Source organism: Galendromus occidentalis, unplaced genomic scaffold, assembly GCF_000255335.2.
Source record: "Galendromus occidentalis unplaced genomic scaffold, Mocc_1.1 scf7180000076522, whole genome shotgun sequence".
Taxonomy (NCBI): Eukaryota; Metazoa; Arthropoda; class Arachnida; order Mesostigmata; family Phytoseiidae; genus Galendromus; species Galendromus occidentalis.
In genome coordinates, this window is record NW_003804511.1 from 112749 (window position 1) to 184065 (window position 71317).

At 53.3% G+C, this 71317-nt stretch overlaps 2 protein-coding genes across 2 annotated transcripts; one reads left to right on the forward strand and one right to left on the reverse strand.

The window, feature by feature from the left end:
- Positions 1-702: 702 nt before the first annotated feature.
- On the forward strand, positions 703-1309 carry LOC100906831 (cuticle protein 7). Its single transcript, XM_018642091.1, has 2 exons — positions 703-754; positions 1034-1309. The coding sequence occupies exons 1-2, from the start codon at positions 740-742 to the stop codon at positions 1256-1258; spliced, it is 240 nt and encodes a 79-aa protein (XP_018497607.1). The 5' UTR covers positions 703-739; the 3' UTR covers positions 1259-1309.
- A 36491-nt stretch (positions 1310-37800) lies between these two features.
- LOC108865243 (uncharacterized) lies at positions 37801-44863 on the reverse strand. The gene is made up of 6 exons (XM_029113281.1): positions 44560-44863; positions 42030-42147; positions 41542-41780; positions 40182-40271; positions 38221-38395; positions 37801-38053 (listed from the first exon to the last, which is right to left on the reverse strand). The coding sequence occupies exons 1-6, from the start codon at positions 44861-44863 to the stop codon at positions 37801-37803; spliced, it is 1179 nt and encodes a 392-aa protein (XP_028969114.1).
- Positions 44864-71317: the final 26454 nt, after the last annotated feature.

Sequence of the window (71317 nt, forward strand, 5' to 3'; positions counted from 1 at the left end):
TCTGGGGCGGCGCTGGGGCCGCGTCGCATTGGGTGCCAAGCCGCTGCCAAAATTCTGGCTCGCTAATTGTGACGTCAAAGGTTCGCGAGACCTTGTAAGGTCATTCGCCCGGATGTCTGGTTTTCTCGCTGTGCGCTAATCTCGTCACTTCCTAATCGTTCTGTCAAGCTCGAGCTTCACTGTCGAGGCGAACGTGTAACGCATACACCGGGTAGGGAGAAAATCGAAAACTTCTGAGGGACTACGCGAGATGCATCGATGCGGCTCCTCCCAATCTGGTTGGCTACCCCAGAGCCTTCTGGGCACGGGAACCTTGCACGAAGGGGGAAATCTCTCCGCAAACCTCTCCCCCCCTCCCCACAGTGGCCCGAATTCGTAACTAGGAGATCAATTAAGGAAAGAAAGGAAACTCCATAAAAAGTGAGAGACAAGAGCAGGATGAAGAGTTGGTGACTCGCTTCGATGATTCAGCCGTCCTTCTCCTGCTTATAATTTGGTCGTTGAATGGTTGCTAAGTGGATTCAGCACAAGAAGACAAGAGACGAAACCGGAAAGAAAAAGAAGCCGAAGAAAAAGGGAGGCGATACAAATGCTGAGTAGTCAGCAAAGCGTGGTCTGAAACGACTGAGGTCGACCTTGAAGGGGAAAGAAAGTGAGGCGTGAGGTGACTTTGGCTATAAATACGTCGCTGCAATGTCGTAGGAAGGAGTCGAAGAATTTCCTTCTGTTACGTTAGACCATGTTCGCCAAACTGGTGAGTGGACAAAAGACGAATCGGAATCGTCGGACTCGCTGGTTAATAATTGTGCTCTTCGGTATCTTGGCCGGGAAGCCTGTACCTGATCGATGTGATTCCGCTAATTAGGACGGCGAGCCGGTCCCAACTACCTTGTTCCGGTGCCATCGAGCGTGTTTACGCGTTGGAAAGCTATTTCTCGGCCGGTTCAAACTTCAAACTCGGATTTGAGTGCTACAAGCGGAAGTGCGGACGATCTTTGGAAGAAGATTGATCTCTCTCTTTTCCTCGTTTCAGTCCATTGTTCTGTTGGCCGTCGTGAGTGCGGCCCTCGGTGGGGTGTTGAAGGATTTCACCGGTGGCACGTACGATTTGACCACTGGACAGTATTCGTCAGCCATTACCGGCCGCGTCTACAATACTGCTCCGTACGGATACGCATCCCCCTACGTTCCAGCCTACGGGTACGCAGCTCCCTATGCCCTCGCGAGCCCGTATGTCTACGGAGGACTCTACCGCTGAACATTGCCGAGATGAGAGTCGGAAAGTCTCCAATAAATGTTGTGAACAAAAGGATGAAGAATTTTTTTTCGTGGGTCCCGTCGACTGTTCGCATCCCCCCGAAACGAGAATCTCCTACGATTCTTATGAACGATGTCGGCAAGTTTCTCGCTCGGATTTTTTTCCTTTCCGCGGCCGCTCGCAGGTATCCTATAAGGACCTGACACGCTGCTCCTGGACGCTTGATTTCGGTCGTCCGTAGCCTCGATGGCCATGGGGAGGAGGATTTCATCCAGACTGACAGCAAAATACAGTACCAGATTCGGGGGTCGGCGCGGGAAAGGTGGAAGAGAATTCCACAGCCTATAGAGTCGAGGAGAATTCAAGGGGAGTCTAGACTCGGAAACAACCCCATGAATATTTTCTATTCGACGGAAGTCGTTCTAACACAGGGTATCATCGGATTCGACAATGAAAAACTGATCGCGACACGTGGGAGCCGCTCCAATCGAAATTTACCGGAGTGTTCGCCAAACGACGTCACTCAAGAACACATTCCTGAGCCATTCGCTTTCTTCGGTCTAGAACTCTCTAATTTGGCTCTGGTCGTCTGGGTATTCCCGGGTATGGCCCATCGAAAGTAAAATGGGCGTGAGTGTCCGTTGCTGACGCGCCGTACGCTGTGCATCCATGCCCTAAGAGCGTTTAGTAATTTCTGAGGCAGCGCGCACAATTTTTTCTGGGGAGAAATAATTCTCAACAATGTTGGCAAGCGGTCATTCGCTCGTCTCTTCTACGAATGGCGCCTCCCCTATGACGTAGGTGCAACGTTTTCTGCGTCCTGCCAATCGCTAAGATCTATTGGTCCTCGGTGAACTTTATTAGAGTATCATTTTATTCTCGCTTTTGCATCTGTCGTGGGAACATTGTGCGACAGTTCTGTAAATTATTTCAACCGTGTTTGGCAAAATGTTCGGAATGCGTCCCTCTGTATTATTTCTACCAATCTCTTGCGGTGTGGTCTTCGGGATGCAGGCTCCGGCCGGCTTCCACAGAGAAGAGAAAAAAGTCAGCCGCTCACCCAGCTGGTAATTTCTCTGGGCCACACCGGCGCAAATGGAAACTTTCCTCAATGTAGGTGGCTATCGTCTCACAGGAGTCCGAACAATCCGGAGGAACGACCAAACACTTCGATTGAAGATTGGTTAGCTCAATCCCGCAATAGAAATATGAGACGGAAAAAGAATCCAAGAGAAAAGAAGGAATTTAAAGCGGGCAGGAAGGCGATCGGCCTAACGGGCGAGCAGCCAGGCAGAATCTCCGAGACAGGCGGACGAGCGGTTGGATTCTTCAGGACGTTCCTGCGGGAGCGCAGGAAGGAAAAGAAGGAAGAAAGGAGACGGCCCGGCGGGCGAGCTCGTTCGCATCTCTCTTTCAACAACAGCGCCGATCGAATCAAATGCCAATTCTATCGGCTTTTTATTCTTGCACCGCCACAGTGGCAAGCCATCATCTGCGCATCCTTCCCGTTTTTCCTCCGAACGTCCGCTCGTCGGTCGTCCTTTAGTTCTCCCGCTAGCTCGGTTATCCCCGAGAACTCAGCCGCCGAGAACGCCTGCGTCTGGGGAAACGGCACGGGATCCAGAGGAAGAAAAATATATATCATCCCCGCTGTCCCGCTCTACCTCACCGACTCCATCCACGACATTGCGTTGTCATTGAACAGCCGTTTGGGCCTTTTCGAATTCTCTACCATCTCCCGGAATGCCGGAAACCTCCAGTGACCTCCGAGCGGTCCGTCGTGTTCCCCTGTAATTATGGACCGCACACAGGAGCAGACCTGGAACATCGTTGCAGCCTCGTGATTGCAGAGATGTGGCGAGCTTGCAACGGAATTGCAAAAGCACACTTCCATGATGCGTCCTCCTCATCAATATTCTGCCAAGGATAAGGTCCTGTCCTAACAAAACATTTATCGTCTGCCGGGATGCCATGGCGATATTGTAATTTCGATGCGCAGCTGCGCTTATCGACAGCCATAGCCGACATAGCTGACATGGGCTCATGGCGGAAGTTGCTGTGTGAAATGACGAATTTTTCGACCCGGGGACGTTTCGGCATCCTCACGAAATTATTCTCTAGCTTCGGGAAGAGAGTATCGAGAGTATACCGCACTCGAACTTCTGCCGAAAAGTTAGTGGGAGTTTGGTAAACGATAGGCGACTCGGACAGTTCCTCGATATGAGAGGCGAGAGAGAGGACCGACTCATTGAATGGACTCGTAGGATCCCCAGCGATCGGTCCCGAAGTGAATCATTTCGGATTGTCTTCCTGGTGCAGAGGCGTCCTCCGACGCTCTCCTTTGAAGGCGTGAAACCAGGATTTTGAGAGCACGTTCAGGGGAAGCTCGAACATTCGGCTATTCAGTCGGATCCTGGAGGATTCGCCAGGAATAAGCCGAATCTCAGCCCTCAGCCTCAACCCCTGCTTTGGGGCTCATTCCTCTTTCTTTTCATTCTCCCCTTGTCCCTTCCGACCACCGGTGTTCTTCGGTCAACACCCCCGCTTATTCCTTCGTCGGCTTCTCGAGCTTCGTACCCCCTGTAGCTCTTACTCCGTCCGTCACTCAATCACTCACGCGGTCCGACGGTCACTGGGTATTTGCTTGCGTGTGCCGCCCGCTTGTCCGACTACGGTGGGGTAAGTTTTATTTTCGTCATCCTTCGTGCCGTAGACGGATGGACAGACGGACGGACGGACGGACGGAGAGACCGACGGAGAGACAGAGAGACGGGTAGAGGGACCGATCGAGCAAGCGACAGACCGACGGGCAAAGAGACAGAGCGCCCAACCGAACAAGCGACCGACCGAGACAGACCATCTCTGCTGATTCTTTCTGCCCGGGACCGACCGACGCCACGCTTTCCGGACCACTGCACGTCCGAGCTCTTCTTTGTCTCATGTTTCAAACTCTTCGAGTTGGGATATATCATCATCATTCTGGGCGCCGTCTTCGTCATCGTCGCCGTTACCGCCTTCATCGACGTCCTCATCATCATCAGCCGCAACGCCGAAGGGTCAGCGAATGGACGGTAGTCGGCGAAGCTGTGTCTGATGTCTGTTTGTTTAGCCTGTGGCGTCGTTCTCGTTGACATGCTCAGCGCCGCGCCGTCCCCGTCTGCGAAGGAATCCCGTGTTGGGGAAACTTAACGAATAATGATGATTACGCGGATGAATCAATTTTCGTTGTCCCTGATCTGACCGATTCCTGCTCAGGCGAGCTCCGTTTGATGCTCTGGTTTAGCAATCGGTCGTCGGATGCCTCAGTCTTGGCTTTTGTCTCGTAGACTCTGTGGCAGTCTCCGCCACACTGTTCCGTAAAGTGGACTCCGAGGCATTAGCTTGAGGTCCCCTTCGGAGCCTGGTCCGGGTTTCTACGGGAATGCGGATAGCGCCTCGTACCCCCGAGGGGCCCGCTCGCACTCATCTTGAAGCATCCGCTTGTGATATAGATGATGATTTCGGGGTTCCTATGTTTCTCTCATCGAATTCGAGTTTTCCGTTTGAATTATTCTCCGTGGCGATGACGATTCCCATTCGATCCTCGTCGATCGTGTCGCGCGACATTCGACTTCTGAGTTGTCTTCTGACGAAGGGACCTACCAAATAATATGTCACAGTCCCCAGAGATCAAGCAAGAATATTCCTCAGCCTTACAGGTTCGTGTCGTAGACCTCCGTCCTGACGTCATTCTCATAATCAATTCATTCGCTTCGTCCTTCCACCGGCTTTCGGTCCAGCGCAAGTGATCGTAGATTGCCGGGGACGGAATAACCCAACTCAGCCGTAGACGCGAACCAACGTAATTGAAAACGTTATTAGGACGCAGTCCGGGAGCCGGTGTTTGTGCCGACTTGGCATTATAAGCGATCAATGGAGCTGTATGTACGTATACTGCACAAAAACAGCGCGGAAAAACGTCCGCGTCGCTCTGCCTGTCACCGAGATGCTTCGCGCTGTTGAAAACGAGGGTTTCTCTTGGTTTCGCTCCTGTTTTTTGTTTGATGATTTTTCCTGCGACCGCTGACATCGTTCTCATCCCGTGTAGATGGTGTTTCGCCCACCGATTCCACTCATCCCCGAGGTATTCGTCCCGCTTGTCCGGGAGGGAGCCACCTCAAGACCATAACGGAGATTGCCACTGCTCACTGGCATTAATGTCTGATGTTGTATGATTTATAACTTAGGCTCCGCTCCATATATTACAACTGCCTGTACCCGACGTCACAGAGCGATTAACGGTCGCCGTCTCGTAGATAAGAGATATCCGTTAGCTGCGGATATTGCCGCTCCGCATTTGTGAGCATCGAGATGTTTCACTCAGGCATCAGCAATTTCCGACGGATCACGGACTCACGAAGACTTCTTTCGACGATCCCGTGAGACGCACTGATCTTTGAAAGTTGTAAAATCGCGTAACCCGAGCGGACTATCACCGAGATGCGTGAGGACGACCCCTCCAGGACGGAGTCGAGGAAGGGGAGGAACGAGCCGAGCCAGGGGGGGAATCTTCGAACGACAAAGAGGTCGTCGACTGAGCGACGCTATTCCTCCTTGTTAGTCTGATGGAGCTCGAGCATCGCTGGAATAAACTGACGAAGATGACGATGCTATCTCGGGGAGAACTGCCGACGACGAAGCACTTCATTGCTCGGGGCTTTCACACTCGACGCAACAGAATAAAGAGTGGAGACGGTTGGGTGGGGTTTTCTGAGGCTACCTGCTCAGGAAGGTGCGTCGATGTATGGATGAGTGACGAAGGAACTGACAAAGGCCACTCTATGGTCGGTTCGTGCGTGAATGGCAGCCAGGCGGCTGGCAAGAGTGCGAACAACGATCTTGTGGAGAGCCCTCGAACGCATCTTGACGCCTCGTAAATCTCAATAATTTGATCACACGAACCGTACCGGGGAAGGAACGCGACTCATCCAGAGACCTCTGTATTCTCCCCTGCCCCGGCACTTGAGAAAGGATACGACAGTACGGAATTGGTGCGTAGTGCGAACGGAGTTAGGTCCCCCGAGGAGTGAAGCGCATTTCGAATTTTCGGGAAGGATCTCTCGCCGGAAAATTGTGAGGATACTTCGAGAGAGAATCTGCGGATCAGGCTGTGGATTATCTCCGCCGGGGTACTCGACTCGGTGCCGCGCCACCCCCTCCTCAGTCGACCGGGGGCGGTGTCCATTTCAATTCACTCAGTAACTGCAGAGCCTGTTCACCATCCGATTGACGGGATCGGACCCGAGTCTGACGGAAGCATCAGCCTGACGTCGAGTGTTTGCTCTCGGTCATTGTTCCCCAGAAGTAGCAACAGGAGCAACGACAACAGCATCACCGAGCATCTAGGGCAGGGAAAACATGCGTCGTGGGGCCACGCTGTGAAACGTCCCGTCATCCTCAGAAGGATAGCCCGCGGGACCTTCCTAGGAATAGTTCTGGGGGAAGAATTCGCGACATCGATCCGGGAGGAAGGATCAGAAGGAAGTGAAACCACGACGCGACAGCCCCTCGCGCGGCCGAAATGATTCTTGCGGGGGAAATATTTGATTCCTGATCAGTCTGAACAAGCGTAGACCTCCCCACCGACTCGGCGAGCGAGTTCCAGATCCTGGAGCCGCCAACGTCGGGAGTCGTCGAGAAAACGTCCCTCCCCAACTAGACCTCGCACACGTCGGAATCTCTCTCGAGGTGAATCTGGCAAAGCTGGGGGCGCACGATTTCTCAGAGGAGCAGTGAGGTGAATGAGGTATCGTCGACCGGTCGGTTGGTTCGCTGTTGTTATGTTTGCTGTTCACTTCGGCGTAAACGGCGACCGCTCGCTCGCTTGCTCGAGCGGCCAGTCGGTCGGTCGGTCCCGCTGGTCTCTAGGGTCATCAACAATGAGAAAAAACAGCAGTCAGATCGACAGTCACTAGTAGTACAAGTTTCGGTTCATCTTGCACTATTTGTGCTTTCCGATTCAGTGAGCGCGGGCAGTGGCACCGCTCGGCGTTGGCAAGCCACAGCTCAAGTTTGAGACGTGAGCGTATTTCTACAGCGAAACATAACATCGATACTCACTCACGCGCTCTCGTTTCCAGCCGTCCGTTCCCAGCGTAGTGTTCGCCCGTGCCTCGATCGAATTCCTATCAAGCCGCGAGGGACGTTTCTCCTCGACGGAAAATTCTAACGTCAACTCTCGTAGTCAGAAAGTCCCCGTCAATGGCTGATGAGTTCGAATCGTTCATCGAATACGATACCTACTGGTCTAGCGATCGCTCCCGCCGCTGTGACAGCAGATGCTCTGGCGAGACCATGGCAAAAGGGATAATTTTTCGCCGGAGTTTGAAGAATGCGTGCGATGCGAGTGAGTCACTTGTTTTCAGCACGAGTAGGCTCCATCCGGCGCTAGACGAAGCGAGCCGTAATCTCGTTCCTACGCGGGACCGACACTCCAAATATTCTCGACAAGCGCCTCCTCTGGATCATCCTAGCCGAGCGTTGCGGGGAACGTTTTGAAGCGCATTCAAATATCGCGGACGGACTCATCCAGTGGGCAGACCACCGGATTTCTCTCTTAGCATTCTTGCACCGATAATACATCTCTCGTGGATAATGTACATGGGAAAGCCTCGAATCAGTTCAGCTCCGCGACAGGAAAATTCTCTAATGCTACCAATGGCAAGCGCGGCGCGTCGAAATTCGGACCTGAAGGTTGGGGAGTTTGAGGCTCACAGACGGGGTATGCTCAGCGAGTTCGTGTGGCTTGCGGGCAAGAATCGCCGAAAATGACTTGAATCGATCGTTCCGGAGCTCGGAATGAGCGGCTATCTTCGACTGTGCGACCGGCCGAGCGTCCATCGGTCCGAGGGAGCAAACAAGCAATCGATACCAGGAGCTTCATTACGCTGAATGATGGCGGACCGCGGTTTTCGACTCCAAGGAGAGACCCTTCACGAAATTCGGCTCCACTCTATCGCGGATCGTGATCGGTATGTATCGATGATAGGATACGATGTCTCTCCAATGAATTAATTCGTAAAAATGGGGCGGCGAAAAATTTTCCTCCGCACCTCGGGACATTCTCCGGATCGGAGAGGCTCGTCGAATATCTCTTCGGAGGAAGTTGTTGAGGAAAAATGATCGACTCGAACCGATCTCCTCTCTGATGCCATTTCACATGAGGAATCCGATGAGGAAGTGATAAGTGATTACTGATTACCGTATCTCGGATGTGAAAGACTTCGATACTTCATATCCCGTCGTCTCCGATAGTCGCGGCGCAGCAGTAGCAATGCACAATTCGTAGGAGCAACTCTCGTTCAACAGCACTTGGGCAGCAGCAGAAAAGGGAAGCTCAAAGCATAAATGACATGAGATACCTCTGTGTCGAAAAGCTCGGTGTAGGTGTATCCACAGATCGGCAATCTCGAACGATCACGGCAAATGGCTCCCTCGGAGAGAGGATCGTCTTGTCAAGTCAAGCGATGGGATATTTGGAGGCTGATTAATTCGAATGCGTCCTCGACCACGGGTGTCCCGTGGAAATCAAGGCGGATTCGGCGTAACAATTATTTCAATGACCAGACTCTCTCGGTCAGACTAATTACAGCTACCAGGAGGCGTTGACACAGAGAGGCAGCGCTGCGGGGTAGCCTCGCGTGACGTGGATGTTCGACTGGCTTCCCTTGCACGGGTTGATAGAACGCTCCCGGGCTCTTGTGCGCAGGGCAGAGAAGCAGTTCGTGATCCTCGCGTTCTTTCCTCCCGATCCTGAGATGCTGGGGGAACACCCCAATTTGCTCCCGAGTCGTCGTGTCCTGTTCCGCCTTCCCTCAGTCGGCTTCTGAAAGGGCTGCCGACTTGAGCGAGGTTGGATCCCTCCGATGCATCCGCTGCTGCTGCTGCCGCCCCGCCGAACCCAAGACGCATGAAAGACAATCAAGATGGATTGTGACGCCATCGCCAATTATAAATGCAAGCCATCCATAACATTACATAGTTGGTTCTCTTTTGGCTCCCGGCTCGTTCATATACTCGACATGTCCGCCGTTGTATGCCGCCTTCCGTGTGGTCTCAAGATACAGCGATTAGATTAATGGCGAGGGGACGCATCGGTCGTCGGCTCAGCAACACCTCCTTCACCCTCGCAGACACTGTGGCGTCACGAGATCGCAACTCCTGGAATGAAGGATGATTCGCAGAGGAATAATTTGCCACCGCAAGACTCGGGATTCTGAGCTCGCGTCGACTTTCTCATTCAAGTCCTTCGATTGGAATCGAGACAAAATCGGTGGAATGTCATTCAGTCATAGTCGGCCGAGCTTCGACCGCCAAGTCATGGGGAGTAAGCTTCTGGATAAAATATATGCGCCCAGAATCGACAGTGCCGGAAATAATCGGATACTGACTGAGCATCCTTGACTTATGACATGACTGCTGTCTCGCGAAGACTCACCGCTCACGTTCGTCGGACACACAGACAGTGAGCTTCCAGAGCCAGATGTAGGGCGAACGATGCGGAAATTAGGAGCATCTCGGACGCAATGACGTCGGCGAAACAGGAGCTCAGTCTACGGGTGTTTCACTCGTCGTGCTCCCGTGACCTACTCCGAGGGAAGGGACGGGAGAGAAGACGGTCGGATGGATGAGAAACTAGACGGGCAACGATAAAGATGTGGCCTTCTCATCCAAATCAACTCCTGATCGATCGAATGATCCTCTGCCTCGCTTTCCCCTCTCGGATTCCTATCTTCATCGTCGTTCAAAATTGCTGCCTCCGATTACGGGAAGAAAATCCCGAGGCCTCCCTTCGCTCAGTACCCCCGCTGTCCATTGGTGTTCAGACCAGAATAGGAAAGGGGGCTCCGCGACATTGAGAATGAATTTCCCGCACCCGACAAAGGAATAAGAGCCATCAGCATTGATTTCACCGACTCAGTTTCCCATTGTGTAAATGATCTCGAATATTAGAGCGATGAATCCGCTTTCCCACGTGATCGTGCATTTTCTTTTTCTCGTCTCTGTCAAGAAGGAATGTTGAGTGTGACTCGGGGCGGATGGCGAAGTAGACCGCGCAATGACAGAGCCGGTGTGAGTGATAGGAATGTTCTTTTCCTCTCGAAGGTTGTCTTGTGGAGACGAGGCGTATTGGAAATTCAATTCTTCCGACGAGATCTTCCGCGGTGCGAAGAGATTCCACTCTGGAATCGAATCACTCAGCCCGCCCGGAATTCCATGCAGATTCCATTGACTCCTCTCCGTAGACCCCTGAAGTGGGGAATGGACCCAACTGGCGGGACATGGAAAATTCCCGGTTGAAAATGGAGCTCTGGTCGCTTTCATAGAATCGTCTCGCGATGCCGGAAGTTCCCCCCTCGACGCTCTGGAGTCTCTGGACGGGTTAAGCGGTACTGCGAAGCGAATCAGGGCACCTACCTGTTTCGACGACTTTGGCTCGAGACATCGATCGGGAGACATTTATTTTTGGAATAAAACAAAAGAATCCTCCTCCGTTCGATCCCCTGATGCTCCAGAGCAGTGGTTCCCAACCGGGGTTCCATGGAACCCTTGGGTTCCATCGACGATTCCGTGGAACCCCAAAGTCTACCCGTGGAACCCCAAAGTCTACACGTGGAACCCCTATGGAACCGCTGTTGAGCCCCTAGGGGTTCCACGAGAAAAAAAGGTTGGGAACCACTGCTCCAGAGCACTGAGAATGATTCGGCGGACGAGTGGATGGCCTTCAGTTCGTGTGGTGAATACAGAGACCTCATCGGACCGGCTCACTTTGGCACCGACAGAGCGCGGCATCGAGATGGGGTCATGGATCAGAAAGAGCTGCAATAGAAGCCATCCAAGTGGACAAAGGGGCGAAACCTTTGCTTGCTCCTCGCATTCCTCCCCGTAGACTTCCAAGCTCCAGACGTTTCAGATGTTCGGTGTGGTGTCATTCTTTCTCGTCCGTCATCGGCCATCTCCGCAGGTAGGGGAATAGGTTTACATGATTCTAAAGACGGGAGGATTCGATTGATTCACTCAATGATCGCTCAGAAGGTGAATATGTCAATCTTCATTTCGAATTCTCACCCTGAGGGAGCGATGAGAAATTCAGGGGTCCAGGACGAACGTATCAGAAGGGGACGATACACGAATCGGCTACGGTGTTCGCGACAGACAAACACTTCCGGAGTAGAAGGAAACCGAAGAAGCAGTCGTAATAGTTTCCCTCTTCCTCAGGAATTCTCTGCAGAAGGTAGGAGCTTTCGAGTTCCATCGTCTGTCGTCTAAGTGGAAATTCTTTTGACTGCCGTCTCCGAGCAGCTCCGGCCGAGCACTTAGGTCACTTCTCGATTTAAGTTCAAATCGAATTTGTCACTGAATGTAATTTTTTAAAGGCTTCTCAGTGAGAAACTCCAGATACGCCGTGCCGTCTCCCGAAACGGGTCATCTCAACCTTCGGAAACGACACGGGAGGAAAGCGTGAGGAACATTCGCCTATGTGTTGAGAGCCGAGCTTCCAGTACGTAAAAGATTTCGCGAAAATTTCGCCCCAGTGATTCAGTACGAATGCGATGTTTCCGAGCGAGAATATCCCCGCAAAACACAGTATGGATACATCCTCGGACGGGTAGCAGATTGATCGATGGGGTTTTCCCCCTAAAATAAAATATCGCCGCCCCGTCCGTCGTCCGAGAAGCACGTCTATTCAAGCTAGATTCGGTCGAGTCCCCACAAACCGTGAGTTGGAAATAGGTCACTGGAAGTCTGCACCCGAGTGTCCGAGCGGGCTGGTTAGCTTCTTTTTTGAACGAGAGTAGGGTGTAGAGGCAATTCAGGGAGATCTATCATTATGGAATCGGAGGCGCGCGACGACCTTCGACTTGTCGAGTTGCGCCGCATCCGCCCGCTCGCTGACGTGAGAACACGAACTTGGATGGATGAAGTTTCCCTCCTGACAGGCAGCGTTTCCCAATGGTCGCTTCTCCATCGACATCTCCCGGTCCGCGTCAAACTGCTTTGTTCCTGATAGAGTTCGGTGACCGATCCACATGTTCGGGAATTCTCATCTCGACCCAAAAACTTGTGGACTTAGACGATGAGAAGAATCCGAGGCTAGCTCCCGCCCACCGACTTCATCTCGGAGCTCCAGGCAATGCTCCCTCGAGCCGTTCCCGGTCGATTCACTTCTCAAATGAAGACACGGCCCCTCCACGGAATTCCGTGGACGGAAGCATCGGAGAAGAAGGAACCCTAGCCCACGATTGCAACAAAAACGACTGAGGGTCGCTTGATGCGCTTCAGAGCATTATTTGCTTGCCTGTTGAATGAGGTAGCCCGGTTGGTCCACTCGTTAAAATGTGCTGCATCAACGATTCCCACTCGGCAACGGCAGCGATTGTCTGCGAGGAAGTGTACAGTATGTACCCTGTGAGGAGCCAACCGGCAGTCTACTAGTCTAGCTTCTCAAAGTCGTCGACCTCGATATCCCGAACCTGTTCCTCGTCTCCCATTCAACTCTCCTATGGAAATAAGGCGCGTTCGCGGGATTCTGATGGTGAGAGTTCATGCTCCGCGGCCGTGGATTTTTCATTCGTGAATCCGGAGAATAATAGCGGGCCAGCATTCCGAGCCCTCAGACTCCCCCAAGATCTCATTCACCCCTCCCAATCTTCTCCCCGGATAAAATCCCGAACACTCCACTTATGGATATTGCGGACCGTGGATATCGTCGACATTTTTCCGTTTGATACTTTAGAAATCCCGTCGGGGCCGGAGACGAGCTATCCCTCCCAATCGAATACTCGGGCGATTCTTCATCCACCGACTCCGTGCACAGGATGTCGTCTCTGAATCCATGTAACCCAGATGCCGCTGTGATCGTTTTATGCGCAGGATCAGACAATAAGCTTGGACCCATCTCTTCTTTATCAGCCAATGACCAGTAGAGGCACCGACGGAGATGACGATGGGGTGACGACAGCACGCCGTAAATTGCGACAAAGCGGACGTGATCAAAGTTGGAATCAAGTTCTCTATTGCCGTGGTTGTCGTTGTTGTTGATGTCGTCGGTGTTCTCATCGCAGCCGCTTCGGCAGTTGTTGCTATCTCGGGCTCGTTGTGTTTCATCTTGTCCTGATTTCTTCTTTTCTTTCTTCCGTGCTCGCTATCCGTTCTCTTTCCTCGATGATTTCCTCCCGCGTCTACGCGGCAGTCTTAGTAGTGTCGGCGACGTCATCGTCGATTTCTCTTCTATTCCCCTGGTTCCTCAGTTGTTGTTGTGTTTTGTCGATCTTTGTCCCGTTTCCCTTTTGCTTTCTCCCTCTCTTCGGCCCGTCCCTCATTCGTTCGAGTCTTCGACTATCCTCTGCAATTAGATCAAAAGATGCTTCCCGGGCGCGATGATGACGTCACAGCGAGGAGAATCGTGCACCGGCTCTTTTTATCCATCGAAGGGGACATTTTCCTCATTTCCGACATCCGTACTCCTTTTTCTTTGTACTTTTTGCTCCGGCCAAGGGAGCTCACGATCGATTTTCTTCATGAGCTCTCCTTAATCGGGATACGGTCGCAAGCAGGAATGAGCGTATAATAATTTTCGACTTTCGCAGGCAGGACTTCCATCCAGTAGCGTGGTCCGTGGGGGGGCAAGGGGGGGGCGGTCGGCCCCGGGCGGCACTTTCGGGGGGCGGCATTTTCGAGATCGACATTAAGAAAAACGGGTATTTTCGTGAAAATTCACGAAATTTCACGCGGAAAATATTCGGACAGAGGGCGGCATTTTGGTTGATCGCGTCCGAAAAATGAAAATTTTCGTTGACCGCCCCGGGCGGTACCATGGGGAAGCACGCCACTGCTTCCATCCAAAATTGATTGTAAGGAGAGCTTTACTCGCGGCGGATTCGTCCCCTCACCGATTCACTAGCTACGTTTCTTCGACTTTCCAGCCCTCCCGGTTCTTCCAGAAAACGCAGCGTATGATCGATTTAGACTCTAGACAGCCGAAGTTTGCTATGCAGAACATATGGTGTCCTCTTTAGAGGACAACATTCCGAGAGTGAGGCATCAGAGGGAATGGTTCCACAGGAACTCCAATGAATGGAGGCGGGTCAATCGTCTGTGTTTCGTCGTGATCATCGACGGCGTTCAAAGTCCTATTTGACAGAGTGGAGCTTGCCGCCAGCAGGTGTCCCCAATCGAGTTGGCTTGCGCTCCGGACCGCATCGTGGGCAATACCTCCGTCGTGCCTAAGCACGGTGCAGTCGTGTGTGAAGTCGTCGTTGTCGCATCGCTGAACGACAATCGTATAGACGTCGATGTGTGGATCCTAGATGCCTCACATTTTTTTTCCCACAACAACCATCGCTACCACCAGCACGAGCAAGAGGAGGTATCCCTGGCTTCCACCTCATACGGTGCGGTGACGGCCGCACTCCGCGTTTCCCGCCTGAGAGGCTCGAAGCGTTCTCGCCGTCACCATTGTTGACAGATAGCGGGGAGAAGAAATACTTCATCTCAAAAATGAGCCCTTCACGGTTGGGCCTCATTCGTTGCTCTCCATGAGCACTCCTGCAAATGTGAAGCTCACGAGCTACTCCGAGGCGGATACCGTTCTCGACTCGGTTATTTTCGATTTTTGATTATCCGAAAGTTCGGGGACCTATGTATGTGCAGTGAGCGCATCATCGACGTATGCTCCGAGCACGCCCGAAACATGTCCATACCGAGAGGTCTTTCTCGTATTCAGTACTGGCAGGGCCGCACGCTGAGAGAAAGACGGAAAAACACTGTCATGCACTGTCCACGAGCACTTGTCCGTGAGTGAGGAAGTGAGTCGGCTTCGAGTTGTTTGCTTAGCACGTGGATATGACGATGCGTGTAAGATACTCTGCGTTCTTCGCGTAGCTGGCTGAGGGGCCTCGTCGTATCCTAATAGCAAGTAAAAACAGAACGAAGTATGGAAAAATACGAGCCCCTTGAGAGCTTTAGGTTAGGGGCGCATCATACGCACTGGACGCGAGAGATTATAGCGCGCCGAAATATCCCTCTGCGAACTCGCCGACGGCGCGGCTCCTTCAAAAACTGTTTCGGACGGCGAGTTCTGCGGGGACACCGAGCTCGGATCCTGGCTTTTCCGGAACCGAATTATTATGTAAGAGATTCGATAGATTCCCGTCTCCGATTCCCCCAAGTAATCGAGACGGAGAGCCGATGGGCTCGATGACCTGTGCCGTGCAGCGATTATTAGGGAAGAGATACGTGTTTCGAAAGTTCTCCGCCCGAGCGGCTCCAAGCAACGCGGGTAGCGCTGGACTACAGGACGTGTTGAGAGAGAGGCAGGGGGAGGAAACGGGAAGGAAAGACAAGATCCGGTGTGGAGTCTTCCAAATGAGTTCCCTCAATTAGGGTAAATCTGTGACGAACATTAAATGCAGCACGGGATCTCTTCCGAGTCTTCTGCCTGATGTCCGTTTTTAGTCAGGACTGTTCAAAGTTCTTGCCCGATCCTCCGCTTGCTATTCAAGTCGCTCTCATCTCCGGGTTCGGACGTGGCTACTTGTAGGAATCTTGATGGTTGCCCCCATTGAGAAGAGGCTCATTTCAGAGAATCATTTGCGAAGATGAAAATCGAGAATGCGAGTGCAGCAAGAGGGGACGACGGAAATGTCACGAATTAGGTATGGATTTGTTGTGGGTCGTGCCGTCATTCCGGAAAGAATCACGATTATTTTTCTGATCAGCGTTCAAGCGGCCGATGCTCCCATATCCAAAATTAGATATATCCCATCGTTCCATAAGTTCGGACAGAGCTCGATCAGGGAGCGGAGTAGGCGGAAGATCAGACCGAATTCGGAGGAGGGAGAACTGAGGAATTCGAGACGTATTTTCGATTAAGCGTAAATTGAGGCGGACGACGGAGCAGAGGAGCAATGCCTTGGTCAATCATTCAGGACAATTCAGATTTGGGATTTTTATTAGAGCTTATAAAAATAGCCACTCCATGCCTTAATGAAAAGGTAACTTTCCCTTCCCGGCTTCGGTCGGGTACGGGACGCGATTTCCTTCCTTTCGCGTATCTCCGTCTGGGACATTGCACATTGCGGGAGCTGAGGCTGTTCTGCGGTGCTCGAGCAGCTAATAGACAGCTCCGGAATCCTTCTCCGACGACTGAAAATGAGTCGTTCCAGGGCCGCCGACTCCACGTGGGAGGAAGCCTGATTTCCGAAGGCCCGATGCAGGTTTCTTCCGTGGTTCAGCGAGGATTGCACAACGAAATCGGTATCCGGGACAAGATCATGGGTGAAGGAATACGACTCACAACGCAGGTCGGGTCAGGGTTGTATTTATCATTCACGGATATCACCGCGAAAACTTCCAGGGGAGTCAGTCGCTTGCGCTCATCTCAGCCCACCCGAGTATCTCTCTCAGCTCTCAGAAGGAAGATCCTCTGTCGTTCTGATCGAAGATGCGCGTTCACATCGCTAGAGCCGCAACGACAGTGGGATTCGTTCGCTCTCACGAGGAGGGATCCCGAAAGCGTCCCAGGAATCGCCTCATCGCGGGCAGAGAAGGAAATCTGGAAACAGCCAATATCGCCTCCCGTATGGAAGAATACCTGGAAACGCAAAGTGACCTCACGCGATCCGTGTGAAAAAGAGAGAGCTACTTTTCCGCTACATCGAGCAGGCGAAGCGCGTTGCATACACAAGCAGAACCAGCGGATAATTTAATAGGTCGCCGCATGACAAGGAGAGACTATTGGAGCCCCTGCGGCTTATCCCCCCATCTGTTCTCTTTTCAATGGAGCAGCATTTCTGCGTCTGCCGGCTGGCAAGCGGGAGAGGCGGAGGAACCGGCGGCCGAGCTAGATCCCTTTGATGATCGAGCAAAGTCCTGTTTTTTCGGTGCTCGACGGCGGTGGCCGCGAATCGGGTTATCAATGCCGGTGCTTATTGAGTGCGAGATAATGACGTGAGGGTTTTCCGCTGGATAACCGGCTGAACGTCATGCGGGATGTCGTCGCGAGTCTCATCTACGCAATCTCGCGCGAACTCCAAAGCTGCAGTCGAATGCGGCGGCACCGTGTGTCGATCACGCTTTCAATCCTTATTATTTTGGCCGCGCTCCACTCATCGCTCTCATTTCCGTGGACGAGGATGGGAGACTTACCGACCTACCGTTCCTCGCGGAGTTCTCACGAGAGCGTGGGTAACCTTCAGTTGTCCTCGCAACGGCTCTCGGCACGCCGAGCGACCTGGGGGCGGACTGACTCAGAAGGAGCGAGGAACTACCGACAGGGAGAGCTCCCTGGTGCGGATGAGCAAGTGGGGAGGACGTGGGCAGGTAGGCTCTCGAATAGAATTTCCCCGGCTACTCCACGATGACTTCGGAAAGGCCGCGGACTCTTTCGTATTCAGACGTCGTCGCAGCCACAGAGGATCCACAGCCGCACACGCAACCGCCATCTCCTTACCAACAGCGGTTTCACTCCTCGCCTTCGCTACTCACGGCCGCAGACACAAAGGAAAGCTTCAACACGGTTATTCACAACCGAAGGCTAGCGGAGGCTTGTCCCGCTCGCTCGCCCGCTTGCTTCCTTCCTTGCTTGCATTGCTTCTTCCTATTCTCCGACTGCGGTCCACCAAACTGGAACAGCCGCTCGAAAGCACGGTCTGCGGAAACACTCGCCAAGAAGCGCGCTAACTGCCACATGAGCGGACACACAAACACGCACGCACTCTCTCCCCGCATTTAAGTCAGCTGCGCAACTTTTTTGCTAGCCCGTGCATACCGCCCGCGCCGGGATCGTCGCGCGCCGCCGTCGACTCGAGTGTCGGCTCTCCTCCGGGCGGCCGGACCAGTTTCGGAGCATTAATAATCGTTAGGACAGCTCTGGCGGCCGAGAGGATGAGGAAGAATAGGCGAGAACTCGTCTCCCCGACTCCAGATCGGGGGAGCACCCAACTCGTCGAAAGCGCATCATAGTTGGTTTCATTATCTCCGAGAGACATTCTTCAGCAGGGGATGAGGCAGTGCCGAGGCCATGTCCTGATGTTCCGATGTTCGTCGAAGAACTCTTCAAAGTGCAGTGTTCCAAGAGGGGTTCCAGCTTGCAGGCGGGAGTCGGAAGGAACGAGCAAGGAAATCGTTCAGTCCCTCTATACCACGGGTAGTCTCCCTGCCGGCTGCCATCTTCGGTTCCCATCCAATTTAGAGCAAACGCGCCATTTGCACCGGATTGCACTCCTTAACTCCAGTACCTTCTCCGCCGGCTTTCAATATCCGGCCTCGGCCTAGACGGCGACGACGATGCAAACTGACTTGAATCCGACGGAGGGAGCAAGCGAGCAAGTAGCGATCGACTCAGACGGCGGGTCACCACGTCCAAACGGAGGAAATTGGTTTCGCGCTTGAAATCGCTCCCACTGCCCCGTTCGCCCGCCGGAGCGGAAGTCAAACTACATACGTCTCAGATCCATTGCAACTCCTAGGAGGTATGTATTGACAAACAAAGAGAGTCGCAGATAAACAGGGTCCTCGGTGCGCGAGCGAAAGGGTTGAGGAGGGATGGGAGGACGAGAAACTCGGACTTTGAAAAATAACAGGAATTCCATGTCAGCCTAGGAAATTATCACCATACTAGCGCTCCCGGTCGCCGCTTCGCGGCGACTCGGTATCGCTAGACTCACTACACATGCGCTAGCTCCGAGTGCGCTGGCTCCGGGTGCGCTGGCTCCGGGTGCGCTGGCTCCGAGTGCGCTAACGCTTAGTGCGCTGGCTCCGGGTGCGCTGGCTCCGAGTGCGCTGGCTCCGAGTGCGCTGGCTCCGAGTGCGCTGGCTCCGAGTGCGCTGGCTCCGAGTGCGCTGGCTCCGAGTGCGCTTGCTTTGGTCGCGCGTGCTCTTGGTGAACGTCCCGTTTCCCCGCTTTCCCGTTTCCCTGCTTTCCCGTTTCCCCGCTTTCCCGTTTCCCCGCTTTCCCGTTTCCCCGTTTCCCGTTTCCCGCTTCCCCGCTTTCCCCGTTTCCCCGCTTTCCCGTTTTCCCCCGCTTTCCCGTTTCCCCGTTCCCCCGCTCTCCCGTGTCCCCTTTCCCGTTTCCACACTTTCCCCTTTCCCCACTTTCCCGTTTCCCGCTTTCCCGTCTCCGCATTCCCCCGTTTTTCCAACATCCCGTTTCCCCACTTTCCCGTCTCCCCACTTTCCCGTCTCCCCACTTTCCCGGTTCCCCACTTTCCCCGCTTTTATTCCATATGTTCTGCGGAAAATGTATACCCTTCACGGCTACAGCAATTTTCGGCGAGATTCATTAGTAGAAAGACAGAGTCCAATGATGACGGCAACCCCCGTTAGCCTTCTCAGGAGCTCCCTGGCGATCGGTCCAGCCGATAAGAAATCCTGAGAATTCCCGTCTTTCCCTTGATGAAATCTTTGATTCCCGGTGAGAGGACCACTCAAATATTTCTTTTATGGTGGGGGGACCCATCACATGAGAACGACGACCCTGATATGACCTTCTTGAAGCTCCCGAGAGCCCACCCCTGAATTTTTGCGGCGATCAGCTCAGGCGTTTGTGAATTTTGCGAATTTGCGATTTCCAAATTTTTCCGAGTTTTCGTATTCTCGTCAGTGGAGCACTCAAATAATTTTTCTGAGAAGAAGGACTCATCGCATCGGAGAACCGACCCCCCTATAACCACCGCTGGATCCCCCAGAACACGCTCCTAAATTTTCACGACGATCCGTTCAGCCGCTTTCGAGTCTATAGGTGACACCAGACAGACAAACAGACAAACAGACAAACAGACAAACAGACAGACATACGTTTTTATATATATAGATACTCCGGAAGTCGGGCCGAAATTATTATTCTTCGGAAGCCATCATGACTTCATGAACTGCGTTTGGAGCGGACTCTGCCATCGTCCGGGACCCGGACATTGCGCGAGGCAATGATCATGCGATCAGGAGCGAGTGTTTCATTCGCAATTTCAACACTCGCCATCAAAGCTGATCGGAACAATACGAGCCTTGATCGAAGTCGACGATCCGAGCCGATAATAATAACGATAAACTCACTAAGGGGGCCGACTGAGTCTCGCCCGACGATTCGACCGAGCGATGTGGACAAAACTGGAACCCAATCAGCGTCTCGGCCACAAAAGCAGCGCTGGCGACGACGAAGGAGATGATATCCAGGAGCTTCCACCGACGAAGAAGCCACCAGCGAGATCCGCGCAACGCGGACCGAGGGGAAAAACCACGCCGCTCAGGACGTGAGCGCAATGTCGAGCTGCTTGCGGCGACCAACAATTTTTCGACTAATAGCCTCATCGCTCTCTAGCGCCCACTGGGCAGAAAAAATGCTGAAGGCTGGACCTTTTTCCCTCGTCTCGTTGTTTCGTGCGCCAGTTGACGCCTTTGATGTCTCCGACAATGACGACGAGTTTAGTCTTCGTGCTAGTTGGCTTTAGTGTAAACGTTCCACGGCCATCTATCTGTCCTCCCCGTCTTCGCTTGCCGTCCTTCCGGTGCACGCCGCCCGTAGTCGCTCCACGGTGGAAAACGGGTCCGAGAGAGCATGAGGCGAGCTCGGGAAGGATCCGTAAGAGGCAATTTTTCCCTGTGCTTGGATCGAGCTTTATTCATGGGAGAACTAGTCGGAGAGTTGCGAGTGTACACGGGAGGGAAAATCATTGGGAATACTCCGAGGACCTGCGTTTTCCCAACTTCTATCGCGCCAGCACCCCTATACTCGGGGGAAAGACTGAAGTTTGTGACGCGGAAAAAAAACCTCTCGAATTTCCCGTGATTATCCTGAAGCGAAAAAAAACAACCAGAGAAGCCGATCGCTCTCTTCTCGCTACAATCTATTCCGTCCTCGAGCATGCGACGAAAAAATCTCTAATTGGCAGATAGCGTGTGAAGAAACCTGACGCGCTAGTTCCCTCTGGAGACCAAGTTTGGCTACTCAGTTTTTTGCCTTGAGTTCGTGGCAACCGAGTCGGCGGAAGGCTGCCGACGCCGCGGTATGCGAAGATGCTGAAGGGACTCTAACTAACCGACAAACAAACCAACCAGCAGCGGGGCGAATTCCTTCCCTGTGAGAGAGCCGGGCGAGTGGTGATGAACCTACCTATCACTCGACCGTACGATGAAATTTTCCCCGATTCGGATCTCTCAAGCGTCTGAGCTTTCGGTCGCGGTTCAAACCGAAGGCCCCGAGCAACTCACTCATCGGAACTTCTCATTTAGTTTCATTTCGTCCATCGGTTTCCCAGATCAGGAGCGATAATGTCCCGCGACAGACCGCTTCCCCACTCTAACAGCCGGGGAAGCCACACCTCAGAACATTCACAGCGACTCGAAAAAAACCCTGACGGGACTCCTTCATGGGCTCCCCGTTTCATCCTCGGCCGCGATTGAGGCCCGCCGGAGGCCCCTGAAAATGACCGCAAGCTAAGGCACACTCTGTCTCGTTGAGATGTTTAGCGAGTGCGGAGGGGGTTTTTCATGGAGAATGTTCACCAGAGGAAGCGGATAGGCAGATGAAGAGGAAGTGGGAATGGATGCCGAGCTCGGTTTGAGTCGGAAAAAGCACGCGAGTCGGCTCTCTTAAAAAAATTAATCGCCGAGGAAGCAATGGGAGCAGGAAGTCGACTACTCAACGAAGAAAGAAAAAATACGACGACGAGTGAGCGACTGACCGACCGACCGACCACGTCCTGGGTGACAGGACGCCTTGCCTGCAGCCGTCATAACTGAGTTTGCCCCCAAAATCCGTAAAGTTCCGCGCTTTGCTCCTCCCCAAATCCAGACAGAAACTTCGGACGTCTTAGTCCTCATCCTCAGCGGGTGGATCGGTCCTGATTTCTTCCCGTTTCATCCCGGGGCGGTCTCGCCGCTGAATTCGGTCTCGACTCTCCGACTCTGCCATGCCGTAGAAAATATTCCGTACATTCGCGCTGCACAAAGGAGCGAGACAGGGAGTTGAGACATCGCTGACTCGATGGTTCTGGTTCGTGGTTTGGATCTGCTATAATCATATATTATTTGCGACTATTGCATCTTATTGCATCCTCTCCGAGCTGACCCTCGACTGCGGCGACTGCTGAGGCGGCTGGTGCCGCTACGAATGCGGTCCCTATCCTTTTGGATCACTTACTCTCGTCGTAGACATCACTCCGACGGCGGGAACGTCGGACTGGGTCGGGAAAAAGCGAGCCAGCGAGTCGGACGGGAGGAGATGGGAAGGATCCAATCTCTTTGTTGAGGCTAAGCGCGGATAGCGGGTAGGCGAGCAAGCTAGCGTGGCCTCATCATCTGCAGGATTACCTACGCACAGATATCATAGAAACGAAACAACGGATGACTACGGAGTAATATCTTTCTCCAAGGACGGGTAAGCAGCGAAGACGAGAATCCGTATCGTCATCATTTTCTCACGAGTCGGTACCTACCGCCCGACTGGACACTCGCCGTCCGCTTCGAAGCAATATCGAGACAGGAATTCGAAGGCGGATCCTTCAAATTTCCTGTTGTAAGATCGAGCTCGGAACATCCGGCTCGGAGGAGGAGACTGCGAGAGATCTTCGTCACTCCCGCGATGGAATAATAGGAGATCTTGGCAGGAAAACAGTACATGGGCGCTTGGAAGGTCCGTTCTCTCGTCGGAAATCGACTGCGCAAGTAGCTGGAATTTTTCCGATTCCGCGTCGGCGTCTCGAGAAACTTTCCCGTCGAAGCTGAAATTCAACGCCGTTCGAAGCAATCGGGGAAAAAAGATGAGCGGGGGCGAAAGCGGGGACTCGGACCGTCTTCGACATAAAAAAAAACTCGGCCGACCCTTAACGGTGTTTGGTCTCGACGGGTAATAAGCTGTGCGGTGACAATTGGCAAGGTGTCGCCTTTCAGCGGAAAGGGGAGGAAATAATTGTGGCTAAGCTGTGTGTGAGTGTGCTTGTGTACGTAAGAGGAGCGAGGAAACAATTACAGGGGTAACATCAGCCGGCCGAGATCCCTTCAATTCCCACCCATGCGGCCCCACTTCAATGAGCCGCTTTCCGTCTCACAAACAGCGACCGGGGTGGTACAACACAGCCAAGCCACATCGGTGCTTGCGGCTTGCGAACAATTTCAAATCAGCGGCCAGGGATAGAAGAGTCGAGGAAAGAGGAACAAGTGACATTGCTTCGGGTCGAGATAGCCGAGTCTCCTCCGGCAGAGGCGTCTGTTTGCTCTTCCACAGGAATGCCGAGAGCTCCTGCCGGAAGAAACAGAGACGGAAGAGTGGAATAGTACCTCCAGGAGGGCCTGTCTCATCATCGGCAGGATCAGCGGGTCTCGATGAAATCATTCCAGCGAATCGGGCTTCCTGAATACACTCGTCCCCATGGTTTCTGAAAGTCGGCTCCCCAAATGATATTCGCATACATGCTCGTGAAATGATGCTCCGCAAAAAGGCACAATAGGGCTGCTGCTGCTTTCGTATCGAGTAGCGGCGAGCGTGCAGATGACAGAGGGTGTTATTAATATAAAGAGAGCCTCCTTCCTTTCTTGCCATATTTATAGCAGCTACACAACCAATCCTAGGGCGTCCGAGGGCATGCCCAGCGAGTCTCCGGTCGACCGGTCGGTCGCCCGAGCGTCCACCGGCCGGAGCCTTCCCTTTCAGATGTTGCGATTACTTCGAGAGTAGAGAGAAAGGACGGTTGTTTGCTTTTCATGACTCCTGTTCGACGTTCGCCAGGTGTGTCGGCTCCTCGCCCGCGCTGTAGAAACATGTTTATGGGAGCGACCCTCGATCTCGAACGTATTCAGAAGCGATAAGTTAATCCCGTTTGGGGGAAAAGAGGGAACCGAAAAAGAAGAAGATGCCCGCTGGAGATCAGATCCGTCGCTCGACAGGATCGGACTTCGAGCGGTCGTACCCGAACGGATCGGGACTCTAGGCTGGAACATAGACCGGCCTGCGCAACCTTTCGGCTCAAAGGAGCGTGTACCTCGCGAGAATCGGAAAAATCGACTTTCACCAATCGGTTCGAGTTTCAGCAGAGCTTGTTCCAGAGGTTCTCCATTCGGCCGGCCGTGCTTGAACCCCTCGCTCCGTGTCGGACGCAAGAGCCGACGGCTGTATGGGGAACGGGCCGGCACAGTGCGGAGAGAACCAGGTTGAGCCGGCGCGCCGGGATGACGGTAGGGGAAATTCGGCGGGAGCTAGCCCTCAGAAGTGGTACTTTAAAAAATAATTTGATGTATGGGAAATCGATGCCAATCACTTCCATCGCTCTCCCCAATGCCTCTATTTCTCCGAAAGCGTATTCTGAAGAAGCCAGACCGTCAACACTTGCACGGGAGCACGTGCGCGGATGGACGTTTTATTCCATAACAAGAAGCAGTAATAGTCGATGAGCGAGTGCTTGGTTTCGTAGTTTCCTGCCTACAGGACTTGAATAAAATACTTTTTATCGGGCGGCGGGATTTCATGAATTATGTGACGTGGACGGGGAAGACCCAGTCGCACTCCGTGCGCACACATGCGCTCCCGAGCTGAGTCGTGATGTTTGGATCCGAGAGGAGGCAGAGGGGATTTCGGTCGTGGAGCGGAGCGAGGAGGCGAGACGGGCAGCTCAAGCCTTGACTCTGGAGCCGACCCCGGACGACGACTTCATTAATAAGAAACACAATTGTTGAAGAGGAAGCGAATTATAAAAACGAATTTCCGCCGCAGTTCTTCTCCTCACCGGCCTGGAAGGAGCAGGTTCTTCACAGGAAGCCAATCTGCCCTTGATCCAAGACGAGCGTTACCGGTGTTCGTTACGATGTGTACAAGTTTCTACTCTGAGATCTCCGGAGTTCCGCGCCGGCTTCTCCAACGTCGTCGGCTTGGCCAACTCATGTCGAGCCCGCCATTTTCTACCTCGGAACCCTCCATCTGCCGACTTCCCATTCCACGCGTGGTTCCTCGATATCGGCAGTCTGCATGAGTCCTACTGATGGAGGATTCCTTTCGATTATCTCCGGCTCCTCGAGCGTTTTTCTCTTGCGCCGCCAGACATTATCAAATGACGGGCATAGAGCTAAATGAATAGATAAATGGTTGGATAGAGAAATGGATTGATTAGCAGCTCAATGGCTTAGATTCAATGAACGTTCCGTCGGATCCCCCGGTGCGTGAGGTCACCTCGTGTCTTCCGCAAGTCCCCACCGGAAAACGTTCCTGTCGGTTCCTCGCGGGGCATCGACGGACGCTAATGTATTCTTTTCGTCGCCTGCTCCGTTGCCGATAGGAAGTCGTGTAGACACCGAGTCCGACATCCCTGGACGGAGTCAACAAATAGAGGTAATTAGAAATTCTGATATCCCCGACGATGACCTCTTTTTTGCCCCTTCCTTCGGCTCGCTCCAGGCATCGGGAGAAGATCCACCTCCTATGGCCTACCGCTCCGTTGCTCGGACGGCGAGAGCCGATACGAGGGCCATTTCTGGGCTTTTTTGGCTCACTTGCCTCCTCCGCGAGCTATCCGGGCATGGCTTCGGTTTCCGAGATTGGGGTCGGGACCGCTTGACAAATGATGCTCGCCAGCGCTTTGTGCGAGGCATTCCGTCGCGAAGCAACTTTCGCTACGGTCTGCGTCAGGCGACGCAACAAACGTGTAGCTCACGCTCACAAAACCGGTCGATTTTTTCCTTCCATCGTTCTTGTACGGAACGGAGGCGACGATCAGAAAAACCCCGCCGAGACGCCCGAGCTCTTTAGCGAACACGCATCCGATGTTCAGGGGAAACTATAGGAGAGGACAATAGGGCAAAAATAACGGATCCTAAAATTCCAGTCGAATTGGGATCATACATTACATTATTCCTTTTCTCTCGCATGCCCGAGAGGATGATTTCTCTCTTGCGAACTGGAGATCCTTCCACTTCTCAGGCTGCGGTTCGTGCTTAATTCTGTCCCCGGAGCGCTCGTGTTTGCTTGTTCTTTGGAATTGCGGTGTTTGGGGCATGAGCCGATCGGTTCGGCTCCATGAGCTTTGTGCGCAATCTCGGAGAGCAGGCTCCCATTCCCTCGGCGTTTCTTCGGCGTCACCCATCTGGATCTTGACTGAAAGAGAAAAAGCGAGCCTGCCAGCGGAGAGCCGTGTAATGTTTAAAGCGTCAGTGGTCACTACAGCTCCCCTGCGGGTAATTCGTATGTTGACTCTGTTCACATTCAAGCTATTCCAATGACCATCCTCACGGCCCCAAAGGCAACACGGAAACTGCTGCGGCCGCTGCTCTTGCTGTCTTCCATCCCTCAGGAGAACGCGTGGAGATTTTTCTAGACGAGACGCCACACCATGAAAGATGCCATTCCGCGCCCGTTTCCGTTTGCCTCCCGCGCCTTCATCCTGTCCACCTCCTCGCATCGAGATTCCCTCGAATGTTCCTGTCTATGCACGGTTGGCTTGATTTTTCCTCGGGAAAAAAGAGGACACGGTGTTTGGTTTCGGATTGTATACTGTGGAAAATCAGCTGATCGATTTCCGTATGAGCTCCCTCTCTTGTCTCGGCTCCGACTTCTGATGCACAAGTGCAGGAGCGGACCCTGCGCCGACCTCAGAGGAGTCTCCTAACGCAGTCAGTTGTGTGCGATCCGGCTCCACGACGACTATCCAAGCGCGAAGCAATCCCACGAATTCCTTTTGGTCTCGCCGCTGTTCTCGATTCCTCCCGTTTGTCCAAGGGCGTCGAAAACGTCCCGAGTCAGTGTGTCTAGCTCTCCCTCGGTCCGGCTCTCGCCCGTCCGTTCGGCTGTCGCTCGACGAGGGGCCCGGAACTTCATGGCGGCGTAGCACGCTGCGCCGTTTGAATCGAGGCCGCATCGGCTGTCGGCGGCGAGGATAGGTCATCGTGTCAATCTGTGAATTCATTGGCTCCTTGAAGAGGGTAATGACGGCGTTTCCGGACAAGTTCTGCGCATATCACGTCTAGTTCCCATCCGGCATTTTCGAACGGACATCGGAACCGAATGAAATTACACACACGCCTGAGAGCTGAAGATCGAACGCGAATCGGTAGATGTGCTCGCCTACGTGTTCGCCTGCGCGTCCCCTCACAAAAAAAGGCATCAATAGTTTTCCAATGAAGAGCGGGAGGGGACAGATCCTTTCTTGCTCCCCTCTTCCCTCGGCGGCGGCGGCGGCGACGGACGGAACGGGGAAGGCGAGAGGAAGATGGGAATTGTAAATTGTAAATCAATGACTTTACTGCCTTGAACGAAGTCGTCCTTCTCGACTTCGGTTCGCTGTCGTCTCCTCCCCCTCTTGCTCTCCGTCGTCTTCTCTCGGTCGTCTCTGTCGTCGCTGGGAATCTCGCTCGAAGTCGGCTTCCCTCTGAAAGAGACCGAACACATCCATCAGGTGATGAGTTGCAGTGAAGGTCAGACCCATTGCCGCCGCCGCCGTCCCCGAGGAGAAACCATCATTTAATGGCCCGGAATGGACGAAATTGTCAACTTCGAACGCAAAACATCTGACGTCACCAACCACTGTCCTTAAAAGGGTCTGGACGCATCGATTTCATTTTTTTGTCAGCGAGTGGCACGAGTTGGTCTCGCTGAGGCTTTCGCTCTATCTGGTCAGCCCGAACCGCACGGTGCTCCTTCGGCAGTAGATCCTTCTCGAGTTGGGGTCCGAGGTGGAACATGGAAAAAACATGCCGCCCTCGGGGGGAAGCCTAAAGTCCCGATCGTTTTCCTTGCCTCGTCGATCGTCTGGCGAAGGTCAAGCCCCATTAAAGCGAGCGATATTTTCTCTTTCACTACACCTGAGACTCGAGAAATATGAGGAGACGGCGCCGGGGTAGACGGTGTGACGGACGCGACACCGCAGACGGCGAGCAACTTCTGAAAGCAGAACGAGGGGAAGGAGACGGCGCTCTTCGTCGGATGATTGTCCATTCTTTCCGGACGATTTAGTCTCGAGGCGACACACGATCGCCGTGTCTTCTAGGAGCTCGAGGAGAAGCTGTTCCTACACGTTCCCCGGCCCATCCTGGCGTTGCGATCGGCGCCGAGGTTTTTAATTGGTTAAGTTTTATTAAGTGCCGAAACTTCAACGTCGGCTGCTCCGATAATTACCGGAGAATGCCCAATAGCCCGACGGAAGGTTCGCCGCCGCCGCCGCGAGCTCGATGGATGAACGACAACGGGAGGAAACGCGAGAGACTCGGCCGGCAAAGTGAGCGGACGGGAACGCGGCTGGTGTGTACACCAGCAGGCGGGCTGGTACACATTCGCTGTTTTATGGTCGGCAGTTAACGCCAGTCGAACGCCAGGGCAAAGAAGTGCGTCCGACCCTCCGTCCGTTCGTCCTCTGTGCACCGGTCTTTCCGTTGTTGCCGTCATCGCAACCCTAACGAAACCTAGTCGTTCCCACTCGCAAACTCATTCTCCCAGCTCATTTGAGAATCGATGGGGACTAAAGTCGTCATAGGGGACTCGTGCTTCCAGGTGGGAGTCACTGACTGAGAAAATTGGGGCTCCCATTCCCACCACCGTTTTCCCACGCTCACGCGGTCCGATATTCTCTTCGTCGCCAGCGCCTGAGATAAATACTTAAACCGGAGAATATCGCCGGGTTATTTGAATTCAAGTTCGTCAACGCCCTCGGAACAGTCGCGAATCGATCTGTCTCGTTCAGAGACTCGGGCAGGCGAAGCGGGACTCAGACAGAAATCTGGAACAGAGCCTGGAACCTCATGCATGGAGTCAGAGATTGGTGGGAACAGTAGCTCCTATTGATCTATGTATGGAAATCGATGAACGAATACAATTGTGCCCGCCTTCCCCCATCGGGGCGGTCACTCGCGCCCGTCAGAAACCTGACCGAAGCACACGTTGAGGTCGAAGGGAACCTCCGACTATGGCGACCGTGACGAATTCGTATCGTGAGAAACAAATAGGATTTGCAGCTTCCCCCATGCCGCCGCAGAATTGTCTTCTTCGCTACCTCGTCGGATCCACCAAGTGACCTAGCTGTGTCTTCCGTTCGTCGCATGTATTGCATGTTGGGGATTCGATTTCGCTCGTGGAATGCCGGAGACTTCGGCCAATAGCTGCAGCTGGCGGGAAAAGGCGTTTTCGGCATCTACGTACAGACGGCTGCGAGCAAGGTTGCAGGCATGCTTTCTCGTCATTTTCGATAGGCACCTACCTTGCGGCCTCCTGGTGTAGCTTGATATCGGCCGAACGCTCCCAAGCGAATTCTTTCAATAAAAGCAAGGCCCCTCAGCGAGCCGACTTGCGAGCTGCGCTCCTCTTTGCGGCGGCGCAGCCAGCTCGCCTCTTGGTTTGCCAGCTTTGAGTCAGTCTACAAATCCTGTTTGGCTTTATGAGGGCAATAGCATCTGATTTGGCCGCCGCGCAGCAGCAGCAGGAACAGCGAAAACCGTAGAAGAAGAAAGCAATGAGGCGAATGCGCAGTGGAGGACGCGCGCAGTCAGAACCCACGCGATCAGATGACTGTGAAGGAATGAACGATTTTCGCAGAGACCTAAATCGAAGGTGGACCTTGACCTGCCTCACGCTGCTCCGCCGAGGTCTTTGCCACAATGTTTCTTCGGAAACGAGATATCGCTGACTTTATTGGCAACTCTCGGGCCGATGAACTGCCTCGGGACTTCAGAACGTGTTACGCTCTTTCGTGGAACGAACTTCCTCATCAGGGTCTCGAGGTCAGAGTCGACGTATCCGAAACCTTCGCATCCTTGTCAAGGCCTTATTCCTCTAGGAGCTATTCCGATCATCTCCTCGCGCCTAACTCGGACTGGGGACCTGGGGATAATGTCGTTCATCCAGACCGAGAGGGAGAAGGCAGAAGACATGTATGATGATCCGCCTCAGCGTAGCCCGATCGCAGAAAATTCCGGACAATTTCTGATGACGGGTACCGTGTGATCTGGGGGCAGCCTGTATAAGGGTCGGCAAACGGACAGGTATGCCCATCTATCAGGAAATACGTGGTACGTCCGTTCAGGGTCGACGGTATCCGCATGCTCTCTTCGGTCGGGGTCTCTCCGCAAAACCTTCGTACTGTGGAGGAATGACGCCGCTATGTCGCGCATACCGTAAGTTTACAGGCGAGAGTTCGTTCACGTCCTCTGAGCTGTCTGGCTGCTTGTCGTTCATCGTTCGAGTCGGAGAGCTGGGAGGGGGAGAGAGAGGAAAAAACTCAACGAACACGAAGAAAAGTGGGCAACAGGAGTCGACGTGGCAACAACTACCAACATGAAGAGATAGAAGACGGAGTAGATGAAGAGAAGCCGAAAGAAACTAGCGCCAGCGGCGTCGACAACGCCGTCGCCAACGATGAAGGCTGCGGGAGAAGCGGTTCGGGGGAAGGACGAGCACAGGGGAGCCTAACTTAATTTTAAATTAGAAAGCGGCTACGACGTGTGACTTCGTCGTCACCCTCTCCTTCTACTTGTAGCCGACTACGACAGCAGCGCTTCAGCAACGACGAGACGAGTGATTGATGTTGTTTCTTTTTCTCGTCGTCGTCGTCGTTGCTGCCGCTGCTATCTTCAATGATGGCAGCGAGCGGGAATGGCCAACGCTTGTTCGCATGAGCTGACGCGCGTGTCCTCGCGATGAGTCCGGCAGGAGAATATCCTTGACGCTTCGCTCGTCTGCCCACCACGTTCGACGTCGTGTCTGCTACTCCATGCAAACGACACTATTCCTCTCGCTTTCCCCGAACGGCCGGCGTTTGCTCATTGCCCGTCGAATGGGTGTCTCGGTGTTTCAGTCGCGAGTCCTCTCGTCAGGGTGAGAGCGCTGGAACTCGATGCTGATTCGAGTCCCATTTCTTTTGTACTGGCTAATTCGGTTACAAGAGTTGTCGGCCGAGCTTGACGGAGATGTGTGGTCGCTTGTCGATTTGCATTCCAGAGGTCGAGAGAAAGACGGCCGAAGACCATCCAGCCACCCTCCGGACGAGCAGTGAGCCGGTCAGTGAGTCACCAGAGAGAAACTCGATGTGATTTCCACCACACGCTCGCTGGGACTTGCGATGGCCGCTCTCATCGTGTCTCGAGGCCTCCAGAGTTCGAGAGAAGGAACTGATGTCTTCCCGGGGTGCGAAAACCTGAATAAGCCCCGTGTTCCTCGCCTAAATCCACCCCATGTCTGCTAGGGCTCTTAAGAGGGTGTTTGCGTCGGGGCTCCGCGTTTCTAAGGATAATCAGTCGGATGGAGCTCGACTACTGAATGAGGATCCGAACTCATTTCTCGCACTGAGGAGAGATTCCGACCTCTGGAATACTGATATAAACTGTTCCGGTCGAAGGAACGAAATAATTCAACGCTATTTCGCTCCGTAACTAGTGACCCTGGGGCGGCTTTTTGAGTCTTCCCACCGCTGCGGTGGTCGACGCTGGAGGCCCAGATGGAGGAATCGCGGTAAGTCTCGGTGGAGCCCTCGCAAAAGACAGCTGAAGAAATCCCCGTGAAAGGATTGCGCGCTGAGGATGCGCGAATGAGGAGCTCCTGGGAGAGTACTCGCAACTTAGTTGGCATGCGGCTCGTTTCGAGAACAAATAATTTTCTGCCTCGCTTGGCTCCGTTAGCTTCCAGACTGCGGTTAGCCAGCCAGCCCGTCAGTCAGTCACCCAGGCTATCAGCCAGCTGTACGCGGCGCTCCCTCGGCCAGAGTCGCTGAGCGAGTAAGTCCTCCAGTCAGTCCGTCAGCCTGTGCGGTGTGAGCTTTTCGTACGAAGCTCAGAACCATGGTTGATCCCACGAGATATAAGAGAGCCCGCGGTAGACATTGTACGTCTATGCGGATACGGAATCCGCGATTCCGAAATATAAGTTCCACGATTTAAACCCTCGTTTCAAATGTCGGAATCGCTGGGGCTCCTATCACACGAGTTCCTCCGGCGGCGGTTTGATTTGTTCCAAAGGTTTGATTTTTGAAGAGAAAACGCTTGACGATCTCATGTTTGCTCGTACCGATTGAAATGAAAATGAAATGAAATGGCTCCCAGTGCGACGAAAAGCGGATCTCCGTGTCGACCTTCAAACTCCGTGGCCACGTCGAACCGACGACAGTCCAACATCTGGTGATATTTCCGTGCGTCGCTCCATCCGTTCTGCTTTCGTTCATCTATTTGTTTTTTACTCCATTCGCTTTCTTTGATTTCCTTAAGCTTCTGCTCTGCACTGTTACCACCGACTGCCCGTTCCCGCTGTAGAAGGCCTTGCAGCGAAACTGTGGAGGCTGGGCCGAGCTAAATGAAATATCGGAAACGGTTTCGCGTTTTTATGTCGGCTGCTTAGCGAGACCCCATGCGTCACCCTCGGAACAATCCTACTTCTCTCCCACTTGGGTCGTGTGGAGTCTGGAATCGGCTTCAAACCGGAAAGGCGGACTTCAGAGGAGCAAGGTCAGCGAGATCACGAGCGGTGACTACGAAGCCATCATCCAGCATCTAGCGAACCCCGATCGCGGAGTTTTCCCCTTTCCCCGCACGGCTCCATATCGAGAGGGGTCAAGCACTCCTAGGGGTGAGGAATTCTAGCTGGACAAATAGACTAAATCGAATCTCCGGAAGTATTCGACCTTCGAGCTCTCACGAGTTGCTCCATTTTGGGGGGGACGGGATCGGAACCGAGAGAACTAGGCGTGTATCCCACCGGTGTGATCTGTTTTTATGTGGAGTGATGTCGGCTCCTCATCACCTTCGCAAACTTTCCCTGCTCCAGCTTTCTCAGGCCCTTCGCGTAACCTTAATGATTAATCAGGGCCCTTGGATGGATCTCTGGTCTCTGGCAGCAGCGACGATGAAGGAAATGAGAGCCATCCTCCTCAGACAACCGACCGATCTACCCTACGGGCAGTGTATCGGGGCTTCCGAACCAGCAGATCGAGGGTGGGAATTGGGGTTTCGATGGCCGGCGGGGAGAAGGCCAGACAGGGGGAGTCGGTCGATAAAAAAAAGCCCACGAGGCGGGAAAAGAAATGAATATTTTTCAGTCGACCGAGGGTCTCGATGGGCAAGCGGGTGGACTGGCGCAAGCAACAGCTGTTGCTGATCTTCGATGACCTCCTCGCTGAAAATGGAATCTCTTTCATTCAATCTCCGTTGCTCCCAGTCGGCCGGCTGCTCCCGTCTTGAATCTTTGCCCAACTAAGCTCTTCTTCGTGGTTCCGTGGTCTCTATTCTGGACATGCTTGTTGGACTCATGCGAGACCGACCGATATGCTCATTTGCATGGGAAGTCTCTTTTTATTCATGTGAGGTGTCGTTTATATTCAACACATCGGGATTCAGTTTCTCTTCCGTGGAGACCCGGGGCTCATTCAGATCCTCCTCGAGGAGCTCGTATGAACGCCATCGATGTTTCAAGACCGAGCTCGGTCTGTCGGAATCTGTCGACATCGGAGGAAAAATTCTGGTGGATCTCCCCGGAGCCGGAGCATGGCTCCTTGATGAGAATCGATTGGCTCGGAACCGAAGCCGGCGAGAATGCCGGTCCGCCAGCCTATTGAAAAGGATAGTTTCCTCCTCGAGTGAGTCGACGGCAGGCTGTTCACTTCTCGTTGTTTTATTCGTTGCCCTTCGATGGCAATTACTGAATGAGAAGCGCTGAGGGCACCGAGTGAGCGAGTGGCTGAACGGGCGAAAGGAATCGTAGGGCTTGCACCGGGCTCAAATGTTACCCTGAGGATTGCTCATTGCTGCAGTGCTGCTGCTCCTGATGTTGGTGCCGAGGGAAGAGGGGGAGGGGGCGAACGCTGGAAAGACGGGTCTTCATAGTGGCGGCGGAGCGGCGCAAAGACGGAATTAACTTGGCGTAAAAAATATTACCCTCGAAGCAGCAGGAGGGAAAACAGCTGGGTTCGCTCGCTCGGTACGCCTGCTAGTCGGTCCATCTGTCCGTCTTTCCGTCTATCTGTCTGTCTGTCTGTCGGCCGTCCTTCGGTTGGCTGGTCGAGAGTTTGAGCCCCATTGCCGCCGGTGCGGTTCTCGGCCGTCCATCTCTCCTCTCACACCGACGGTCGTGGCAGCTCTCGAGGTCCTCGCCTCGAAATCCACCGTGTCCGGTCTATCAAAGGTAGACCACCTGCCGGAACCTTGAGATCGTCTGGTCGATGTGGAACTTTCGAGCGGGAGGGAAGAAGCGCGAATTTCTATTTTGTACAAATAATTTTATTGCTCTCATTGCTTTAACCACAATAATTCAGTTCGAAGTCTGTTCAAGAAATCCGTCGATCGCTCGATAAACCAATCGATCATGCTCTAACATTCACTTTGTTGTCCAGCCTGTGAGTTCACGGCGTTTCCACATGATTCCGGAGTTTTTCAAACAGTTTCAGAATCGGAAATGGGAGGCGAAATGATGCACACATAGACGAATAGCTTCCAAATCCAGCAAACCATGGTTACCGTGTCGTAATACTCGAAATCATCGAGACAGGAATCGAGATTATTGTGATAAGAAACTCCTGCGATCGTACTCAGTACCCTCAATCAGGGCTCAGACGATCGCTCCGATATTTGAGGTCATGGAAAACGCGAAAAGACACATTGCTCCAGAAACCACTAGATTCTGAATTCACTGGACTTAGTTCAACAGTTGCTTCTTCCCTGATTCTCAATCCTCTCCCTGCTCACATCATCCGCTTATCCAACAAACATACCGCTCGAGCTGTGGGTGTGGAAGTCTACCACTACCGCTTCCACCATTTCGTCGAGGACAACAACCGCATTGACAGCAATCATATCCAGCTCCCGATGTATTTCAAAAACCAATAGGAAGGGATTTTAAAGACTTTCGGCTGAGGAGCTGACTCGGGTGAATTCGTTCCCAATCCCCCTTCGCCGGAGCTTCTCTAATTCTGTCCCTCCGTGACACGAGATGGTCGTCGTCGTGTTCCAAGCTGAACGAGAGGTCACGAATCCGACTTCTCCGAAAAATGAGATAGTCTCCGGACTCGCTAACTCCTCAATACTTTACTTTATGCTTTTCCCAGCGGGCCGTCATTCGGAGTGTCGCCGCTGACGTCATCGTGGATGGGCTAGGCCGTCCCGTGATCTGACACCGGTGACGGTGTCGCTCGTGCTTCGTCACAAGCGTGATCACCGTCATCATACCCTACTCTCGAGTTCACCTCAATCATATCAATGATAATCATATAATAGTAATATAATGTTATAACAGTTGACTGCCAGCCGTAGCCAACATCGTGGGAAAAGAACTGATCGGAGTGAGCAGTTTCCTTCGTCGCTTTCATAAGGGGCAAACAGCGGGAAAAGTAGAACAACGTTCGTGGACACTCAACGACGACCAGTGACGATGATAAACCAAAGGCGAAAATATCGTTTAAGTACAACGGACCGGCACCGGGCAGTAATCTCTACCAGTTCCTCCCTGTGATCGCGAGGACGGATGCCCCGAGCGACCATTGCATGCTTTGATTGGCTGGTTTCCAACGCAGACGGGAACTCTGGATCCGAATCACAGCCCGAATTCACTAGGATCGTGGCTCTATACGGCATTGAATCGATAAGAGGTCCTATCGGAGAACAGAATTAATGGAGAAAAAGAGATTCCCTCATTGAGTGCGAAAAAAAGAAGACTTCACTATCACAAACGGCAGAATAGAATATGTTGTTGGTGAGTGGTCAACATATCGATCTAAACATCGGTCGCTCGAACGCTTTTTTCGAGTTTCGTTGACAAATCGTTGCGATTTCAGGTTTCTCTGACATGAGCCAATTGATTATGCGCATTATAATGCGACTAATTCCGCCGAACTGAGGTTGACACGAGCACTGGCAAGAGCTTACTTCCCTTGCATACGTGCTCGCCGAGTCTGTCTGTATGCACGTATGTGGTTCATACGATGTTTGTTGTAATTAGCTATGTAAGTTTGTTTGTTTGTTTAAGGGTCGTATTTATGCATTTTCGTAAGTATATTTACAGAGGGGTAGCTCCAGGGGAAGAAAACCCCGACCGAGGAGCTCGTCGTCATCCATTACAATTGGGAGGCGGACACCTTCGCCGAATGCAAGGAAATTCGGAGTGAGAATTTGTTCGTTCAAGGTTCTCGTCACGTCCTTCGAGCTGTTTCGTCACGAGCAGACATTTTGATTTTTTCGTTGTGAGAGCCGTTTCCTAACTGTTCGGTTCCGACTTCGAATCGCGCATCGCTTCCCATCTTGCGTCTGAGAGGAATTTCTCTCTTCTGAGGAAGTTTCTCAGCGGGAATTCTGCTCAATTCTTAATCCGTGGAGTTCACACAAGGGACGAATTATCCCGCGGTTAACATGCATGTCCCAGTTCCTGCATTAAGATTGAGCGGAGGAACGAAGCGCGAGAGAACCGATTTATCTAAACTGGTTTCCAGTTCTTTGAGAAAGACAATCGCCATGATTCCATCACCGATGGCGCGAGCAAAGTTAATGAACGAATTACTCCATTCATGATTACATACACACAAAAGTGACCCAATGATGATGATGATGATCGCAAGCCGTACATCACTGCGTCGAACGCCTCTGACGAGTGTAACACACGGAGGAATGTTTCATGTCTCGCTTTGTCTTTCTGCCCTCGAAATCGAGATGAAAACTCGCAGAACGATCCTCGCAGCACTCACGCAACCATCTGACCATCTATCGCTCTGCCGAATTCGATTCCACCCTCGATCACAGAGCCAGAATCGACGCCATGGAATTTGGGGGATCTCTAAGTTAGAAAATCAGGAAGGTTATCTCCGATTCCACCATTCGGCTGCGTAGGCTTCCACATGATTCGAGTCAAGTGAAAGCCGCCGAATGTAAGGGAATTCGCCGGACGAAAAGACCGAGGAGGAAAATAGGCGGCATCCGATAGCCAACCGCGGAGTTGCACTTGCCAATCGGAGCTCCTGTATGGGAGTTGACGGAAGGACCAGCCAGAGATACATAGCGGGCATAGGAGGCGTTCGAACTCAGGGGCGCTCGCGATCGGGCGGGCGGGGGTTCGGTCGTTGCTAGGAACCCGTAATCTCCTCCAACAGGAGCGGCAGAGCGTCAGCAATCCCTCGACTGAAAAAGGCTGACCGAGGCTAAATATATCTCATAGTTTAAATGCACAGTACTGAACCGTCTAGGGTCATCCGTTCAGGCCGAAGCCCCACCAGAACCTAGCGGTCCAATCCATAAACTCATTCCGTTTCCAGATTATCATCACAATTCATCATCAACACGTCTAATGGCGTTCTGCTCTCTCTTTCCCAACCTTCCTCCGTCGAGGCGATCGTTCCTATCATACAACATTCATTTATCCACGCATCGGTTCGAGAGCTGGCTCGAATCCGCTCAAAATCGACAAAGGCGCTCGAAGCCCCTGTGATCTTCGAAAGAAACTCCCGAGTGGCCCGAAGACCTGCAGCCTCGCCGTCGAAAACGACGACGAAGGTGGTGAGTGAGTTGTACAGTCGAGGAATTCGAGATAGGGAGGAGGTGGAGACAAGGCAGTGTTTTGATAGACCCTTCCTTTACAATAAAGCACATCGGACTGCCAAATATCGTAGAGATACTGCTAACAGGAAAACTAGACATGTGGAGGTCGCAGGAGAAAACGATGCCGCTCCCGATGAGCATTTCGGACTCCCGTAGGAGTATTCTTCGCAGTGAACTCCGATGAGTTTCGACGTTTGCGAAATTACCGTATCGACCAACGCTTCTCGGTCTTGACTACAACGAGTCTGCACGGCTGTTTGAAGGCAATGAATGTACGTTCCGAAGGCGCTGGAAGCGGGAAAAGACGGTTTCAGAGCGGAATATTTCCAATGGCTTCAACCCTCAGAACAGAATCCAAACTTAGAATCCAATCTCCTCGAAAGAGGTACCGTAAACAAAACGAATAACGACCTGCCGCTCGACTGTCTCGACTGGAGACCGGGAGGCAAACTCACCAACAAATCTTTTTGTCTCCGACCTGTTGGGCATCGCTCGCGACGGTTGTCGATTTATTTCGTGTATGCTGTTTTCTCAGTTCGTTCTCCTGCCGCTGGTAACGGTTACGGCAGCGCCTCATGTCGCCTTGGATGAGCTTCACGCAGGTGCTCCCGGAACTTCCAGAAAGCGCAGCTGTGGCGATGAAAGAAGAAGTTAGACTAATACTTCATGGGACTGCTTCATTGAGAGAGAGGAGAGAGGCAACTTGAACGTGAGAGACCAGCGGCTGGTCTCAGCGCAGCTGTGTGGCCATTGTGTCAGCTTGGCCGATTCCAATGAATCTACCAGCGGATCGCTGGGACCGGCTAGATCCCACTCGATCAGCTACGAAGCAACGAGCCTCGATATCCACCGGCATTCTGGTGGAGTTGAAGCCATCGCTCAAATATTACACCAACCAACCGCAGACGATGCACTAACATTCACATGCAAACAAATCTATTATCCTAAACGAGTAGAAGCTGCCTCTGAGCGGGCAAGCGCGATTCGTGCTAGACAACAACAACAACAACATGCTCCACCATCTGATACGCCGAGGGTCAACCGGACGACAGATGGTCACAGGTGGTGGTTTTGGTGGTGATTTCGCCGCAGTGACGCCGAGCTCATCGTTTCAAGTCAGAAAGAAGTTTACCCGCTTCTGCCGGCGATCGAATGACGTTATGATATGAACGGAGTTCAGATGTAACTTGAATGACTTGTTGTACCTTGCTTGGAATCGGATTCTGAGTATTCTGGATAAGGCTCGGAGCCGACATCCGCCACCTCCGAATCGTCCGGAGCTGCTCCGTCGGCGTTGACGTCTCTGGCGATCCTGGATACAACGGGATTGAACGACATGACATTCTCATGACCACCATTGTGATCTTCATTCACAGCAACTTGCAACTTGCTGGGTCGGGACGGGTTAGAGAGGTCTACGTGACTACTATCATGAAATGAATGTGTGGGTTCGTCAAGGCGGGACGGTGTGCCATGGTCAATCAAGTCACTTATCGAAACTGAAACAAACCAAACTCAGGTTCTGAGGGGATCGAGATTGTAGTAACATGGGGACTATAAGGGCAAAGGGAAACTATACGGTATAATGGATAAATAAATGAATAGTATAATAAATAAATATATAGTATCAGGATCAAAGATGAAAACTCGAAGGAATTCTATTGCTAGATGATTAAGGACGGCATCCAAGGAAGACGAGAGGAAGATGGCATGATAGGTGGTGAAGATTCAGGTAAACGCTGCTATCACTCACTCTCAGCCAGACAGCTAATGAGGAGACCTAAAATATTTTTCCGAGTTTCCTGATCGATTCGGATCCGAACCCCGGGAGTTCACGCGATCCGTGAATGCTTCTGGCTGTATTCGATTGTTTCAAGAGGGAGATTCGATCGATGCACGGATCCCTCTTGGAGGGGACGCTTCAAACTGAGGGGTATGAGTTCCGAATCCCAATTTCCTAGCTTTCATGATACATGATCTCGGACTTGAGAGATACTGATTTGCTCATTTGCTCTTTCTGGGGCGACAGGTGTCTGAGAAGGTTTCTCCTCTCCTGAGCTAAGTTTCTGTGTTCAGTAGAGATTAGCAAAGATGAGAGAGTTACGGATGGATGGAGCGATCGAGTACACTTCCTACGCACTAAGGTTTAAGCGAAACACATTCAGGCATATCTTGAAAACGATACCGCATGATTCGAGGCAAACACCTCGACAGTCTAGCTCTGAGATATGTACGCGAGTTTCATGCTGGGCGTTCAGCTCATGGAACTAGAATCGTTTTCCTCTCTCACGGTGTCATTCACGATTGCTTTATCTTGTTACGATACGACGAGCTGTCTCTATCTCTGTAAATCACGTTTCGTGTCCACTAGAGAAAGAATCCCTAATCTGAGTGCAGCGCATTCTCGATTCCTAACCTTCAATTTTGTGTGGGGGCACGAAATGAGTGTCCCGAATGACCGGAATTCGTCGAATGTCCGCCATCGTCTTTCTTGTCGTCCCGGAATCTAGAACAACCGGCCCGAAGGGAACGCAGTCAGAAACTAACGGCTTTCCAGAAAGGGATCGGATCACGCATGCGACGTTTTTTGCAAAATAAGAGGAACTGTAAAAGTTCAAATGCACGGGAAAGGTCATCGAAGGAAACGCTACCCTCACGGAAAGTCGCGCACCGTCCATGGGGGCGGGGATAGGCGTAGGGTAGGGAGGGGAAAGGAGCTCGCGAGTCGCTTGTAGCTAAAGGGGGACTATTACCCCTCGTCGTGGTGCCTCCGTTGCCTCCCGTCGCCGTCTTTACTAACGAGAGAGGGAGCCCATAATCCGACCGCGAATAGTCAGGATTGAGATGGTTCTCTCTTGACACAACGCTTTCATCATCATGGATCCGTGTGGTCCATCCCCGCATTCTGTTCCGTTATCCCGTCATATCTCCCCTCAGAAGTGAGGGGATTCCACTGAAGGAGGAGAAATCATAGGTGGGCGAGGGCGGGGGAACGGACCGCGCGTGGATCCGGACTTGAAACAAAGGCAATCTGATCGAACGGCAACTGCACACCCGAAGCTTCTCTGCCAGGGGAGATCACATCCGCTCGCATTCTCTCGACAAAAAACACTCGCACCGACCTCCCTCTTCATTCGATTCAGACATTCAAGGACATTCGATCAATGAGATCCCGGGATTCACGGTCTTCCCGGTCAAGTCCACATCATGAATATCATCTCTCTCCGTATATTCCGCCCTGGCTCGGGGCACCCGAGAAAGATGGTGCACAATGACTCGATTTCCGGGGGACGGCTCGCATTGATATCGTGGCTCAGACGCGCCCGCTATTAGCCTGACGCGCCCGCTATGAGCCTGACGCGGCCGCTATTAGCCTGACGCATCGCCGATCGGCCCGTCCCGGAAACTTTGAACATATGATTGCCATTTCTTCTCTCCCCGCCTAAAAGAATAAGTGCACCAACACGAACTCCGTGGACGATAACATGGACGACACGAGAGGGTCAACCTTGATCGCCGTCTCCTCGGGTTCGACCGTGTTCTTACCGACGTAGCACCAGACAGACTCACGTATGCATTCCAGACGCACTCCCAGAAAGGATTAGAAAGCGTGGACCGGGTTAGAACCGCGCACCGAGTCTTGATTAAAGACACCAGAAAAGGTAGGGGAATGGTAAAGAAAGAAGCGTCCAAGGTGGATAGCCAAGGGTATATCTAAAGAAACCATTTAGGAGTCAAAATTGATGAGTGCTAGCTGATTCTCCATCACAACTCACTTTTTCCGTTAGAACTGCCCTGCTGGGTGCCACCTGCTCCCGGCGGCATCAGGGGGTCCCACGGCAGGTGTCCCGGTAGCGCGTTGGCCTGGTGATGTCCCTGGTCATCTCCACTCGGAGGGCACAGCCAGGCCATACGAGCACCGTTATCGAGGAGATACAGTGCCACGAATTCTTCGCTATCGTCGCTGCACAATGTCACAGTACGCTGGACGCACGATTCGTATTGGTGAAAGTTTCTGGGGAACGAAAGTTGTTGTTCTCAAAAAGTCGTGCTAGGTCTAAACCATTGAGAGAGCTCAAATCGGACGGCCAGGATCAATCCTCCCGTCTCGAGGGACGCTCCGTGTATTCGGCCCGGACAGGCTGAGGCGATTAAAGCCGAATAAGCGGTTTCCATCGCCGAACGATACATGGAAATCCGCGACGGAACGCCCGCCAAGTACTCGATCGGACGATTCCCAATCCCCGATAATGTAGATACGAACCTGCATTGATTCTCCGTGGGGGGGTACTGGGGGGGCTTATGCTGCATCAATTCTTGGAACTCTCGATCGCAACGTTGCAGTGTAGCCTGTCGGTAGCATTTATTATCTTTCCAATGGGCTGTAAGCGAAAGAAATTCGTCAATATTCCTCTTTCCCCGACTGAGTTTGAGTCGACTCGTTCGATTCAATCAGTAATCACATCATCATATGATATTTAATATTCTCGCGGAAGGTCGACTCGGAAGATATCTTGGACGAGCACCGATCGTCCGCGATCGAGCTCAGCGTATTCAACTGAGCGGCTCGTCAACAGACTATATGTATGCTCTGCTCGGCTCGACTCGATATCGGACAGCTTCGAAAATAGATGAATGACCGGACAGATGAATAGATTGGTAGAACAGGATGTCGGCCATGGAGGGGACCAGCCTCGCCTGCGATTCAGTCAGCAAGCGGCTGCAAGCGGCTGCAAGCGGGCGAGCCAGCGAGCAAGCTTTTTGTTGCCCTTTCTTATCTGGCCGCTACTGATCTGACTGGAAGACAAATTACGTCATTGAGAGGCAAGGTGGTCTCAAGGGACGAGTAAGAAGAACATGCCCAGGAGAAGAGATCCGGCCGAGCAAAAGGAAAAACCGAACCAGCAAGCGGGCGGGCTGGCCGTCCGGGCGGCAGGCCGACCAACGTTCCGACGAAGCAACGGGCGGGCGGGTCCATTCCGCCGTGCGTCGGATTCCGGGCCGACCGACGGACAGACAGTTAGACGTACGGATGGACGACTTTGGCGGCGGTGGCGGCGGCGGCAGAGAGGAGAGCATCTCTCCTTTTCTTTTGCTGGCAGCCATCAAATTGAATAAGCGCGCCTCCCTGCCTCTTTGACTAGTTGTCTGGTAGGTCGTAGGTAGGCTGCCTGATTCGCTCGGTTCTCCTGAGGCGTCGACGTGCCGCTACCGTGAAACTCAAAGAACGAGCCCGAAGGCAGTCGTAAGGTAGCCGAGAAGCTTCGGCTGCACGCGACTCAGCCCCGGAGGATCGGACAAGCGTTGGAGGGTCTGAAGAACAGCGGTATCCGAGGTTCGAGCCCATCGGAGCGGCGAGCGCGGGAACGACGTGTTTACATTTAGTAGCAGCCGTAGTAGTCGGAACGAGCAGACGGATGGTAGCAAGACAGTAACTCCCTGGAGAAATCACCTCACCCGAATTCAACTCATTGAAGGTAGACCGGCATGCTCGAACCCCTGCCCCCAATCCTCCTCCTCCGTGAAGCCAACCAGGATATTGAACGACCTGCGCCATCCGGCGTTCGGTTCTTGGTTCCAGGGGCACACGCTCGGCCCCGAGCGCTGCGCTCGACGAGACGGAGATCTTGTCCATATTAGAAGGAGCGCCGCTTGGGAGCCTCCTCCGATACGCTGTGCACTATGATCTCACGCACCCTAATGTACCCTCCGGCCCCACGACGATACTTTGACGTCGAGCGATTCCAGCGCGAGCTGGGGGGCATGGAGAGGTGGAAAATTCTCGCTGATACTAAGAAACATTCCGTTGGGAATTATCGGGTCCTAGCTACTTGAATCAGATCCCGATCCCCACTGGTTTCACTTTTTCCCAGAAGGTTGCTGTCTCTCTCTAAGCGTTCCGAGCTGGTCTCTGTGAGATCTACCGTCTCTGACTCCATTGCTCTTGCGACTCTAGTGATTACGTACCGACCCGCCCCCCCCCCCTTTTCCCCCTTCCGTAGGTCGGGCTCCCCGCCACTGGATATTCTCTCTGACGATCCTCTACAACCTCCCTCGTCGGCCCTCGAGCGACCCGACAGCGTTGCTGTCAGCTCCTTGTTCGTTGCAAACAATCCTCCAGACGCTCCCAATCTCCCTCGACATCATGTATTCAGTCGACGAGCGGACGGGCTTCATCATATGACGGCCCGAGATTAGTTTGAACGAAGGTAGAAATTCAATCAATCCAAAGAATCCGACTTCACCTTCTCGTCCCGGTTCTCTTTTATTCTTCCTTAGTCGTTGTCGTCCCTCTCTTCCTCCCGTCATCTACTCCCGTGACGCTTCCGTTCGTTACCAATAGGATGGAGAGGAGAAGGAGCACCGGGAGACCAGCGAAGACGAGACCGACCTGATAGAACGACGTCGCGGCGCCTGGCAGATCATCGTGGGAGAAACGAATAGTACGGCCCTCGGCTCCGCACTGAACATTCTATTCTTGTGATCCGACCCCGGGACTTTGGTAACGCAGATCCTCGCGGATGTTTTGCGGAAAAAACTCGCCGAGATTCCCCTGATTAGGTCATTCCCTCGGTGAGACATAGCCCCCCCCTGATCGAGATTTCTTCCCTTTCATTTTTGAGGGCGGGAAAAAAGCAACGTAAGCACTATTGACTCAGATTTACGTAACCGAGAGCCTGACCACGGAGAGCTAACTCTAGGCAGGTACTAACATAGATTCGCGAATCATCTCGAGTTCTCTTCGAAATCGAAATTAGTATAATTATCGAAGAGAAACCGTATATCCCTCTTACCTTTCACTGATTCGTCGGCCTCACAGACAGCTCTCAGGTATTTGCGAGCCTCCAATATCACCTTCGCAGGCTGGTTGCGTTCGTCGAACGAGACGCAGCGCTGCGTGTGCGTGAGGAGACACACAATGTTCCGCCGTAGATCGGCACATCTCTGCACAAGCTCGGCGACCGAGAGCTTCGTCACGTCGCCCCCATCTTTCGCTTGGAGATTCTGCAAGTTCGCCATGCACATGGGCCCTTCATCTGAAGCGCAGTTATCGCCGAGAGCTGAAAAGATATGAAGAAAAAGGTGATTAGGCGACATCGGGTCTGTCCCTCTCTGACCTTTGGCCGTGAAATAATGGCTAGCCCGTTATTCTGGTAATATTAAGTTCCGTCAGATCCTCGGATCCCCGGGATCGCGATCGGATGATTGGTGAATCACCATCGGTTGTAGGATTCGACAGTCGGTCAATGGATGACCGGGAAGCTCAAAGCAATGATGGACCGAACGATGGAATGCCGCTGGAAATCGTTGGGGGTGTCTCCTCCACGAAGGAGGAGACGAATCAAGTCGGAAAATCGCCGCGCGAACGAAGTTTCGAACTCAGCTCGGGAAGCTCATCCGTTCGGACCGCAGTGGTAGAAGCAGCTGCAGAGACCGATTCGTCTGACGATCGCTGGACAAGCGGCTGGGCCCGCCCGCCGACCGACGGACAGACCGGCAGCTCGGTCGGTCGGTCCGTCGGCTGGATATCGAAGTCTGGTTTTGCGTTCAAAGAGCAATTTTCCTTTATCGCCTCCTATATAGCGCGCGCCGTCTCTGACTTTCAAGCGACGGATGGCGGTGAGAAGGGGATTGCACCCATCGTTGGGTTTTCTGAACGGAACCCACTCTCCGAGAGCCCGCGAACCTCAGCCTTTTTCTGCTAGGTGCCACATTTCGAGAAACCGTGACTGTTATGACGAGTCACGATTTCCCTGTGACTTCTCCCGTGTGAAATGAGGCTCAATCCGACAGAGTTTGACACGTTCGATTCCCGTCGACGGGAGGCGGCCCGGGTATCGATGGGAGCACAGAATAGAACCTGCTGTCAGGAAAACGTTTGTGCAGCAACAGGGTTGAAGAAAGAAGTCGGAAACCTCGATAGCAACACGGAGTCTGCGAGTGAGCTGCAACGGAAGCGAAATGAAGAGCGGGAGGAATAGAGTCCAGCCGAGTGAGAATCGGCCCGGTCTACCGCTGCCGATGCCATTGGTCAGTAGTCCGGGCCGAGGGAGGAAGAACGCACCGACGGATGCGATAAGTGAGTCGATTACCTGACTTCGAGTCGACTTGATTGCTTCGTTCGGCCGCCTGCTTTCTACGTAAACTTTGTTGCACAGTTGTAGGGCGCATTTTTTCTCCCTTTGTCTGCTGGCATTCCTCGCCAGCATTCCCTCTAGAGGAACAGCTGCGTCACTGTCACGTCTCCATCGAATATGTATCGTCCGTTCGATAGACTGAGATCAAGGAACATGGATATACGCTTCAAGAAGCGGATGGGACAAGACCCCCTCCTTTAACGTGGGGTGCCTCCTCTCACTCCCGAGCCCGGTGTCGAGTGCCGAAAAAGTCACCGACCGTAACGCCCAATACTCGAGTGGCCCACCATCAGAATGACAAGCTGAGGATCCGCTCATTGAATAAGAAGAAGCTCTCTGCGGTTCTCGCTTGTTGGGCGCGAAGCCGGATAATAGTGGTGGAGGAAGCCGTGGGATGCGGGTAAATAGTTGTGAGCAGGCGAGCGCTCACTGTGGCAGCAGCAGCAACGGTCTCTGTTCTTAATGTCTCATGAGGTGCTTGTGAAGGAACTGCCACCCACCTGCCTGCTGGTTACTCGCTGGCCAGCCCGGCTATTTATAGATCGGAGCCAGTCGACCGCTATCAAGTCAAGTTTGTCGGTTCCTCCTGGCTGATCGAGCGACTAGCCGCCTGATCGGTGTGGGTGCTTCGATGGATCGGGAACGCGTCGGAGGATTGGGAGTCGGAAAACGCATTGTCGGAAATGGAAGAGAACAGAGGGCTCGTAGCAATGAGCCCCCTTTGACCGATTCGTGGGACCCCCTCCGTGAACCGATCGTGTCTCGTGCGGACGGTCTCGGCTCAGGATACGGTACCCGGAATTCCTCAATGGGAAGCTCACGGAAGACTCACGAGGACTCTCCGAGGAGCCCACGGGAACCGAGGCTCATAATTCCATTATTTTCGGACAAACACCGATGCATAATAGCCTCGGCCACGGCCGACTGAAACGGGCCCCGAGCCTCCGGGAAGCGGGCAACGGGACGTGATGAGGCCAATGGGAGGCGAAATGAAAGACATTATACAATGCGATCAAGCTCCCGGTGGTTTTCCTACGCCAATCCTGTGGATGACTGCCCGATGCGATGCCTTTTTCTCTTCTCGACCCTTGCCGGGACAAAATTTCGCCGTCTCATGGCTTAAATGGACGAGATATCTGCGCCCCCAAACCGAGAGTCGTCGAGCACCGGAAACGGTCTCAGAGCGTTGAAATGCCTCTGACTGAGTGGATGTCTGGCCGACGGCTCCATCCCATGGGCCATACCGTTTCACTCGGTGCAGGGGGACGGAAAGGGGACGATCGACCCTGTTGCTCCGGTCGCTTGCTGCTCCCTTGCTGCTCCTCAAGAGGTTGCGGCTTCCGTCGCAATATTAGCTTAATTCTATTTGTCGGTGGTCTCCTTGCCTGAGCGGCTCTGGTGTACCGACTCGATGGTCGCCTTTGCTGCTTCTGCTCCTGTTCCTGCTCCATTTGGGAAACGACAACGCGCAAATCAAGGAACGGAAGGAGGAATGACCAAGCCATCCCGGCAGCATGTTTGCAGGGCCGACCTGCATCTGTTTGCCTCCCTGGTCAGCCACATACCTGTACCACAACCGATACTCTCCCGCCAGGTAGGAATGACCCTCGTTCGGTGCTCAGCGCCGCCGTCGCAGGACCTTCCCGGCGGGGTGATGGGAATGGGTAGTGGTAAACAGAATTATTAGCGTCGAGAAACGGAGGGGGACACAGCGGAGAATTCGTGAAAGACCCGAAGATTTCGGTGTCGAAGGCGTTGGTGTTGAGAGGCTCGACAGAGTCGAGTTTTCACAGAAACGGGGAACAGTGCTCCCGCCCAACTCAGACAGTATTTCCATCCGGATCCCTGAGACTGTCGAGTTCTATCTCAGGATATTTCGAAAGTTTTCGTTACCTCAAATGCTTCGTCATCCACCGCCGTAGATACTCGAACCCCGCTCCGTTTTCGCAAAGCCACCCTTGTCCCTCATTTCCAGGGAGAATTGCTTTATCAGAGCTAACGGATCCTCCTCGAGTTTAGATCGATTCGCGTGTCATTTTCGAAGGCGGTCCATGTCCGAAACGAATGGTTTCTTGAAACGACGATGAGGACGCGTGGTAACGACAACTGGGTACCTAAAGCGGAACGAGGCATTTGCACTCTCGTTCCCTATGGGCGAGATCGCCCTGCACGTAATCTGACCCGCGTCAAGCGGGGAAACATGTCAAGATTTGGGATCACGTCCAACGCGCACACGGAGCGCGGTCCAACAAGCGCTCCCGAGCGACTCCTCCGGGATCGCTTGTTGTACCGATGAGGGAAAATGTATAGAGAGGGATCTTCGCCGAGCGCAGAGACCAAGGTTGCTCTTGATGGAACGAGCGGATCCAATATCTGAAATCTCGGAAACAATGTCATCAAAAGATGACCGTCTGCTGCTTCGTCGTACGATCGTTCTCCGGCGAGTCGGTCGCTCCGACGGCCCGCCGCGGTCCGACCAGCCGGCCGCCCGGCCTGCCGACTATCCATCGACGACGATAGAGTTCCTTTCTCCTCTCCGCAAGCCGACGCGCTGGGTTAGCCCAGCCGATCTCGGTCGAGAGATTGGAACAAGCAGCGGAGGGAAATCATTAAAACTTTCTTCATTTCGATGTTCTTCGCCGGTTGGTGAGTGCGTTCGTTCGCTCCGTTTTCCTCCATCCCTCTTCTAGAAACGTCTTCTCGATTTGACTGAGTCCGTAGAGCTCACCGAAAATGGAGGCCCGACTCGCTGACGGACGGAAGGGAACCGCCCGTCGTCGGTTGGATAGACACTCGAAGGGACCTCTGCAAAGCGTCGAGTCATCGCTGTTCGAAGCGTTTCGGCAGCCACCATAAAATGAGGTTCTCCGTCCGTCAACGTTATTTAACGGGAATCTTGCCGAAATTCTTCGGCAAACTTCTTTCGCACGAAGAGAAGGACAGAGAGAAAAACTCCGCCACCATCCGTTTTAGATAGACCTCGCGACGGAGCACGATGTTCCGGAGCCGTGCTCTCATCCCCGGCGTGACTTCCGCGTCGAGAGTTGAGAACAACGATCGAGAAAGAACCTGTTCCCCCAAAAACTGGATTCTAAGCCATCCATCACGAGCCATCGGGTGGGTACAAAGTTTCTTCAAGAGCCATTCACCAGGGCATTCATCAAGCCGACGATCTTTCAATCCAGCTTCTTATCTCACTCAGTACCGCCTCATGATACGCCTTGGGCGGAATCAGCCTCCTCCGCCAGGCTGTGCAAAGGAAAAATGAGGATGCGGCTCTGGACTCTAATTCTCAGCCGACCAATTGGACTCGCACATTAAGGCGAGCTTACAGGAAGTGCTAACCGTATACATGAAGAACTGCCTCTATCATATGCTAGCCAATGTCCCCCCCCCCCCGGATCTCTGTCCAACAAGACCAAACTAATTAGGTACTTCGACCCCACCTTACGGACGATGGTATACTGGAAACTCCGAATCTCACCTACTCTTCACGGTGGATGTAATCGAGGATTACCGCATTTCCAAGTATGGTACACTGCGACACGCCGCTGATGTTCCAGCAGTCTAGTGTCGTCGAGTTTCCTTGGTTTCCAGGGGATGCCAGTCGAAACCCTGGTCATATAAGGTAGATTTTCCCCGAACGATTAGTCCATTCAACCGCTTTCATCCGCCCCATCGCCCGCAATCGTGCTCTCCCTTGGGGGAACCAATTGAATGATTGAATGGGAGCGTCAGTCTTCGCTCTCGTCTGATATTGATTCACAGCGGATTAAGCGGCATTCAAAGACGACTCGAAGAAGCGCCCTAGCAGAACAAGTAGCCAATATCGACGCTGCCGAGGGTCGTCATCGTCGTAGACAGCGAGTCAGCTCTCCTAGCTCGTAAGCAACGAATGGTACTTGTAGTGAGCCGACAGAAGGACTATAACATATTAGACTCGTCCTGTCTCGCTTCCTGTACGGCTGGCTAGCTAGCTCGCTCGACCCATCGTCCTGTTTGTTCTCGTTGTCGTCGTCGTCGTCATCATCGTAGCCAAGCTTTCCCTCTTCTTCGGATATCTATTCCGAGTTTCCGAGCCCATGTGTGATCAGATTTGTTCGACTCGATAGTTTCGTTACGGTGGACCGAGGAGCAGCCCAGAATCAAGATTCGCGTCCGTACTCTGACGATTGAAAACTTGCCCTCCTCGAACTGTCCACAGGTCCAGCACCTGTTCCACAATCGTGGAGCTTCGACCAATTGCCTCGATTCCTCCAACCTGTCACCCACAACGCCCCAGCAGCCCTCCACCACCTACACTCCGAATCAATGCCGCCGAGTTCATGCAGTGCGCCGACTGTCGACAAATCCTTTAAATTCACTAATGGCCCAAAGAGCGTGTCTGTCATCTACATACCCACTCAGCAAGGCTCAAGCGTCGCTCAATTCAGACGCTCGAGTCGGTTAGGGCCGACGTGCGCTGGAAACGGGATCAACCAACTTTCATCAGATCTGAACCCTTCCGCGGTGAATTATTGATGGAGGGACGAAGCAGCTTGCTAAGAGCTGGAACTCAGCAAACGACGACGGCGACGACCACCTCTACAATACCGATGAGGCTGACGGAAGAGCCGACGACCGAAACTCGGTGACCGCGCTCAGAGCACTGAGGTGCTCGTTACGAGACAAGTCCATCGAAATTATTTGCAGGATGAGTCCGGAGCATGGAATCCAATGGAGTCGAAAGGCGAGCCCATGCCACGAACAAACAGTCGCTCGACTTGGAGTAAGATTCAGCGAGTACAGCTCGGGAGCGACAACAGTAGGAGAACGCAGAAGAGGAGCACGACGACGACGACGACTGACAACGAGTCGAGACCGGAGTTAACTGATGCGGCCGCGGCAAAGTGATTCCGCCGCTGCTACTACTGCTGTCGATGACGAGGACGACTGTGGTGGTTGCGGTGATGCTTCTGATGGCGGCTGCCGAGCAGAGGAGAGACTGATTTAAAATGCTAAACGCTCGTCGTCGGCTGTTTGCACCACTGCCTGCGAGCACTTCCTAGCTCGCTTTCTCCCTCGCTCCCTCCTTCCCTCTGTCGATCCCGCTTCCTCTATGCGCTCCTTGACGTCGCAACGCTGGTTGTCCTTAACTTGATCCCGAACTCGATGGATAGCCGCTAGCTGGTCATCCTGCGATGCGAGCATCCGCTCTTAATGGCGTCTTAACTGACTGAGTGAGCGGTCAATTTGCACCACCTGACCACCAACATCGTGAAGCCGGCGAGCACGACCACAACGTTGCGCGTGAAGGCAAACACACCAGCCACCGAGTTCGCTGTCACTTTATTCAACCAATCTCCTGGACCATCAATCTATCGGCGCTTTTATCCATCAGAGGTCGAGTGGAGGAAACGATGATCCTCACAGGACTCACAAGCGGCCCTCTTCACGCAGGCGAGAAGCAACGACTCGACATTCCTGTCCCTGGCCCGAAATCGGTCGAACCGGGGAATCTGGGAGATTCTAAAGTCTCATGACCGAATACGGGTCGCTCGCCCGACCGTCCACCGTAGTACTCCCGTCCCGGGAAAACTTTGATTAGGCGCCAACGTGGAGTTCTCGTTCTGCTTTCTGATCTCCAAGCAGAGCCCTTGTGTTGAATAATGGATCTAGCGGATCTGATCTCGTTACAACAAGGTGTTAATAGCAAGAAACGGGGATCACAAGGGAGCCACGGATACACCAGTGTTTGGGGAGACACCGCTTCCTATGCTGTGTGGGCGTCCCTCTTTCCACGTATATCCAACCTCAGCGCCTGGCAGAACCGCCAACACGGATCCGAACACAATGTCTAACATCGCCGCGACGGATGTTGCAGCGGAATCTGCGGCAGATACGCGCAAGAGAGGGGCGAAGAGAAAGAGAACGTTTAATTAAACCGCAGACGAATCACGGATTATTCGCGTACGTTTGATCGAATCAAGCTTTAATGAGTACGTGTATATAGCTCTCCGATCTCCGCTTTGCGCACGGACCGAACGTCCCTTCTCCCTGCGAGCCTGGTGCATCTTCGGAGGTGATCGAGTGAAGAGCTCACATGGCGGACACCGAGGGAGACTGCTCTCTCGCGACAAGAGGCGATGCCCCTTTCCCCTCCCCGCCGTCAGAGCCCTCCTCGAATGGGGGAATAAACAAGGGAAGCTAGGGGATTCGCGGGGGCTCCTCCAGGGTGAGAGATTTAATTTATTTTCCGGGTCGCGTCATCCCGAAATCGCTGGAGCTTCAGGGGGGCTGGGGGTTATTGTTGGCTTCATCGCAATCTCCAGACTCAGTGTTTGTCTCGGAACTCCGAACAAAAATCACGCCTCCTCGCACCGCAAGAATTTCTGGAGCCACCGCGGGGAGCGAGAAAGTTCAAACACACCGCGTCGGCTGCGCCCATGTTGGCTGGAATCTCAAGCGATAGTATCATTCTTTCCTCTCATGATACTCGTGCGCGAAGCACCTTTGTGCGTCGAATTTCGTCGGTGTCATGTGTCCGTATGCCTTCTAGGGATCCGAGTTGTTGCGACAACAGCCCTTCTCATCACATTTCTCCTCCCGGGAGATTTTCTGCAAGCCCGCAGAAGACTATGGGCGTGACTCAATGACGGAACGACGTGCGATACAGAAGTATACCGAATACTCCCGACTGCCACAGCGGAACATTCACCGTGAGGCTGATCTCACCGCTGCTCCATCCTCCGGGCTTCAGCGCGATTTGATAGAACGGTACCTTTGGGGTCTAGGTTCTGGAGAGACCTATTCCCTGAGTATCCCTCGTTCCCCTGACCCGCTGAATTACCAGCGGGATCAATTAGGGGTCAGCCATGATTCGCGCTTCGGGTCAATCTCCCTTGGCCGCTGATCCACTGAAAATGTTCGCTATCCGTCCATCCCTCCCTTCTCTTTTGCCCAGAGCTGGGTCAAAACACCAGACTCCACACACATTCGTAGTTTGTTCGAGACATTTGGCCTCAGCGACTACTACAACTTTTCCCTTTTTTCCACTCCTCCTTCTTTTAGGAGAAGGTTTCTCGTCATGACCGTGGTGCGTTTGTTTGTTTGTTTGTTTGTTCGGCCGACTCAATAGAGGAAGCTGAACAAAGCAGTGGGAAAGTCGTCACGAGCAGTACCCGTCGTTGTTGGGTCCCCCTCGCGACCCTCGGCGACGTCCGGCAGAGGGTCGAGTCATTGCAAGTTGAGGAAGACTCCGACAGCTGTCGCAAATATCCTCTTCTGGCTATCGCGTCAATCGCGACGAGCTTCAGCCCTCCACTTGCCATTCTGAGTGTTAGGCCACTCCTCTGTGTGCATACCCGAGTTCCCTCCTTCCCAACGCCTTCTCAGCTCCGAGTATGTATCCGAACACACCCTCATACTGACAACACCATTTTTCGTCCCCGTCATGCCAGAAGTTCGCCGTCATTTTGCGTGCGAGCTCCCGTAGGAGGACGCTTGACCGAACGCGGGGGGAGAAGACCCATGCGGGAGAGTTTGGAGCAGCACTAGAAGTCAGGGGGGGGGACGAGAGGGCCAGAAGGGAGCAGCCATGGGAGGATCGAGTCTTCCTCAATGGAATTTCCAAACGGAGCATTTTCAACCAAATCTATTTGTTCTATCCAAGAAATTCGACGAGCCATACAAGAGGGGAAGGAAGGGGGATGATGGACTTGGTTCAAAGTAAACGAGCGGCGAACGAATCATCTTCGCAAGCGGTGGTGGGGTTATTCGGAATTCCCTAAAAGAGAATGAGACTACACGGTCGATGATCGCTCTCAAGGCAATTAGGGTCGTCTCTACCTTAGATTTGAGGGAACACGATGAGTTTTGGCTCTTGGAATTGCGAGCTCTCGTTACCCAGAGACGTTTCTCGGATGCGAGTGCAATATCTACAATTTAGGGCTCAAAGTTAATAGTTTTAATTTTTCGCCCCTTCCCCGACTCTCCCAATTTTCTCGAACCCTCTCCCAGCTGTTATCCCAGTGAGATTTACTTAAATGATAATTACGGCTCTTCTGGACGGCTAAGCTTGCCGGCTTGCTCTGTTAAGCTGCCGGACGGGGAATAGAGGCTCCCAACATTAAAACGGCATCTGTTATGCAGCAAGCAGGGAAGGAAGCTAGGAGCTCGTTGAGCGATTCTCCATTCGCGAAGCAGGAGAATCGCTGGGCCGGGTGACGAACGATGCAGGTCCCGTCGTGACCCAGAGCCGGGGAGGGATGTCTCTCAAGAGCAGAATTCGTCAATATTTCTCCACATTTTAGAATGAGGAATCAACCCTCAAAATGAGCGGGAGATGATCTACTCAAGCCAAGGTTCTCAGGTGTTTATCATCGGCATCCAGAGAGCCGTCCGGTTTCCACAGGAATCGACCAGTATTTAATCCACCGACATTACGAATGTACCATGGGAACAAAGACGATCTGTGTGCTTGGCGACGCGCACCGAAAGAAGCGGAACCCAGGGACGGCCTCATCCCGTCTCCTGCCCGCCTTGCGTTCCGTCTTCCCCTCGCCCCCATCCGTCTATCTCTGCGTCTTTCTCTAATGTACGCAGATGGTTGAACCGCTGCCTCCACTGGTATCTGAAGTCGAGTGGGAAACAGTTGAGTCGCGACCGCCGCTGACGCCTCGAACAGAACGACGACTTCGGTGGCAGAAGTAGTAGCGAGGAGAAACGACAACAACAGCAATGACGACTGCGGTGGCGGCGGCAGCGTCGAGAAGCGGAGCTTGGAGCGGAGAGCACGCCGGCGCCGGGGAAAAGAGAAGTCGAAAAATACAGCGGAAGAAAACCGAGCAGAGAAGAGATCACTGGAGCGCAGCAGGAAATCCACGACGACGGCGGGAAGGGACGAGCGAGTATCGGGCAACGAGGAACGATTGAAGCGAACTGAACCCGAGCCGGGGCGCGGAATTTCTTTTCTTGAGACTTAATTGTCGATCTTCTTGCTTTTATCTCTCCCTTTTGCTTGTTCATCTTCGTCTGTATGTCTCTGCGTAGTGTGCTGTCGACGGTCGCGCGCTCGAGTCCTGAGCAACTGGAGGACTCCGCAAATTAGAATCAGTCGGATTGCACGTGAAGCGGAAAGTTCTCGAATTTCCTTCCCCGGCAACGATTCAGAATTATCAGAACTCGAGGTTCTTACTCTCAAATCATACTCCTGACTGAAACCCCATTCAAAATTCCGCGCGGTCGCCAGTGCAGCTCTCTGTCACCGTTCAGCTCAACGTACCCCCATCAGACCCTCGCAGATTGTCAGAGGACGTAACCGGTGGCGACCCAAGCGATATTGCAGGAGTAGAAGGCCGACGCTTGAACGAGATGACGTCAAGGACACTGTTGTTTTACTTTTCTCGATTGTTTCTCACAACACCCGACGTTCGCACGTCAAAGCCTCGAGAAACGACAACAAACATTGCGGCTTCGAATCCGATTAGCAGCAGTGCGACCTTGAGGAGGCAGCGTCGACTCCGTCGTTCACTATTGTATTTCGGAAGACGTGCGGTGTCAAGCTATGACAACGTTCAATACGATAGCGCCTATTGCCTTCTCCTTCAGTTCCTTCTCACACCTCTTTCTCGCAGGTCGACACTGTTTCCCCGCCTCCATTTCGTTCAGAAGGCTTCGACCTCCGTATACCTTTCCCGACCGGGGTCTCCATCCCCTCGAAGCTATTCCTTTCATTCATTCGTTCTTTAAGTTCTTATTCCCCGAGTCACTGGAAGCTGGGGAAAAGCGATCAGATAGAATCTCTGGAGTCGCCTCAGAAGCGCTACGATCGAAATACGAGTTCAGACCTAAATACATTCAAAGACGCCGGAAACCGGGCTGTCGCCGTCGTCTCAGCCGACCCAAGAAATCGGCTCCCTACTTTTTCTTACGGTTGCTTCCGGACTTGCAGCGATCTGCGTCTGGTGATTTTGCTTTATAAATCATATGGACGTCGCTACCGCTCGGCTGTGACTACCAGGCAAAATCAGTCACTTCTGGCCTGTGAGTCTTGCACCCTTCTGCCCCGGTCGCGCCCCGTGTTTCCCGTCGGCGAGCTGGCTCCAAGCTCGCTCCACCTCGGGCGAGCCCAAACTCCACTGCCTTTCACGTGGACGCTCCATCGATCAAACATGAATTAACTTTTCTCCCGGAGACGACGTCGCACATGCTCCAGCGTTGATGACGACAACCGCTTATTTTTCTTATTTTCCGTCATCGTTTCCATCATCAAGCCGAGACTCTCATTCTTCTGCAACTCGGAGCGAGGGTCAATTGCAATTTATCGAAACCGCACCTCGTCTCGATTCGAAGTTGTCGCTTTTTCCGTGTATCGATTGCTCATCGCATCACCCTAGGTTTCTCTATAGGCTCGAAGTGACCCGTCGTCATCGGCTCCCCTCGAGAGCGACGAATGAGTTCAACAGTCGACGTGAACTGAATCGTTTATTCGACTTATTTCGTCTCTTCCTGCCGCTGCTCCGTGTCCGAGCGAACAAGCCCCAAACCAAACACCGATCTGTTATTGACTCCCGTATCGAGTTCCATACTGCCGGGAAAGTCCTCGCAGTACCTACTCGGGGAATGGATTAAGTTCGCGTGTTCAGCCTGAAACCGTGTAGATCCCGAAATAATATGCGGTCGTGAGTCCAAAAAATCAGTTCCTCGCGGAGATCCTCGACCTTGGCGGAAGAGTCCCAGCAGATGGAGCTCGGAAAAAAATGCGCCGAAGTAAACTTGGCCGAGAGAAGACAAAGACAAACCAGAGCGGGACTCCGTCACGAGCGCTTTTCGTCCATCGGTTGCTGGCTGGTGTTCTCAAGCGGAAGTTGGCGGGCGCCTCGAGCCGGAAGTCACCAGTCTTTCATTGTAGTCGTTGTTTGGATCTGCGACCCCCGGAATCCCCAGAACAGCCGACGCAGACGTCGTGGCCGCCGCTGACGACGTCTCCGTCAGCAAGAGCGACGACGAATGGAACGACGGAGCGGAAAGAGGAAAAGCGGGGCTACGAGAGAAAGCCTGACGCAATCATCGCTGATTCCGAGTCTGAGAAATCACATAATCACATACAGATAGTTCGCCCATCGATTCGAGCTCCCCAATAGGACACAGGGATCGGTCCGACAGATCACGAGCACCATGACCGCCCGCCTGCCGTCCGGATCGGAAGCGGCTCGACAATGACCCCGACGCGACGTTCGGAATCAACACATTCTTTTGCTCTCCCTCAGCTTCGCCATCGATTCCGGCATGTGTGAAGAGACGAGAAACGAGTAGTGCCTCTCTTCCTCTCCCTCGGTCGAGGGAAAAGAAACAAGTTATGGAAGACCTCCACGAGGTTGACAGAACGAACGGAATACAGGGACTCGACCCAGGGACAAATTCCCCCGTCTATTTACAAGCGAACTTCTGATCGTTGAGAGTGGAGACGGAATCAAATATCCCGAATAAAGGCGGCGACGGAGGCGGTGAAATAGGCCTCATCATCTTCGGAGGATCGTGGTCCTTGTTGTTGTTGTCGCCGTCGTCATTGTCGTCATCAGTAGCGGCGGCGGCGGCAGCAGCAGCAGTAGCAGAGACATCCATCGAACTCGTCTAGCGTTCGCTTCTGCACATAAAATGCTGCTGCCGTCGGGCTATAAAACGTCAACGGACTCTCGAGCAGCGAGCGAGTACGAAGTCTTCGCAGTCGAGCTTAACTCCGGACTCACGCTTTCATTCACTCAACTCACACGATGTCGAGACGTTGTTTCGCCCAGTCCAGCGTCTGATCGAGTGTACGTGAGGCTCGTTTTACTGTCGAGTCCTCCCGCCCAGGAACAAAAGTACATCGTGCGAGCTGAGTTAACGTCAGAACACTTTTAGCCAGTCAATTATCACAGCCGCTGGATTCCGAAGTTCGGAACGACCGAGCTTCAGATCAGTACCGACCGGAGAGGCCGGAGAACGTCTTCCACAGGGGAAAGTCATTTTTGAAGACGATGAAGAAAGCACGAGGATAATTTCTATTCCTCGCGCAACGCGCAGAGAAAATCAGAAATTGTTACGATGCGAATAGAAGGGAGGATAGAGGATAGAAAGAGTTCCCCGCGGGAATCTGTATGAGGGTTTTCTCAGAAGCATCTGCGTTCAGCACACGACCGATTAATTGTCAAAGGATCTGAATCGGCATGTGACTCTCGTGCTGATAACGACGAGAACGCTTCCTCAACTCCCAATGCAACTACGGACGCGTTCCGAATGACATCACACGTCAAGAGCAAACCAGTCAACTGTGATAGGTCTCTCAACTGGCCAGAGATTCCCCATCGACCCCAAGCCCCTCATAAGCACTGGTGGGGGTTCTGGTGTGACGAGAAAATTCAGGAAACTTTTCCGCGCGGTAGTCACCTCGACGTCGCCTGGTCGTTGGTTGCTTGCCTGCTAGCTGGGTTTGTTCAGTTGCGACCGACACGCGACATCGAGTAGAACGAGCAGAAAGAGAATGCGTTAAGTGCCGGCTACCCTGCCATCTGGTCACAAGTGAACGTGACTCGTGCCTCGCTAGATAGGTATACCAGCTGCTTTTGCAGCAGCACCACGAACAGCAAAGATGACGACGACGACGACAAAGACGAGGAGGCCCATCGCAACGACGAGGGACTCCAAGAACAACAGTGGACAACAAGGAGAAGGAGCAGCAAGCACGAGCATGTGTCGCATCTGTTCCATTCCATATGGAATCCAATGCTAGATCCCTGCCATCCACGATTTTCTCCTCGTAATTGGAGGGAGGGAATTCCCGAGGATCTCGCACGAGATCATATTTCTAGTGAGCGATTCCCCCTGCTCGTCTACGTCGACACAATGAACTCTGCGTATGGCTTTTTATGCTTTGTGCCATTGCAGCTTCTGCTGTCGAATGACTGATTGCTCAATCCCGAATCTCCTTCCCCGCTCTTTTTCCCTCTCTTTTCTTTCGGGCAAGGCGATGATTCCGAGGAACGAGATACAACCGAAGTCTCAGCGGCGGCGGCCGATGGGAGCAGCAGCAGACAATCGGTCGCCCCCGCAGATTGCTTTCAGAACTGTGCTAGCGGCGCCAAATGAAGCTTGTCCCTAAATCGCTGCAGATGCCACCGCCGATCTTGCAACTGCCGCCGCTGAGGTTGCGACTGCGGCTGCTGTCCCCGCACTTCACTTCGCTCGGTGGCTTCCTCACATGGCGGCTCCGCTGCTGCTGCCACGGCACCCGCTTTCCCGGCAGCCCGTTGTCAAGTCGCAAAATATGCGATACTCTAGCCGAAAAGAAGAACTTGGTGGGGGAAAACGGGAAGCAAGAGACTGACAGGGAGTCGTGAGTTGGATCGGTGGTCTCTTTTGACGGAATCGTTTCCTTTCCGCTCTCGTCTCGATCTCGGAACAATAGCACCGTGCTCGACGACGGCGATGAGGGAAAGACGGAGCTCGGTGCAAAATCGGCCCGAAATCTGTTTATCGAGATGGCGTCTAGGCTAGTGAAGTGGATTTCCATAATTCGGGGCGCTTCGGAACGTGGCAGATCTAGAGGTGAGCTATTCATTCCTGGTCACGCATTTGATGGGGAAGGTCGACGAGCTATGACCTCTTGTCTTTTTCTCGGAGAAGGGGATCGGGGCAATGCTACGACGGAAAACAGATATTGGGAGCGGGGGAAAACCTTCCGATAGAGGAGAATTTTGAATACGCTGACTCATCATCGGTGTCAGGGTCCTTCTCGGGGGTCTGCCGCTCACTTGTACGGGAAGCGATCTGAATTGGTCATAACGTCGTCATAAGTCATTCACAAGCAATGAGTCGTTATAAAGTCTCCTAATAGGGATACGCCTTTCCCTATTTTCAATTGCGAGATTGAAGCGGAGCATCACCAACGCGCCGAGTCAGCGAAATTCCTTCGTCTAGAACCTTAGAGCTCTCAGGTGGAATCTCTAATCAAGCTCTTCGATCAAATCATCATCCGGTTTCCCTTGTCCAAAGGTTTTCTTTTCGAAGGGTCATTGCGACATCCAGATTCATTGCCGAGCAACGTTGAAGCCAGTGGTGTCCTGGCGACTACGAGGGCCGTCGGGGGCTGGCGACGTGGCATTGCAATACTTCAATTTGTCGTTGTTTTCCTTGTCGTATTTTTTCTAGCGACGTCGTCGGCGGCAGCCGTTGCGTCGATGAAGGTCGCAAGCTATCGCAGGAGACGAGAAGGTCCCCGGGAACGGTCACCACAACAATCGTTAAGCTATTTGTCGAAAACGACAAAGGTACGAGGAGCCTTTGAGCCAACGAGGTGTATCCGCAGGCTGAGATAAACGACGCTCTCCTATCCAGCTTGTTTTTCTCCTGTTGCCTCGGATGCCAATCGCTCGTACTCTTACTGCACATCCGAAGGGTCGAATCGAGGAGATAGCTAGAGGGAGCTCTGATGATCGGAGCACAAAACGGCGGAGGAACTTGGAAATTCGAACCGTACGACTGAGTCGGGGCCTCCGGATACCGTGTGCTCTCTGCCAGAAAGTTGAAGGTCCGAGTTAGCATCTCAGCATCGTAGTTCGATTCGGCACGCCCCATCTACGCAGCACTCCTCATGGATTTGATCCGCATTAGGTTCCTCTTCTCAATCAAGTTCTAAAAACTTCCTGGATAGCTGGTGAAATATGTTTGTCGAGTGACAACGTTTGGAGAAACCGCTGCGTTCCTAAGTAAACAAAGCGGTGGTTGACCGGGAAGATTTCCTCCAAGCTTATCCACTCCTCTTGTGATTTAATCAACTAGGAACAGGAGAATGGAGAGAAGACGCGCAAAAGTACACGGCAGCGCTGAGGAAGTGGAGCGAGTTGATTTAAACTTGAGTAAAGTAGCCAGTTAGCCAGCCAGCTGAGTAAGCGCTGCCCCTCAGTCAACGGAGCACGCATCCAAGTGTCGCTGCGATGAGCGAGCTTCGCATACGAAAGAAGCCCGACTTCCGCTACGGTCGAATTTAACGACCAATTTGTTTGTCTTCCCTCTCCCTGAGCGAAATCGCGAACCTAATTGTAACCAAAGAATGATTTCCACCGCATACAGATGTCCGAGAATGGACACAACTCCTCCCCCGCAAAGGAGACCAGAGCGGATTCGGCGACGGCGAAAGAAGGATGAAGGACTTCCCTCCCAAGTTTCTCTTGAGGCGAGGATGTGACTCCATCCAGGCGAGAGCGCTCCGGTTTAATTTCACTTTGACTTTGAGAAAGAGTCCCATACGGAGATTGCTAGATAAGATCAACGAGAGCAAGCAACGCAGGAGGAGAAGGAAATCGGGGACGACATTTCCGCTCGCAGGCTGCGCGGACAGAGTCTGTACGGAACTGAAAAAAGCGGGAGTCGAGTCGCTGTCACACACTCGAAAGAAGTCGTTCCGGAAGTTTTCCCGGTGTTCGTTGTGCCTGCTCTTCCTGCTCGTCCGCAATACTCCTTGCCCTCTTTCATGTGCCTTCCTGTTTTCGCTCTTTCTCGCCATCTACTCCTAGCTGTTCTAGCTTCTTTAGTTATGGCTCGACCTGGCCGGTACCACCCCCACCCTGTCCAGCCCGTTGCTGTCGAGGGCATCCCTCTTCCGGTCCCGATCCTCACCCTCCTATCGGCTCCATGAAGAGCTCTGTGGTGCCGTCTCGCCGTGTTGCAATAGACTGTATTGGTCGCTGACTCCGCATCAGTAGGTGAGAGGGACTCTTTCAGTGCTCCACTCCGTCTCATCAGTTTCCAGGCTCTCAGTTTCCGCCTATCTCGGCATTGACGAGTTACGGATGAATTTTGGATCTCATCAAGGAATTATGATCGGGGCGATAGCTCGACTTCTCTCGTCTGAGCGTCATCTGGATCGAGGAGTCGCTTCACGGTAAGGTGAATTAGCGCGAGAAGGCGGGGGAACGAAGTCTCAGCAGGGAACTCCGTCGCTGAATAAGGTTTGAGTTCTCTTCAGCCCTAGGGCTTCCACCGAGCAAGGCGCGGCCTGTTGAAGCACTCCTCAAGTCGAATATCGGACCTACGAAGTGAGCAAGCCGACATCGGATTCTAATGAGGTCCATGTATGCCAGAGGCGGCTCAAGACAATATTCTTCTCTTTCTGAAAAAATCGCAACGCTCGGTCGCCAGAGGGGTCTCCTACCAATAGAATAAGAGTAACAAGCCAACTATTCTTTTGTGTCTGCACGCAATTGGGAAAAACGGGCGGTTCAGATAAAGGTCTCAACTCTATTGCTCGCTCCAGCTTCTTCTCGAGTTCTCTCTTGTCTGATTCCTTTTCTGAGAATGTCGGTCTGTCTCTCCACCAGGTTCTATCTTTTTCGCTGCCGACCTTGCTACCTTGTTATTCGTCCAGCAAACAGGAAAGCGGGTAGACAAGCAGTTCGTTCCTCTTGGCAATAGGAGGAAAAATGGAAGAGGGACCGCCGACCAGGAAACCCGAGTATCTTCCGAAGGGTCGCTGCCAAGGCGCATTAAAGCATCCAGATGATTTGTTCTCGTCCGAAAAAGGCGAATTCGATCTTCTCTCCCAACTCGTCCAGAACGCTCGATTAGGTACCTCCTTCTTCCGGGGAAGGACTCGGTGGCTCTCATCTCGGTTTCTCGGAGACGTGATTCTGAACCCTCCAGACCGCTCGATCCCCATTTCTTCAAGAGCAGTATGGAAGCGTGTCGTTGCTCGAAAAATCACTGATTCCGATTCCCTAGGTTTTGGTTCGAAAAATCGTTGGGGAACAGGACCCTAGAATCGATTGGAAGCCATGCCATGCCTAAATGTTTCTTTCCCCGAATGCGGAGTGCGGATCCTTGGCATTCCGGGCTTCGTCGGTATTCAAAACACGCTGCGACTTCTCCCTGTCTCGCGCGCGAGTTCACCATTCCGATAGCAACTGCCAAGCCGCCCCATAGGCCCGCCGAACAGAAGTTCGAAGCGATAGAGGGCTTGCTGAAGGTTGAAAAGTTGTAAATTTATCGCTTTCCTCCTCCGTCTTGCTGCCCCGCGAGCCCGGCACGGACCACGTGGGGCAGGCACGGAATCGAATGTATGGTAGCCGACTTTCTGTCCACTCGGGATGGGGACGCAGTGGAAAAGAGCCCGAAAGGCTGAACGCATGCCTTGCCCGGCCTCTTGGTAGCGGCGGCCGCGACAGCAACCGTTAAGGTGGGATGGGGAAGGGGAGGGGGAGAAGACGATTGACCACGTTCAGTGCCCGGAATGACGCTCCGAGTTTCTACGCTGATAAAGCTCTTTCGTTTTCGTTCTCTCCGATTTCCCCAGGAGCGTAAATTCCTCAGAACCTTGCGGTTGACTATTGCACGGCGAACAAGCTCGAGTCGACGAGAGCCGTAGAGCCGCTCGTGGGTCGTGAGACGGAGGAACACAGCGGGAGGGATAGACTGAATGAATCGAAGGGAGACAGGGCGAGGACGTGGCGAAGAGGACTTCGAGGGGCGGTGAGCCAATAGACGGAACGAGCGTCCGTTTCTGATCCTCAAAGCTTTGTCTAAATCTCTTTTCCTCAAAGAGAGTTTTTGCACTCCCTTACCTACCAGTGTATCCGCTGTCCGCACTCGAATTTATCTCGATGAGCCATTGAACGGGCACGAACAAACGATTCAACAAACCTGACTGGGTCGGTCGGAGACGTCTGAGATGATCCATGGAGTGCTCTCCAAATCAAACGTAAGGAATACACACTTCAAGCTCAAAGCGTGCGACGAGCCTCCGGATCCCGCTCGCGAAGTCTCGAAAATTCATCTTTCCGTTCTCGAAGGAAACTCCCGGAGCTATCGCTCGGAGTAGCTTCAAAATAAGTGATTCCCGCCGCGGGAACGAGGGGCGGGGCCGAACAGTCTCTCCCGAACCCGATCTCGGTGTGCGGACACGACCTCTTTATCGTGCGGGGCTTCAGCAGGTGGGTCCACCTGCTAAATTGTACGTGATGTAATGATAATATCGCTTCGCTACGATCCGAAATTGCGGCTTCCCGTTCAGTTCTTCGTTCGGTCAGTTGGTCGGTCGGTCGGTCGGTCGACGGGAAGGGTGTCCGTGGCGAGTTCCCCACCCCAAGCGTCGAGTGTCGCCTGGGACCAGACGGCCAACGGTCGTTTGCAGTAATATAAAAAAAGTTTTCTTCGGGGTCCTTGAGGACAATATAGGGATTAGATGCGTTGCTCGCCGGCCGGCCGCCCGGCCTACCACTCGCCCACTGGGCCTAAGTGCTAAATGGTATGGGATTGGCTATGGCCGAAGCTGACTAGCCGTCGTTGCAGCAGCAGCATCAGCCTCCTCCCCATTTGCCCCGTCTCGATGACCTTGCTTCTCTTTAGCAGCCCCTTCTTGGTGGCGTTCGCAGCCACTGAATCGACCATTGAGGCGAACAGAGCGGATGGCCTATCTGGTTACGGAGAACAAATCCAAACTCGCGTTTGTTTCTCCGGGTTGTGCTGAACGGAGGATAATACCTCTCGTGTCATCTTGGAGAACGGAAGAAGAGGCAGGAGGTTGCACCAGAAAGAATTCCCCTTCACTCCCACAGAGTTCGTTCGTGAGGACAAGCGGGATTCTGTCTGAGGTCTCGCTGGGGGCTCTGGACGCAGAACGGCGCGCAGGGAGCCGCTGGGATAAGGGACGGGGTCCCATCGAGAGGAGCCGCCTTTTACTTAGAGCTGCTGGTGGCTCAAGAATAGAGGCAAAGAGGGCATTTATTGATTTTGCTATTACCGTCCTGCTTTCTCTCCCCACCGCCGGTTCCCTTGTTTATCCTCATATCTCGTTCCTTGTCCACAGACGCTCCCTCGCGAGTACGCTCGGCCTGAGACTCGCTATATCTTGTAGAGTTTTCTCTCCCGGTGCTCTACGAAAGCGGTGTCGTCGGCTCATACACTACCCCGGAGAGGAACAGCAGAGGGCGGAAGCCTCGAGGTCGTCTCTTTAACAGGACGCCTCAGGCGAGTTGATCCTTGCGAGATACGGCATCTACGCGTCGCATCCGTGCTTCCACATGGCGAGACTTCTTCTTATTCTCCTTCTACGGGCACAGCCGACCGACCGACCCGACCATGGGACACCGACGGAGCGACCGTGACATTCGAGTGAGCGTTGGGGAGCGCGAGAAAGAACAAAGGATGACACTGGTTGGCAGCGAGAGCGCGATTCAGAGCAAGCGAGGATCTCCGAGAGCCGAAAGAGGGGGAGCAAAACCGGGGGGAGGGGGGAACGTTGCGGTTTCACTCCCGGGCGGTTAGCGGTACCAGTGGCAGCAGCAGTAGTCGCTGCCCGCCGCCGTGGTGGTTGTCGCCGTGTTCCTGAATCAAGGAAAGGAAGCGCGAGGATAAAGAGTTCAAGCGAGTGGAAGAGCCAGGAAGCAAGTGCTCTCTATTCCGCCTCGTTCTCTTCCTGCATACAAGCATGACCTGCGCTAACAGAAGACGAATATCGCACCTTGTACTCAGCTCTGCCAGCGTCTGCACCTGACTTTCGAGAGAAATCTGTTCGGGACGTGTTTAGCGAGGGATAGATCGAGAACGAAAAGACCAGTTGGAGGGAGCGCGAAACCCACCAACGAGCACTCCGGATCAATGCGCTCCCCTTCTCGGGACACGACACTTGATTGCAGTTCGCCCGATTGGAGACCGGCTACGAAACCCGCCACTACGTCACGTCCGATGCCTTGTGGAGCGGAGACAACAACGACTTCTAGGATCAAATAGCACCCAGATCGTATCAGATTTCGATTTCCGTCCAACGTCGCCGTCGTCGTCCCTAACGCCACAGAACCGAACTCGGATCTGAAGCTCTCAGGTGACGGGATGACTCGTTCGCGCGGAGACTGCTCGGGCAGCTTGCCGGAGTCTTGGCAGATATTCATCCGCACCCTCAGAAAATCAGATTACGGTCCCATGTCGGCCAGCCACGTTTCTCAAGAGTCGTATGTGGGAAGGACGATCGGTCGGAGGGTTGGGGGGGGGGGGGGGCGGCCCTACGAGCGCCACGAGCTCGAAACAATGTAAAATCAAGACCGACCGACAATGAGAAGAAAACGGGCGAATGCAGGAGTGAGGTGGAGGCCCTAAGGGGATCCATGTTGTTCCCGGTTGTGGATTGCAACTGGGATAGGATCGAAATCCTCTCCAGGTGCACATGTAGAGTTTCGACCATCGTCTCCTTCAGGTTCTTGATATCTTCCTATTCCTTTCATCGGGAAACGAGCAGTTAACTCGACCCCATGGTGGGAAATATTAATTCAAGGAACTCCGCATTCCGTTCCGCGCTCCCAATGAATTCTCCCCCGTTTTCGAATGCCTCTCCGACTGAGTTATGTCGATGGAGAGTCCATTTTCCGATCCCGGAAGAGCGGATGGGAGCTCAAAATCACAAGAAAGTCTCAAATTCCGACGCAACGACGAGCGTTTCGCGGAGTAAACGACGTAAAGCCACAGCTGGAACCGAAAAAGGAGCTGCAGGCACTGCCGTTGATGGTCTTCATCGTGGTGGTGGTGGTGGTGGTCGTCGGAAGAGATTTAGGTGCTCTGATTAATACATACAACGAAGAACAACGGGACCGCTGCGCAGAAAAAGAATGAGAAGAGGTCGAGCAGGCTGCTGACTGGCTGAGTACGCTTCCCCCACCCGCCCGCCATCCAGCCCGAAGCAACGTCTTCCCCCTCCAGCAATATATATTCATACTTATTGGAAATCTTTATGTAATTCGGCCTCTGGCCTCCGCTATGGAGGGCATAAGGGGAGCTCCATTCCGCCATTGATTCCCAATGTACTCAAGCAGCAGCAGCAGCGATTGTGGAACAACGGGCCGATGGACAAAGCGACCGCCAGCCCAAGCAAACGGAGAAAAGTACCACACGTTCCTGCGTGCGCCCGGCGAGTGCGGAGCAACACAAGGAGAGAGGACGAGAGGAGGTGAGAGAGCCGGAGACGACTGCTAACTTTGTATCGGACGAGAACGAAAGCACGATGCACTGCTGGTACCACAACGATGATCGCTACGATCTCCAATCCGGCTTTCGGCGGCGAGGGTAGATCACACAGCCTCTACATACTATATTCTCTCTCATCCATCTCGAGCGATCCATCCACAGAGAGAGCAGAGACGGCGGGTGGCATGAGTAGACGACGACGGGGGAAAAAGTCGCTTCGATTCTTCTTTCCTCCTCAACACCGGAATTAATATCGGCCGCACTCTGTAGACTCGCTCGCCGCACGCTCATATCAATGATATATCTCAGGATCTTATCTCGAGATGATGGCGGCGGTGGCGGCGACGTCATATCGCAACTCCGTGCCAACGCTTGGCCGGCCTCGATTATTTCTCATTGCATTTCTCGCTTTTCTGATCCCAACTTGCTTGACCGAGCATTCGAACGGTCCTCGCCGGCCCCTGCAGAGCTCAGCGAAGGCCGGCCGTCGATTCCCGAAGCGTGGCAAAGCAGGGCACGGCGACCGAACGGAATAGCTCCCACTCTCCCTCTTGTACGTTGCGCCGGTAGCCCCCTCTCTATGTTCAAGACCTGGTTTATGTGTATAACGTATAACGCGCCATAATCATTATTCAGAGGAGGGACACGATTGCGTTCCAATTTGTTTCACCTTTCAGAATTCATTCGAGTTCACGGCGAGCAAACCGACGCGAACGGCCGGCAGAAAGAAGAGCTTAGGGGACGGCTGCGGCCAGAGAGACGGCAAAAACGTTCTCGTTATTTGCGTTAGTTTCCCGCAGGCGCCTCCGCAGGATTACATGATGGCACACGGTCGACAAACGCGACGCTTATTCGCGTCTAACGTGCGTCTTTCCAGAGGAGGACACGGCAATCCGATGAGAGGGAGGAGGCGAGGGGGTCAGAGGGAAGAGAGCAGGGCAGAAGGACCCCCCGGAGCGACCTGCAGCAGGCGGTTGTGCGTGGGCTCGGCGAACGACGGGGTCGCGGAGATTACCCTAACCCATGATCCACGCAGGACACTGTCGTACATTAAGCGACGTTTGCCTTACGTCCGTCGTTCCAAGATAGGCGAGCGCGCGTACGAACGCACCCGAATCGGCTCCCCCTCTTTCTAAGTCCCGCATGACCGTAACAAGGAGAGACATAGGACACGGTGGAAGACCGAAGAGCGAACTGGCATCCACCCGACAAACGTTGACGTCATCGCCGGCGTCGACGTCGCCGTAGCTCCGCGAGGAGGTCTCTTGCTGGTATGACGCATACGTCAGGATTACGTCCCACAACATTTCCATACGCCTCCCATTTCCCTCGAAGGTGCGACTGCTGGCGCAGCGAGCAGCGGGAACTGTTCAGTCATTCGTAATCACGACGATACTGACAAGCGAAACATACGCTCGTGCTCGGATCGCTGCATAGGATTGGGGCCGGCTGGTGAACTCCGCTGTGTAGCTTTCGGTTCCACACGTTCCGTCGCACGGGGATCCTCGATCTATGGCAAATGGTCCGACTAGGAATCATCATAAATTCTACATACGGTCGTTTCACGACTCGGCGGGAGGAGATCCCGGGGATCATCCGCAATATCTCCGCGAACAAATGGATCTCCGACTGTTTGTCATGCCTCATAATTTTCATGTACGACCAGGGAGGAGATGAAAAATATTTCCCCTCGCGGAGACTCACAATCCGTAGACGACTGAAGACAACGTTCGAGGATTAATATGACGGAACACACATAGGCTCGATTAGTCGTTTTCGGAGAGTAAGACGAAGTGCACCTTCATCTAATGGAGGTACCTAACAGCTGATTGAGGGCCTGGCCACCCGAAGGGAATATCGATCAGCTGATCGCGGACCGTAGAGGAACCGGTGCGGCGCCCACTCCGCAGATACAGGTTCCCTTCCTCGACTTCCTCTGGGATGTGTAGAACTGACTATGTCCAATATAATATTTGCAATGCGGTATGCCGTATATTTCGTGGGCTGGGATTATGATAATATTCGCCCAGCGATTCCGATGCGGTCCGCATTCCATCGGCAGCTTTGTTGGGCGGGAAGGTCGACTCTACGGACTTTTTTCCGACGGCCGGATCCTTCCAAGTCCCAAACGATCGGTCGGCGGTCCCACATCGCTTCGTCTATCGTCTGGCAATTACGTCCGGCAGGTGCCGAGGTGGAGATCGCTTACCTGTAAACAGGAGAGAAGGAATTTATTAGAACACATGAAAAGTCAATTTTTCTCCGATCGTGCGACCTCGTGACGCAAGAGTCCGCCGCGTGCCTGCGTTACGTATGTTAATAACTAGGTACCACGATGTGGATCGTCGCGGCGCTGGATGTCAGGCTGCGAGTCTGATGACAGGCCAGCGATGTCAGGCTTCTATCCGACTTGTGGTGCGGAGCGAACGAGAAGATATGTGTGGCTCTGGAACTTGCGCCACATTATCGCGAAATCGCACCGAATCAACTTCCGCCTGAGGTTTCGGCTCCGAGTATCCGAGGAAATTGAAGCGTTCCGGGGGGAAAATAGACGGCGCGAATGATGATCTCTCAACGACCCCAGAGGTCGGAAGATGCTCGTTCGTTGGCGGAGCATATTCGGTTCAGTCGAATATTCGACAGCAAGATCTCGGAAACTCCGCCAATAGCACATATGTATGTATCAGGGAAGATCGTCCCATGTTTTCCACCGCCAGAAATGATTCAAGAGCACCCAGCGGAGCTCGCTCCATCCTAAGGCACGTCTCTTCCCTCCCTTCGTAGGATCTAAGGCGGTCTCGGATGCAGGTCTCTTAAACAATCAATTTCCTTCAGGATGTTTGCTCAGCGCAATCTCCGGTATGGTGAACCTCCTCGCGTTCAGAGCCATCGATTACGCTAGAATTCCAGAAGGAACGCTATCGAGAAAACGGCCATGGGCCTGAGACTTCATACTCGTGACTGTTCGCGGAATCATCGACCGGCGGAACTTGAGCTTCTCACGCTCACGGTCGGAGATTCGGGAGCACGGACAGAAATTCTGAAGAACTGCTCTAGGAATCCTGTTCATTTGGGAAACCATCAGCTTCCCGCTCGTCATTCGTTTTCTTCATCGTGTCGATACTTCGTCATTGCCGCCTTTTGCGTGGAGCAAGGCCACATGGGTGGTCTGCCGGACGGCGCGATGAGAAAAATGGGTTCGCTACAGAGTGTATAATTTTGGTGTCATCTTTTCGCAGCGGAGTCCTTCCTCCCTCGGTCCCGATATGCATTATCCGCCATACGATACGACCCCATCAAAGTCGTCTCACGTCCACCGGCAGCCGGCTGCACCGAGAGAATCCCTCCGGATGCAACCGATGACTTGGTTCACACGGGAGGAGACAGCGAAGGAAACTGAGGTGAATCGATAGTCCTTCGGCAAGCGGCATGAAGTGATTCATCTGTTTATCGATGAAGTCCCGTTCCCTGCATTCCGTCACAGAGTGAACGAACATCGATTTTCCCCCTCGGAAACTCGAAAAATGATGGTCTGAGAAGCGACAGCCAAAACACTTCGGGGATAATTCGAGTAGAACATCTGTCGCGAGTCTGCTATATCCGTTCGTGATATGTTCTTGTGACGCGGGGGCAAGAGCGCTTTTTGGCCGACCGCGGTGATGGTCTCAGACATTGAAATTCACCTCACAGATGACTCGACAAGAGTAGAGCGTAGCACTCAGGAGGGGAAAAACACAGAAATCTATGTACATATGATGCGGAGCCCGCCGATAGATGAAAGTTCCGGAAATCGCTCGAAAAACTGATAGCGTAGCGAACATCTCCATCCAGTCAGTGCGAAGAGGGAGGCTGGTGATCGAGGGATAAGCCCAGCTTCGAGTCCGTGAAGCACGCTACCCCGGCAAGGGTCTCGTCGACCGGGCGTGCATCTTCGATGTCTCCTCTCGCGGGCAAAAATGCCAAGTGCCACTGAAGGCTCGTCCCTGAATCCTGAAGGTGACACTACCCATCAAAAAGGTTAATCTAGATAATGGCCCTTCTTGGAACTCAGTCCAACGAGCCGACTACCCAACCAACCAACGGCCCTACCAAGCCAGCCAACCACCGTACGAACGAGCAAGCGACCGAGTCGACTGGAGTCAATATATCTCTTGAGCCACGCGGCGACGCTGACTGCATATTGCGGCGAGCGGCCCTCCCAAATCGGCTCTACCCGGTCTATCCGACTCGCTCCGCTCAGCAGCGGGTAAAAAATCGCTTTCAAGCGGCTCCATAGCTTGCAGGAGCCGGCTCGAACAATCCTGATGCGCCGGCCAATCAGGAACCCTATCCGAAGGAGTACCCTCGCTGAGGAGCTTCTTCTGGCATAGTGTATGATATACTGTGGGCCGTGGAGGAGTTCCAGCCACGGGCCCGTGAACCCTCACAAATTCGTTTCGTGCGGCCA

Excerpts from the sequence above, each read along its gene's own strand:
- LOC108865243 (XM_029113281.1), bottom strand. The coding sequence starts at position 44,863 with ATGTCGCCTAATCACCTTTTTCTTCATATCTTTTCAGCTCTCGGCGAT. Across the intron at positions 38,396-40,181 it reads GCCCCCACACAAAATTGAAG|CTGCGCTTTCTGGAAGTTCC; the intron begins GTTAGGAATCGA and ends TCATCGCCACAG. Across the intron at positions 38,054-38,220 it reads GGAGACAAAAAGATTTGTTG|CGCCTTCGGAACGTACATTC; the intron begins GTGAGTTTGCCT and ends TCCCGCTTCCAG.